The sequence below is a fragment of the Oryctolagus cuniculus genome, chromosome 1 (genome assembly GCF_051225735.1).
Source record: "Oryctolagus cuniculus isolate XC-2025 breed Fujian yellow rabbit chromosome 1, ASM5122573v1, whole genome shotgun sequence".
Taxonomy (NCBI): domain Eukaryota; kingdom Metazoa; phylum Chordata; class Mammalia; order Lagomorpha; family Leporidae; genus Oryctolagus; species Oryctolagus cuniculus.
Genome location: NC_142867.1, coordinates 16,862,257 through 16,934,345, shown reverse-complemented (window position 1 = coordinate 16,934,345; position 72,089 = coordinate 16,862,257). Strand labels below are relative to the sequence as shown.

Sequence of the window (72,089 nt, the reverse complement as noted above, 5' to 3'; positions counted from 1 at the left end):
TTTTCATGTTTCCCCTGTGTGTTATCCTTTTTGTTAGTTATGCATATTTAGGGTACAAAAATACTTATCATATGTGAGGTACTCCAGAATTTTACTAGGTGTGTAGTACCTGAGTGGGTTTACCTGATTCCATCAGTTTTCTAGTGTGCCCTATTCTTTTAAAGAGAGCAGGTACAGTGAATGCAGTCTGTTCAGATGAGCAAGGTGATACTATTTTAAAAATAGGAATGATAAATGATACATGGACATAACTAACCCCATTGTGAAGTCTGGAATTAAGCCAAATCAAATTCAACTGAGGTCAGTGGAATACCATATCACACACAGACTTGTGAACAGAATCAAATACTTGTTATATAAGCCGTAAGTTTCAGGATACTTTGTTAAACAGAGATATAGACCATGGTGATCCAAGAACAGCCTGGGAAAACTGTAAAAGTGGGGAGTCTGAGGCATGCCCATGAATTAATAAAAGCTCTAATTTATTCTTCTACAATTTGAAAGTAATAGTGTAAAATGGCAAGCTACAGAAAATGGATTTATAAAAGTAGCTAAGTAGACATTGACCTATGTGTGTGACAGAGGCCAAAGAAGAATGGCAGTTTTCTGTGGTTGTATGAAGGAAGCAATGTGGAAGCAAGTCTGAGCAGCAATCTCATATCTCAAGTATTCATTTTGTTCAATAACTTTGTTCATGGATGGGGTGGGTCCCAACCCTCTCCCAAAGGCATGTTAGGGATATCTCCCCCACTCCACACCAAGGGGGCTTTTAGGTCCATTATGGAGTTCTGTGATGAGTCTTGGAGATTCCATCCCAGGAAGTCCTCCACCCAGCCAAATCCAAGAGAGGGAGTGGGAAGGAGAAGCAGAAGAGCACAACCCATATCCATGAAAACTCCAATGTGGATATTCACTGAACTCTCAGGTCTTTCTTGAGTGCATTCTTCAGTGTATTGTTTCATGATTACCACAAAAACAAAGCAAAATTATTTTTAAAGAAGGAATTACACAGGGTGGCAGGATTGGTCCCATATGATGTATTTGAGGCTCATCAATGTTGTGTGTAACAGTGCTCCATTTTTTCAACTGCTGAATGAGTTGTAAGAATACACTAAGATAAAACAAAAAACACCCATACCATGCACTTTAGAAAACCTTAAGGCAGCTTGATGTCTGCTGACTAAAGTAAGTATGACTGAAGTTTTTATCATTTTTGATGAAAGAAGTACAGTTCTAATTATGTCTAGGATCACAGAAGACAGAATAAATTGTAAAACATCAGAGCTGGGAGGGAACAGGCGTCGTGTGAACCATAGCCCCTTGATTACTGGCTCAGAGAATTAAAGTAGCAGAGATAAAATGGTTGGGGTCTGCTCTCTTCAAGGCTTGCAAATTATGAAGATAGCCCACACGTCTTTGCACCCTTTGTCTTTGTCAACATTGATTCTGTGAATTTCACCTAGCAAATGGCTCCAGCACCAGAAGCTTCAATTCCCTTCATACATGTCTATCTATCTCCATGATATCCTTCATGTCTGTATTAATCATCATGCAGTTGGCAGGATTAAATAAGAGAGCAAATATAAAATAGAGCAAACAGCTAGTCTGCCAAGGATGATTGTTGGGGTCTTTTATGTTTTTATTTTTGACAGGCAGAATGGACAGTGAGAGAGAGAGACAGAGAGAAAGGTCTTCCTTTTGCCGTTGGTTCACCTTCCAATGGCTGCTGCGGCAGGCACGCTGTGGCCAGCGCATCGCGCTGATCCGAAGCCAGGAGCCAGGTGCTTATCCTGGTCTCCCATGGGGTGCAGGGTCCAAGGACTTGGGCCATCCTCCACTGCACTCCCGGGCCAGAGCGGAGAGCTGGCCTGGAAGAGGGGCAACCAGGACAGAATCCGGCGCCCCACTGGGAGTAGAACCTGGTGTGCCGGTTCCCCAAGGCAGAGGATTAACCTATTGAGGCACAGCACCGGTGATTGTTGGGTTCTTAAGTAAAGATAAGAGATAAGAAACATGCACACAACACTGATGTGTGAGCTGCAGGTGGCGAGGACTTTGCGCCACGCTTGGATAAGTAGGTTCTCAAGTTGGACAGGATGGTGATGTAAGAAATAAACAAGGCAAAAAAGTTCCAAATGAATATTAACTCTGTGGTGAAATGATTCATAAAAAATAAAAATAGTCTTAGGGTCAGTGTAGGGTGTGGACTACTCCTACGAAGTCCGCCCTGTCCAGGGGAGTGGGGTGATGGTGTTCTTCCTCAAGAAGCACCAGGGACAGGCTTTGGTGAACAAGTCCATCTTTATTCAAGTCCATGTACACTTTTAAAGGGCAGACTGAAGAAGTGTAACTAATTCAGGGTAAACATTTATAGGACAGAACCAACACAGCTGCCAATATGCCTCTCCAATCAGCTTGAAGGTCACTTAGCTAGGGTAGCTTTCCAGGTGGGCTTGGGCCACACCCAGGAGCAGTTTACCTGATTGACAGAAGGTAGGGGTGGGAGGAAATGTGGCTGGGGCTCCTGCCGCCTGCCAGCAGTGAGGCTAACTGCATGGGCCAGGCAGTCAGCCTCACAGGATCAACCACAGTGGAGCAGTGTCGGCAATGCAACTTCATAGTTAAAGAGTGACCTGCCTGATTGGTGGCACAAAAGGAAAGTTTGATAAAAATCAGTAAGTATAAGAATAAATTCATAAATGATTCAATAATAAGCACACCTGTCTGCCCAGGATGATCCCAGGGAGAGTTGGCTACATAGGAATCATAGGTGAAGGTCACCAAGATAAAGCTCTCGGTGATGTTAAAGAAATGTTATTAAAGCCTCTTGGCCAAGAAACCATAGTAGAAGGTGGACTTCCATTGACCCAGTGGTCAATCAACAGTTTCAGAGCCAGCATGGAGGTTAAGCAGACACCAAGGAAAGATAAGTAACTGAGAAGATAAAACAGGAGCTGTTCACCAAGGTGGCTGCCTTGATGGTGAGGAAAATGAGTGAGTTTTCAGAATTGCAAGACAGCAAAGCAAGAATTGCACATAGCATGCAGTCTTCCCATAGTTGTCACCAAAAGGCCACATGAAGAAAATTCTGTGTAGCTTTCACATTATGTTTTTCTGTGGACTTGATGCACTACAGGGGAAGGTTAATATACCTGAAACACCAGAAATTTTGAAATTATTCATGTATTTAAAAATCATTTTATTCAGTAAATATGTTTTTATTACTTTTTCAATGAGAATAATTGGCAGTAAGATACAGCAATGAAAAAAATACATAGGATATGTAGTATGGGTAGAGTGCAAATTAGCAGAATATGTACAATAACTATAATAGCACAAATAGTCAGTTAACTGTAATTGTGATCAACAAAATCTCCTCGTCTATGTACAATAGAGTGAGTAATTTAAAATGAAGCACACTTTTTCAGTTAAAATGTTTGATGTAGTTTCAGTTTTATATTTTAATCGTGGACTTCAGGTATCTAGAATGTATGAAACAGCCAGAGGGGCATCTTTTCTTCCAAGGCAGGAAGGCTACTATAATTCTCAGTCCTTCTCAGTGACTAAAAGGGAATTGACAAATGTCCTCAGAGTTCAATGGTCTCATTAAGCTAAATACATACTCTGGGCTTGCAAAAGCAGAAAGTGACCTTGTAACTTTATTACAAATATTTTAAATGAAGAGAAAAAAAAAAACCCTAGTAAAACCCTAATACACAAAAACTTGGAGAAAAGTTACCCATTGTATAGGTTTTCAATACATTTATGAATATTTGAAATGTATTTTATTTCACAGCTCAGTTTTCTTTGTAATTTATATGCTCACATCCTTGTCATCTGGAGATGCAAGCGATTCATAATCACCAACCCAACAATGAGGGAAGAAAAAAAATATTGGAGAAATGTCAGCATCTAACCTCAAGACAATATGAACATACAAAATCAACACCTTGTAATTGCTTTACTATATTTTGTCCTTTCTTTAGCTGCTTTCTTTCTTATCTATATTTTTTTTATAGTTGAGGACTTATTTTGTTTAGAATTCCATTTTATCTCCTGTCTTATCTTTTCATGTTAAAGACTTTATTATTAGAGCAGTTTCAGTGTAGAGGAAAGTTGAGTGTAAAATACAGATTTCCCATTTGCCCCTGCCTGCGTCCGTGCGTGTATTCCCCAGTAATTGCCATTCTCCTCCAGGGTGAATCAATTGTTACAACTGAGGAATTTATGCTTACACATCATTATCACCCAAAGTATGTAGTTTACAATAGGGTTTCCTCTTAGTGTTCTACATTCTGTTTCTTTCTTTTTTCTTTTTTTAATTTATTCGACATGTAGAGTTATCGACAGTGAGAGACAGAGACAGAGAGAAAGGACTTCCTTCCATTAATTCACTCCCCAAATGGCCACTACGGCCAGCACTGTGCTGATCTGAGGCCAGGAGCCAGGTGCTTCCTCCTGGTCTCCCATGAGGGTGCAGGGGCCCAAGCACTAGGGCCATCCTCCACTGCATTCCCGGGCCACAGCTGAGAGCTGGACTGGAAGAGGAGCAACCAGGACTAAAACCCGGCACCCATATGGGATGCTGGCGCTGCAGGCAGAGGATTAACCAAGTGAGCCACAGTGCCGGCCCCCAATTCTATTTATTTCTAAATGATGTGTAATGGTGTCTGCACCATTACAGTGTCATGTCTCTGTGCTCTGGCTACCCATCCCTCCTCTTCTCATAACTTAGAACAACCACTTACCATTTTACTGTTTCCCTAGTTTAACATTCCCCTGGACTCACATTGTACTAGTCTTCAGGTTGGCTTCTTTCATTTAGTAATATGCCTTTGACATCCCTCCATATCATGGCATGGCTTGATAGCCAATTTTTTAAGTGTTGAACAGTGTGCTGCTTAATTTAGATCGAATATGCATATAGCATGTGTATGCATTTGCTTATTTTTAGTAAAGTACTTATTTATGTCTGTGGAAAGTGCAGAGTAAGAGATATGGAGAGAGTCAGAGAGGGGAGAGAAAGGGAGAGTGAGAAAGAGAGAGAGAGAGAGTTTCTGTCCACTTGTTACTCCCTAAATGGTTGCAATAGCCAGGGCTGGGTCAGGCTGAAGACAAAGATCCAAGAATCCATCCAAGTCTCCCAAGTGGACTGTATGAATCTGCGTAATTAGTTTCAGGGTGATGAAGATTTCAGTAGAAATATTCTTTCAATAATACCCAGACAGGCCCTGCCTGAAAAATTACAGAACAAAAAGTTTGAGGAAGTCATTGAAACGATGAAGGATGTTCAAAAGAGATGGCTAGACTATAACAGATCAAGTCAGGATTAAAAATAATGCAATTTATTAGTAAGCTTTTTAAAAAAATATTTATATTCATTTTAATTTAGTGTGTGTATGTGAGTTGGGGAGAGAGAGAGACACAGAGAGAGAGAGAGAGAGAATCTTCCATCTTCTAATTTAGTTTTCAAATATTCCAAACAGCCAGGGTTGGGCCTGGCCAAAGCCAGCCTCCTAGCACTCAACCCTAGTCTTGCACATGGTTAGCAGGGATCCAGGTACTTGAGATATCACCTGAGGCCTCAGGGTGCATATTAACAGGAAGCTGGATCTGAAGTGGATCAGCTGGCATTTGAATCAAACACTTCAACATAGAATGCAAGTGTCCTAAGCAGTGACTTACCTGCTCTGTGCACACCATCCTCCAAGGTAGGATCTTCATCTGCTTCAGACTAACTCTAAATAGGATTATTCGTTTCGAGAAGGTGAAGCTGAACAGAGATATATTTAGTTCTTTGGGCAAGTGTCTTAATTCTGGCGCTCATTTTCAGCAAACCTATTGTTGGCGTCTATTTAACATTAACAAGTTAGATTTGTTTACTGGGAAAAACTCTCTATTTAGTTTCTTCAAAAAGGAGATATGTCTTTCTCAAGTCTATTTGGACATGGCTCATATTTATTCTTTATTTACTCTTACCTTAAAATTTTTCAACAAATAAATGATGAAAGAGAATCTACCAAGCTGTGGCTAATATTCTGTAAAATTTTTTTTAAAAATATTTTACTTACTTGAAAGGCAGAGTTACAGAGAGAGAAAGTGAGAGAAAGCGAGAGAGAGAGAGAGAGAGAGGGAGAGAGAGAGAGAGAAAGCCAGAGACACACAGAAAGAACTCTTCCATCCTCTGGTCCACTCCCCAGAAGGCCACAACATCCAGGGCAGGGTCAGGCAGAACCCAGGAGCCAGGGGACCCAAGGAGTTGAGCTATCGGCTTCTGTGTCCCCATGCACCAACAGGGAGTGGGATCAGAGATGGAGCATCCAGATCTCAATTTGACACTCATCTGGGAGGCCAGCATTGCAGGCAGCAGAGCAGCTTGTAATACCGTAATGCTGGCCCCTTTGTCCATTTCTTCCTCTGTGTGAATCAAGAATGAAATAGTGAGTGAGGCTGGCCCTCTTGTTGGGTATTTAAGATTTGCCCTTTTGTATGTAAACAAGGTTAGATGCTTTCCCTTTTCTATAGCTCAGCATGTTTTTCACTTCTGCTTTCAAAGTAATTACACTGGGACTGGTGCTGTGGTTCAGTAATCTAAGTGGTACTTGCAATGCTTGCATCCCTTACCAGAGCACCAGTTCAAGTCCCAGACACTCCAGTTCTAATGCAGCTCTCTGATAATGTAGCTAGGAAAGCAGAGGAAGATGGCCCAAGTGGTTGGGCTCCTGCCACCTACACGGGAGGCTGTGATGGATTTCCTGGCCACTGGTTTTGACCTAGCCCAACTCTGGCTCTTGCAGCCATTTGGAGAGTATACCTGCATATGGAAGATCTCTCTCTCTCTCTTACTCTGCCTTTTGCATAAATAAATAAATAAAATATTTTTGAAGCACATTGTGCTAAATATATTGGTGACTTTATTAAATCAAGAATTAGCCTCTGAATTTTCACTTACATAGAAACATAAAGAAACAAAAAGAAAAGATCCTAAAATATGCAAGAGAGAAACGTCAGATTACTCTCAGAGGATCTCTAATTAGACTCACAGCTGACTTCTCATCAGAAACTCTACAAGCTAGGAGGGAATGGTGAGATATAGCCCAGGTACTAAGAGAGAAAACCTGCCAGCCCAGAATATTATATCCTGCAAAGCTATCATTTGTGAATGAAGGTGAAATAAAGATTTTCATAGCAAACAGAAATTGAAAGAAGTTGTCGCCACTCATCCAGCCCTGCAAAAGATGCTTAAAGATGTGTTACACACAGAAACAAAGAAACACGGTCATCAATATGAAAGAAGGTAAAGGAAGGAAACCAAGGAAGGAAACCTCACAGCAAAAGATCACAGGGAATTCAAAGCATATATTAGAACTTATCTTTGGCAAATGGCAGGGCAAAGTTACCACTTATCATTAGTCACATTGAACGTGAATGGCCTGAACTGTCAGTTAAAAGACACAGATTGGCTGATTGGGTTAAGGAACAAAACCCATCTATTTCCTACTTACAAGAAACACATCTTTCGAACAAAGATCCATACAGACTGAAAGTGAAAGGCTGGAAAAAGATATACCATGCCAACAGAAATGAAAAAAGAGCAGGCGTAGCCATCTTAATATCAGACAACATAAACTTTACCACAAAAACCATTAAGAGAGACAAAGAGGGACACTACATAATGATTAAGGGATCAATTCAACAGGAAGATATAACAATTATCAATGTATATGCACCTAACTACAGGGCACCGGTTTATCTAAAAGATTTGTTAACGGACTTAAAGGGAGACTTAGACCCCAATACAATAGTACTGGGGGACTTCAATACTCCACTCTCAGAAATAGAAAGATCAATAGGACAGAAGATCAACAAGGATACAGTAGATTTAAACGACTCTATAGCCCAAATGGATCTAACAGATATCTACAGAACTTTCAATCCTACAGCTAAAGATTTTACATTCTTCTCAGCAGTACATGGAACCTTCTCTAGGATTGACCACATACTAGGCCATAAAGCAAGTCTCAGCAAATTCAAAAGAATTAGAATCATACCATGCAGCTTCTCAGACCATAAAGGAATGAAGTTGGAAATTAGCAACTCAGGAATCCCTAGAGCATACGCAAACACATGGAGATTGAACAACATGCTCCTGAATGAACAATGGGTCATAGAAGAAATCAAAAGAGAAATCAAAAACTTTCTGGAAGTAAATGAGGATAACAGCACAACATACCAAAACTTATAGGATGCAGCAAAAGCAGTGTTAAGAGGAAAGTTTATATCAATAGGTGCCTACATCAAGAAATTGGAAAGGCACCAAATAGATGAGCTTTCAATTCACCTCAAGGATCTAGAAAACCTACAGCAAACCAGACCCAAATCTAGTAGGAGAAGAGAAATAATTAAAATCAGAGAAGAAATCAACAGGATTGAATCAAGAAAAACATTACAAAAAATCAACCAAACGAGGAGCTGTTTTTTTGAAAAAATAAACGAAATTGACACCCCATTGGCCCAACTAACTAAAAAAAGAAGAGAAAAGACCCAAATCAATAAAATCAGAGATGAAAAAGGAAATGTAACAACAGACACCACAGAAATAAAAAGAATCATCAGAAATTACTACAAGGACTTGTATGCCAGCAAACAGGGAAACCTATCAGAAATGGATAGATTCCTGGACACATGCAACCTACCTAAATTGAACCAGGAAGACATCGAAAACCTAAACAGACCCATAACTGAGACAGAAATTGAAACAGTAATAAAGGCCCTCCCAACAAAGAAAAGAACAGGACCAGATGGATTCACTGCTGAATTCTACCAGACATTTAAAGAAGAACTAACTCCAATTCTTCTCAAACTATTCAGAACAATCGAAGAAGAGGGAATCCTCCCAAATTCTTTCTATGAAGCCAGCATCACCTTAATTCCTAAGCCGGAAAAAGATGCAGCACTGAAAGAGAATTACAGACCACTATCCCTGATAAACATAGATGCAAAAATCCTCAATAAAATTCTCGCCAATAGAATGCAACAACACATCAGAAAGATGATCCACCCAGACCAAGTGGGATTTATCCCTGGTATGCAGGGATGGTTTAATGTGCGCAAGACAATCAATGTGATACACCACATTAACAGACTGCAGCAGAAAAACCATATGATTATCTCAATAGATGCCGAGAAAGCATTTGATAAAATACAACACCCGTTCATGATGAAAACTCTAAGCAAACTGGGTTTGGAAGGAACATTCCTCAATACAATCAAAGCAATCTATGAAAAACCCACAACCAACATCCTATTGAATGGGGAAAAGTTGGAAGCATTTCCACTGAGATCTTCTACCAGACAGGGATGCCCACTCTCACCACTGCTATTCAATATAGTTCTGGAGGTTCTAGCCAGAGCTATTAGGCAAGAAAAAGAAATTAAAGGGATATAAATCAGGAAGGAAGAACTCAAAGTATCCCTCTTTGCAGATGACATGATTCTTTATTTAGGGGACCCAAAGAACTCTACTAAGAGACTATTGGAACTCATAGAAGATTTTGGCAAAGTAGCAGGTTATAAAATCAATGCACAAAAATCAACAGCCTTTGTACACACAGACAATGCCATGGCTGAGGAAGAACTTCAAAGATAAATCCCATTCACAATAGCTACAAAAACAATCAAATACCTTGGAATAAACTTAACCAATAACGTTAAAGATCTCTACGATGAAAATTACAAAACCTTAAAGAAAGAAATAGAAGAGGATACCAAGAAATGGAAAAATCTTCCATGCTCATGGATTGGAAGAATCAATATCATCAAAATGTCCATTCTCCCAAAAGCAATTTATAGATTCAATGCAATACCAATCAAGATACCGAAGACCTTCTTCTCAGAGATGGAAAAAATGGTGCTGAAATTTATATGGAGGCACAAGAGACCTCGAATAGGTAAAGCAATCTTGTACAACAAAAACAAAGCCGGAGGCATCACAATACCAGATTTCAGGAATACTACAGGGCAGTTGTAATCAAAACAGCATGGTACTGGTACAGAAACAGATGGATAGACCAATGGAATAGAATTGAAACACCAGAAATCAACCCAAACATCTACAGCCAACTTATATTTGATCAAGGATCTAAAACCAATACCTGGAGCAAGGACAGTCTATTCAATAAATGGTGCTGGGAAAACTGGATTTCCATGTGCAGAAGCATGAAGCAAGACCCCTACCTTACACCTTACACAAAAATTCACTCAACATGGATTAAAGACCTAAATCTACGACCTGACACCATGAAGTTACTAGAGAACATTGGAGAAACCCTTCAAGATATTGGCACAGGCAAAGAGTTTCTGGAAAACACCCCAGAAACATAGGCAGTCAAAGCCAAAATTAACTATTGGGATTGCATCAAATTGAGAAGTTTCTGTACTGCAAAAGAAACAGTCAGGAGAGTGAAGAGACAACCGACAGAATGGGAAAAATATTTGCAAACTATGCAACAGATAAAGGGTTAATAACCAGAATCTACAAAGAGATCAAGAAACTCCACAAAAACAAAACCAACAACCCACTTAAGAGATGGGCCAAGGACCTCAATAGACATTTTTCAAAAGAGGAAATCCAAATGGCCAACAGACACATGAAAAAATGTTCAAGGTCATTAGCAATCAGGGAAATGCAAATCAAAACCACAAAATCACCTCACCCCGGTTAGAATGGCTCACATACAGAAATCTACCAACAACAGATGCTGGCAAGGATGTGGGGAACAAGGGACACTAACCCACTGTTGGTGGGAATGCAAACTGGTCAAGCCACTATGGAAGTCAGTCTGGAGATTCCTCAGAAACCTGAAGATAACCCTACCTTTCGAAACAGCCATCCCACTCCTTGGAATTTACCCAAAGGAATTTAAATTGGCAAACAAAAAAGAGGTCTGCACCCTAATGTTTATTGCAGCTCAATTCACAATAGCTAAGACCTGGAACCAACCTAAATGCCCATCAACGGTAGACTGGATAAAGAAATTATGGGATATGTACTCTTCAGAATACTATACCGCAGTAAGAAACAACGAAATCCAGTCATTTGCAACAAAATGGAGGAATCTGGAACACATCATGCTGAGTGAAATAAGCCAATCCCAAAGGGACAATTACCATATGTTCTCCCTGATCGGTGACAACTGACTGAACACCAAAAAGGAAACCTGTTGAAGTGAAATGGACGCTATGGGAAACGGTGACTTGATCAGCATAGCCCCTGACTGTTAATGAACAACTTAATACATTATCCCTCTTAGTAGTTTTTTTGTCTGTTCTACTTAATATGACTGGTTTAATTCTGTAATTAATACACAGTTATTCTTAAGTGTTGAAAATTAACTGAAATGTGATCCCTGTTAAATATAAGAGTGGGAATAAGAGAGGGAAGAGATGTATAATTTGGGACATGCTCAAGCTGACTTGCCCCAAATGGTAGAGTTAGAAACATACCAGGGGATTCCAATTCAATCCCATCAAGGTGGCATGGACCAATGCCATCTCACTAGTCCTAGGGATCAATTTCTGTTCACAATTGATCATAATGAAAGGACTAAGAGTCAAAGGGAGCACATAAACAAGTCTAGTACCTGCTAACACTAACCGATAGAATAAATAAAGGGGAGAGTGATCCAACATGGGAAGTGAGATACTCAGCAGACTCATAGAATGGCAGATGTCCTAAATAGCACTCTGGCCTCAGAATAAGCCCTAAAGGCATTCGGATCTGGCTGAAAAGCCCATGAGAGTATTTCAGGCATGGAAAGCCAAGACACTCTGGCAAAAGATCTCTGCGAGTGAGATCCCAGTGGAAAGAACAGGTCATCAAAGAAGGAGGTACCTTTCTCTGAAGGGAGGAGAGAACCTCCACTTTGACTATGACCTTGTCTAAACAAGATCAGAGTCGGAGAACTCACAGGGCTTCCATAGCCTTGGAAACTCATGACTGGAGCATAGGGAGATTACTGATGCCATAGACAGGAGTGTCAATTGGTAAATCAACAACAGGAGTCACTGTGCACTTACTCCTCATGTAGGATCTCTGTCCTTAATGTGCTGTGTATTGAGATTTAATGCTATAACGAGTACCCAAACAATATATTTCACTTTGTGTTTCTATGGGGGTGCAAACTGTTGAAATCTTTACTTAATGTATACTAAACTGATCCTCTGTAAAAAAAAAAGAAAAAGAAATTATCAACTCCCAACTTGACTCTCACTGGGATTAAACATGACAATAGGTCTGAGCTGATTTCATCATCATTTAAAAAAAATCATCTATTATTTTTCACTTTATGTTTCTGTGTGGGAGCAAACTGTTGAAATCCTTACTTAATGTATACTAAGCTGGTCTTCTGTATATTAAGATAATCGAAAATGAATCTTGATGTGAATGGAAGGGGAGAGGGAGAGGGAAAGGGGAGGGTAGTGGGTGGGAGGGACAGTATGTGGGGAAGCCATTGTAATCCATAAATCGTACTTTGGAAATTTATATTCATTAAATAAAAGTTAAAAAAAATACACAGTTATTCTCAAGTGTTGAAAATTAACTGAAATGTGATCCCTGTTAAACATAAGAGTGGGAATAAGAAAGGGAAGAGATGTATAATTTGGGACATGCTCAAGCTGACTTGCCCCAAATGGTAGAGTTAGAAACATACCAGGGGATTCCAATTCAATCCCATCAAGGTGGCATGTACCAATGCCATCTCACTATTCCAAGTGATCAATTTCAGTTCACAATTGATCATAATGAAAGGACTAAAAGTCAAGGGGAGCACATAAACAAGTCTAGTACCTGCTAACACTAACTGATAGAATAAATAAAGGGGAGAGTGTTCTTATCTTTTATATATATTTTGATTTCAATTTTGTTGATTTCTTCTCTAATTTTAATGATTTCTTTTCTCCTACTAGTTTGGAGTTTGGTTTGCTATTGTTTTCCTAAGATCTTGAGTTGCACTGATAGCTCATGTATTTGGTGCATTTCTGATTTCTTGATGTAGCCACAATTGCTATAAACTTTCTTCTTATCACTGCTTTTGCAGTATCCCAAAATGTTTGATAGGTTGTATTGTCATATTCATTTGTTTCCAGAATTTTTTTGATTTATTTTTTATTTTTTCAGTGACACACTGTTCATTGAGGAGCATGTTGTTCAATATCCATGTGTTGGCATATGTTCTAGAGATTCTTGAGTTGTTGATTTACAGCTTCATTCCATTGTGGAGAGTGAAGATGTGTGGTATGATTTTGATTTTTTGAATTTTCTGAGTCTTGCTTTAAGGCCTAGTATGTGGTGTATCCTAGAGAATGATGCATGCACTGGTGAGAAGAATCTGTGTTCTTTGACAATAGGATCAGAAGTTCTATAGATATCTGTTAGGTCCATTTGGTCTATTGTGTCAATTAACTCTACTCTTTTTTTTCCTTCCTGATTTTCTGTCTGATTGATCTGTCAGTTGCTGAAATTGGGGTATTGAAGTCTCCGTTGAGAGTCTCCAATGGTATTGAATTACTATTGTATTGAGTCTATGTCCCCCTTTAGATCCATTAATATTTCTTTAAATAGCCAGGGGTCCTGAAATTAGGTGCATAAATGTTTATAATAGTCATATATTACTATAATGATGTAGATTGTCTTCTTAGGTTGTTGTCTCTTTGAAAAGTTTTTGTGTTAAAGTCTATTTTGTCTGATATTAGGATGGCTACACCAGCTCTTTTGGTTTCTGTTAGCATTGAATATCTTTTTCCATCCTTTCACTTTCAGTTTGCATGTACCTTTGTTAGTGAAAAGTATTTCTTGTAGGCAGCAAATATATGGGTTTTGTTTTTTTAATTCATTCAGTCTGTGTCTTTTTTTAAAGATTTATTTATTTATTTGAAAGTCAGAGTTAAACAGAGAGAGAAGGAAAGGCAGAGAGAAGGAGAGGGAGGGGGAGAAGGAAAGGGAGAGTCAGAGAGAGAGAGAGAGAGAGAGAGAGAGAGAGAGATATTCTATTCACTGGTTCACTCCCCAAATGGCCACAATGGCCAGAGCTGTCGGACCCGAAGCCAGGAGCCAGGATCTTCTGCATTTCCCACATGGGAACAGGGTCCAAAATATTTAGGTTATCTTGTGCTGTTTTCCAGATGCATTAGCAGGAAGCAGGTTTGTGAGGGGAGCAGCTGGGACTTGAACTGATGCCTATATGGGATGCCAGCACTGCAGGCGGTGGCTTTACCTATTACACCATAGCACTGGCTCTGATACTCAGTATCTTGTAGATTTTCTTAATTCTTGTGCTTATTTCAAATGTCTTGTACTCAAGGTCAGAAATTCTTTTCTCCACATGGTTTATTCTGCTTTAAATATCTCAATTATTATAATTTTGTTTAATAAATTAAAGGTTTCATCTATAAAGTTTCCATTTTTCTTCTTAATGATTTATATCTCCTTAGTGATATTTTCTATCATATCTCTCATTAATTTTGTCATTTCATTCATCTGTCTATCGATACTCTCTTATTTTTAATTCTATTTCTGGTACTTTAGAGATTTCCTTCAGGTCATGATCTAATTATGGAGAACTGTTATGTTCTTTTGGAGGTGTACTGTTACCTTACTACTTCCTGTGCTCTTATGTTGCTGTCTGTGCATCTGGTGTGATAGCCTCCTTTTTATGTAGTAAATTTCATTGTAAAAGAGTTTATATGATTTAGATAGGATACAGAGTTTTACTTGCTTGGCTTTCTTTGTAGGTGAGCTCAGAAATACAGTCCCTACGTGATTTCTTTTGCTTTAATCAATGTTAGCTGTGCGACAGAGTGCTCTTGTCTGCTACAGTACGTAGGAGTATAAGTGTGACTTTGAGATAAATGTGGGTTTCCTAGAATGTGCATCTTCAGTCCACAGAGAGTCCAGTGTCAATCATAGTGGTGAATGTGATAGCAATGGACTTGTTCTTGGTGCTGAGGGAGACAAAGGAGGTCGTCCCCTTGTCCCAGTGGCAAGCCTGAGTAATGCCTGGGTTTGTGGCCCCAATTTCTGTGACTATGGGACTGTGTGATGTAAGCAGACCCTTCCTCGGGTCCTGCACGCAGAGTGCAACTGGTGCTGCTTATGACACTAACAGCCCTGGAGGATGTGACCTGAAACCTGCTGCAGTCCCACCAGGTAAGCAGTAGGTTTTGTTTTGGCAGGTAAGCGACCACAGAGTTGGAATACAAGAAGGGTCTTCCCTAGGTCCACTAGGTAGATTCCATTAAGACTGAGGAAATTAACACTGATCATGACAGTCACGGTGTTGCAGAGTACAACTGGGTCATTACTCAATTTCCCAGGTTGGGAGAAGATTTATGGGCTGCTACCCCTGGTAGCCCCCAGAAGCTAAGAGAAACTCCACTGGATCCTTATGCCTAAAATCTCACAGTTGCAGAATGCAAGGACTTTGTCCTCTGTCCTCCAAGGTGCCCTGACTCTGACTTGTCATTTCTGGCAGCAGTGGTGCAGAATTCAGTTAAACAATCTCCACAGCTGATCCTGGTGCTCTGCAACAGTGAGATGGAATAGACACAGTGAGTGTAGTTTCCTTTTTCAGAGCCGAGCAGTTGCTCAGACCACAATCAGCTGGTCAGGGAGACTGTGGAATTCCTCCTCAGCTAACCCTGTGGATGGTGGGCACAGCAACTTTTTCCTACCTTGACTTGTCAAGATGGTGATTCCCAGTTGGTGGATGGCTGTGCTGTGGGGTCAGCCACAGCAGCATCTCTGTCCTCTTTACTCACTGTACCCAAGAGTTTTCATTCTGCTCTGTCACTTCTGTCAGTCAGAACTCTGGCAACGTAGTCCTTCCTTTGTTTATTTTTCTTATCCTAAGAAAGCTGTAGTCAGAGTGGCTCCACCCTGTTCAGCTACATTGGATTTCCTACATCTAAATTATTTATAATTTCTTTTCTTTTTAAAATTATATACATATATATTTCAAGAAATTTAATATATTATATTCTCAGGATCACAGTAAACTCTTGATAATTACTACAGTTCTCATGCTAATGTAACATTAATGCAAACACAACAGCTTCTATGTGCTTCATAGATACACTTATAAGAATATAATGATATTTCAATTATTCCCTCACTCTTTCCTCTCCCTCTTCCTACCTTCCTACCTTCCTTCCTTCCTTCCTTCCTTCCTTTCTCTCTCTCTCTCTCTCTCTCTCTCTCTCTCCTCCTTCCTTCCTTCTTTCCTTTCTTCCTTTCTCTTTTGAGTTTTGTCCTTTTGCATTATCTAAGTCATTCCACATAGGGGCAAGGCCCAAACATTTGGAACATCTTACACTGCTTTTCCAGGTGCATTAGCAAGTAGCTGGATTTGAAGTGGAGCAGCCAGGAATGGAACTGGCACCCATATCGATTGCCAGTGTTGCAGGTGGCAGCTTAACTTGCTATGTCACAGTGCCAGCCCCAACATAACTCTTTTCAAGAGCATCTTGTTCATTCTTTTTTACATTCCAGATTTCTAATCAACAGTCAAGGTGTCTGACACTGTCTCTGAGTGAGTTCATTTTCATAATGCAAGATGCTTCCATACTATACAAAGTGAAAAACAAATTTATTTCAGAGATTGGTCCACTAGCAGAAATTTCTTTCATTACTTACCTTTAAGACTATCCATTAATTAGGCTATGCTAGTCAGCTGTTCTTTTAAGGTTATTTCTAGTGTATTTTGGTTCCCTTTGTGTAAACCATGCCAGAATACTTTCTTTCTCTGTCAGTTGATAAAAGGATACTTCCTACAAGGCCAAACTTGATAGTTGAGAGGGAAGCATTAATTTAACAGAGGTGGGTGGTAGGAAACACAGATTCATTCATTTGAAGCATTCATCAAGTTACTCTTGCTTTCTTACCTATTCAGGTTCAACTCATATCAGTTCAAGCAGGTGCACCCCCTGTTCTAGGCTGTGGATATGAGCATGTATCAGGGAAACTACAAGAAGATGATGATGACAGTGAAAAACAGGAAAAGCTATTGACTTCACATAAATATTTGTATCTCATGCTATATCCTTCACTACCTAAGTGACTCAAAATACCTAGTTGATATTTTCAGATTGTCTATTTTTTGAAGACCCTAATCCTATAACCCAATTTAGGATTATATTAAATCCACAAAAAAAGAATAACAGATAGTCTTAAGTGTGTTCTATATAATTTGAGACCTTTAAGAAGGATTTAAAACCTTTATTCATCTTGTGTCATCTGAGATCAACTTCTTGCTCCACAGTCTCTTCATGGCATTTTTCACTTCTGCATTTCTCAGTGTATAAATCAGAGGATTGATCAATGGTGTTCCAATTGTATAAAACACAGCTATCATCTTATCCATAGGGAAAGTGGTGGCAGGGCGTGTGTATATGAATATGCAAGGACCAAAGAACAGGATGACCACAATGATGTGAGAGATGCAGGTAGAGAGGGCTTTTCTCCTCCCTTCAGCGCTGTGGTTCCTCAGAGAACGCAGGATGATCACATAAGAGAACATCAGCAAGACAAAACTCACTGTGCAAATGGCCCCACTATTGGATACCAGGAGTAGGTTGATCACATAGGTGTCTGCACAGGCAAGTTTCAACAACGGTTGCAAGTCACAGAAATAGTGATCAATCACATTAGGCCCACAGAAAGGTAAACTCAAGGCAAGGGAAATCTGTGCTGAAGAATGCACACAGGACCCCACCCAGGCCACAGCCACCAGCACACCACATACCCTGTGGCTCATGATGGTCATGTAGTGCAAGGGCTTACAGATGGCCACATAGCGGTCAGCAGCCATGAGGACAAGGATGAAGATCTCCAGGCAGCCAAACATATGGGCAGAAAAGACTTGGGTCATGCATTCACTGAAAGAAATAGTAGTATTCTTCAAAAGTGCATCCACAATCATTCTAGGAGCTATGGAAGTAGAGAGGCAAGTATCAGATAAGGATAAGTAGAAAAGAAAGAAGTACATTGGGCTCCCAAGAGCCTGACTGGTCTTGATGGTAACAAGAATCAGCAAGTTACCCAACAACGTGCCCAAGTAGATAAGCAAGAAAATGGCAAACACTATTTTCTTCCTAATAGGATCCTGTGTCATTCCAAGCAGAATGAATTCAGTCACATTATTATTTAGCTGCATGATGTCATGAATGAGAAGGGGCAAGTTTGCAGTTATTTATCTGCAAGAAACAAAGGCATCAATTTACCATCTGATGTAAATAATTATGAAATATTTTAAGTAAAATTATTCCCTTCAGAAATATTTTAATTGTTAAAATTCCTTTTTTGAAAGATTTTTAAATTATTTATTTGAAAAGCAGAGTTACAGAGAGAGAGAGAGAGAGAAAGAGACTGTTCTATCCACTGGTTCACTCCTCAAATGGCCAAACCATTAGGGCTTGTGCCAAGCTGAAGCCAGGAGCCAAGAGCTTCCTCTGGGTCTCTCACATGGGTTCAGGGACCCAAGAACTTGGACCACCCTCCATTGCTTTCCCAGGTGCATTAGTAGGGAGTTCGATTGGAAGTACCTCAGATGGAACTGAAGCTGGCACTCAAATGGGATGCCAGCACTTCAGGTGGTGGTTTAACCTGCAAGCCAGAGCATCAGCCCCTAAAACATTATTCTAATTATTAAAAACTCACTTCAACAATTTCCTCCTCAATTTTAATGGCTATTTTATAATGTCATTATGAGTCTCAATTAAGTTTATGAATGTGATAATTTCCTATTACATGGCGCAAATACAAAGTCTTGTTAACCTTGATGAGTTTCTAATTGATTTTGCCAATTCAATGAATGAAAAATTAAGATACAATTCTCTTACTTATTTCCTTTATTTTCTTTATATTTAGTAAATCTTGGGAACCTGTGCTTCAAATGGCATATCACTGAGGATTTAGTATATATGGTATCTGTACTTAGAGTTTCATGATATAGACATAAATTTATAAATCACTCTCATCCTAGAAAATTGTCTTAACTCTACATATATTAATTTATTATGTATTCATTATTATGTTGGAATAAGTATGTAATATTAATATGTATCATATATAATGTATAATGTCTATAATATATACAATGTATAATTAATAAATATAAATTAATAAATAAATGTTAATAAATATGGACTGCATATCTTCAGATATTCCAGCTTGAAAAGAGGAACAAGAGACAATTAAAGTCTCTAAATCAACTGGTGCTATCTTGATACTCTAAGATACTCAGTACGTGGAATATACTAATAGACATAAATGAATATTCTCTGATGGTTAATAATACTTCATTCTGAAAAGCACCCTTTAGCGTATTCATATTCTATTAGGTTATATTTAATTGAAGCAGAAATAGCGTTATTAAGTAGTTGTTCATGATTTCAGAATTCAAGTATTTAGCTTAAGCAATTTACCTGAGGTGGCTGTAGGGTTATCACAAGGCAGTTGGTATATGATCAGATTTTGGTTGCCATCTCCAGTAGAGTTCTTCATTATTCAGCTATCTGAAAACTCTACATTCTCAGAGAGGAGGAAGATAGATGTGGTTTAGGAAAAGGTGGGTAGTAGCTAATTTTTTCTTTCAAGTTCTTTTCTCTTCTGGCAAATGTAATTATTGCTAAACTTTGAAGTGTTGCTTCTTTTAATGAATATTTATTTTTCCAGTGAGAAAAAAATAGCATGAACTATACTTTCAAGAACAAAATCAGTGTTTTATTTTTTCTTACTATTTGTTGAATCTCTTATTTTGTGGAAGATTAATGATTATAAAATAAAATGAAACTATGTAAATGTAAAAAATTGAAAAATAATATTAAAGAAAGAGGGGAGAGGGATTGAGCTTGGACAGGAGGGAGGGTAGAGTGAGAAGTATCGCTATGCTCCTAAATATGTATATATGAACACATGAAATTTGTTCATCTCATACAAGTAAAAAAAAATTAAAAATATTTTTCTTTTTTTTTTTTTTTGGACAGGCAGAGTTAGTGAGAGAGAGAGACAGAGAGAAAGTTCTTCCTTTTTTTCTGTTGGGTCACCCCCCAATTGGCTGCCACTGCCGGCGCGCTGCGCTGATCCAAAACCAGGAGCCAGGTGCTTCCTCCTGGTTTCCTTCCCATGAGGGTGAAGCACCCAAGCACTTGGGCCATCTTCCACTGCCTTTCTGGGCCACAGCAGAGAGCTGGACTGGAAGAGGAGCCACAGGGACAGAACCAGCACCCCAGCCGGGATTAGAACCCGGTGTGCCAGCACCGCAGGTGGAGGATTGGCCAAGTGAGCTTCGGCACCAGCCAAAAATATTTTTCTAGGTGTTTCTTGTCTAGATGAGATCATCACAAAGGAATGTTAAATGCAATAAGAAGGTGAAATGTGATATATTTTAAAGCAGCCTTGAAGACTCACATTTCCAGTTGAAGTTTTTCCCAATCCCATTCCTACCTTCAGTACATTGTTTGGAGAGTTGTAGGTTGGGTTAAATACAAAATGTGATAGTTAAAATAGACAAAAAAATTTATATATATCAATATATGTCGACTTTCTGAAATTCCATATGTTTGTGTATATATTCTGAAATTCTAAAATCATGTATATATGTGTGTATGTGTGTCATCTTTCCCCTCTTCAACAGATTTGAAATATCCATTTTTCCCCTCAAACCAAAATTATACTTTTAGGAAAATGTCTAATGAGATATTCACTTTGGATTGCTAAGAATTTTAAAAAATTCCCTTTTAAATGTCTGGTATTTGTGAAGAATCTTAAACTTTAAGGGAACTGAGCTTCAGTTTAAGAATTACAATAAGATCACTCATCTTAATTCATTTGAACGAATGATCTCTCATTGGATGTTTATACTTGAAAACATGGCAGATTTTGGAGAGAAGATGCTGTGAAAGAATTGCTTTTTGCAACAGATTATGATTTCAGCCATTCATTTGCATACATAACTTTGGCTTTGTTTGCTATCAACCTCATTATACTGTCCATTTTTATAACAAACTTTTTATTTTTATTGTTTTTAAAATACTGTTTAGTTATATAAAAATAACATATTTTATGTATTTCATATATACAGTTTTAAAAACATAATATCTTTCAACTTTCTCTCTCTCTCTTGCTCCTATTCTCCTTCATCCTTCCTTTCTTTTTATTTCAATTTTTGTTTAATTTCAGTTTAGTTAAGCTTATTCTTTCAATAAATAAAGACTTCAATGAGTAGTAGTAGGAAAACTACTCTTCCTCAGGAGTATATGCAGGAGTTATAAACAATAATCAAATCTCAAGACATCAACTTCCTTCATATATGTTACATTTTTTAGTATTCTATGTATTAGTTACACAAATCAGAGAAAATATATTTTTTGGGGGGATAGCTTTTTTGTGTCACCAAGCATAATAATCTTCATTTGTATCCATTTTGCTGTGAAAGAAAAATGTTATTACTTTAATGGCTGAGTAGTATTCCATTATATAAAGATTTTACTTTATTCAGTCATCAAATGATGGACATCTGGATTGATTCCATATCTTAGATATTTATATATTTGGGCATTAGTTTTTAAGATAAATTGTGCTGTGATTCATTAGCTTGTTAGTCATTGCAGATCTTCATTAGTTAATGAATAATCAATTGTCCTTTTTCTTGGAATATCTTTCCATTTCCAACTTTCAACTCTTTCAAAACTTTGAGATCTAGCTGACAAATTACTTCTGGGTGGCAATCAAGGAATATCTTTTGATTTTGGAAATTCACTGCTCTGTAAATGCTTTTTTCACAATATTTTTTCTGAGAATTTTATATACTTTTGTTTATAAGAAATTAGTTGCGTACTTTCTTGACTTCCATACTGGAATTGGAATACTGGAAAACCATATAATGCTAAGGATGTTATTTCCCACAGATTCAAACTAAATGTATTGTACCATGTAAGAACTTATTAAATATTTTAAAACTGAGCACCTCATCACTTTCAATATATAACAGCATTTAAATGCTTATTTTTGTAATGTTTTGATCACAAAACACATTCATATCATTAATTTACTGTGGTCATTTATCTCTGATGAATGGAAGAGAGATAGTTTATAAATTCAGGAAAAACAAAAACAAAAGCAAAACTGAGGGTAACTTTAAATAATTTAATGAATCAGCTCTAAAACCTGGAGTAGAAATTATTATACTCTGCACAACAGCTAATGACTATGAAAGACACTGAAACTCTGACACACATGAAATTGTCTGAAGAGTTTCTTTAAAGAAAAAAAAAAATGCTTGGCCCTAAAGGAATAAAAGGAGAACCTGACATTTTTCAATCCTTTTCAAACTGATGTAGAGTTTCTTGGATTTCTATGTGTGTTATTCCATTCCCATTTTTTTTTGGGGGGGGGGTACAGGTTCTCAAAGGAAACCAACACAAAAGTATGTTGTAATGATTTTCAGACATAATAGCATATGTACTTATAGTACATTTTCTAGAACTACAAATAAAGTTTAGGGAAGTTTAAAATGCCTACAGTAGTTAAAACAGTAATATTGTGTTTGTATTGTAGTTAACAGAATGGTTGAAATAAAATTAATAAAGGAAAGGTGGAGAATAAAGGATTGGGCAATGCAGTGTTAGGTGGCTTCTTTTCTACTTCTATATTGCACTGCAGACACAAACAAGAGCAGGAGGAGTGGCTGCTCCTGTAGGATTCTTTTTCAAAAGGGCATTCCCTCTACATTCAGTTATGTTAGATTTCTCTCTCTGAAAGAAATCCACACCTTCTATTGTTTTGCTAAAGTCAGCATATTATGGGAACATTAACAGGTATTCCCAAACCTTTTATCCCTCAGAAGCTTAAATGAAAGAGGGATACAATTGACCCTCCTTGAGAACCTCACTGCATGATTCCAGCTATCTGATAAAGAGATGTTGGGGAAAATGGACTTGGCTGAGAATCAAAGGTTGTCATAAGATTCAGTATTGGGGCCGGCTCCATGGCTCACCTGGTTAATCCTCAGCCTGCAGCGCGGGCGTCCCATGTGGGTGCCTTTTCTAGTCCAGGTTGCTTCTCTTCCAGTCCAGCTCTCTGCTGTGGCCCAGGAGGGCAGTAGAGGATGGCTCAAATGCTTGGGCCCCAGCATCCCTGTGGGAGACCAAGAAGAAGCACCTGGCTCCAGGCTTCGGATCAGCGGCGCTCCAGCTGTTGTGGCGACTTGGGGAGTGAACCAATGAAAGGGAGACCTTTCTCTCCTTCTCTTTCTCTCTCACACTGTCTATAAATCTGTCAAATAAATAAATAAATAAATAAAATTCAGTTTTAGTTACATACATTTTCAGTATCTAACCGTTATTCAACCTCTCATGTCAATATTTAATTATTTTTCATTTTGAAAGAAACCATGAATGTTGTACAGGGGCCAATGTTGATAAACTGATAATTTAAATAAGATTTTGCAGGAATAAATATTGAGTAAATGAGAGTTTTTTACCCAAAATATTTCTAGCTACACCTCTGTCCAAACTGTCACCCTAATTATACAGTTTTACCCTACTCAATATCATGTTTGTTCTGAATTTTGTATGAAAATATAATTCCTCTCTTCTAACTGAATATCTGGTGTATGTTGAATGCAAAGCACATTATTAATTCTCTTTAGAATCCTGCAAGGAGGGCCAGCGCAGCGGCTCACTAGGCTAGTCCTCCGCCTTGCAGCGCCACCACAGCGGGTTCTAGTCCCGGTCGGGGCACCGGATTCTATCCTGGTTGGTCCTCTCCCAGGCCAGCTCTCTGCTATGGCCCAGGAGTGCAGTGGAGGATGGCCCAAGTACTTGGTCCCTGCTCCCCATGGGAGACCAGGATAAGTACCTGGCTCCTGCCATCGGATCAGCACGGTGCGTCGGCTGCAGCGCGCTGACTGCGGCGGCATTTGGAGGGTGAACCAACGGCAAAGGAAGACCTTTCTCTCTGTATCTCATTCTCACTGTCCACTCTGCCTGTCAAAAAATAAAATAAAAAAAAATAATAAAAAAAGAAACCTGCAAGGAGCAACAATGTCTACCTTGTGACACATAATGCATTGAAATATGTTCACTGAAAATGAAAATATGATATTTTCCAAAATCTTTGCCAAAGTCATCATTCTCTATTAATCTCTTTCCATAATTTTTCATCAGTCATGAACTCTTCTAAGTTTTGTTGCCTGTAGTTCTGGGTAAGCACTCATCCTGCGCAGCTTCCTTCTATATGGAAAGTCTTTGTGAATCTCTCTGTGGTCTACTACCTCTACAGAAACTGTGATAAACCACATGGCATGTAGTGCATCCTTCTCTACCCACATGGCAATAAGTGCTCATCACAGACCTGATGAGCATTCATATTTAAGACGAGAGATTGGACGGTGCCATGGCTAAATAGGCTAATCCTACACCTTGTGGCTCCGGCACACTGGGTTCTAGTCCCGGTCGGGGCACAGGATTCTGTCTCGGTTGCCCCTCTTCCAGTCCAGCTCTATGCTGTGGCCTGGGAGTGCAGAGGAGGATGGTCCAAGTGCTTGGGCCCTGCACCCGCATGGGAGACCAGGAGAAGCACCTGGCTCCTGGCTTCAGATCAGCGTGATGCACCAGCCACAGCACGCTGGCCACAGCAGCCATTGGAGGGTGAACCAACGGAAAAGAAAGACTTCTCTGTGTCTCTGTCTCTCTCACTGTCCACTCTGCCTGTCCAAAAAAAATGAGAGATTGTTTTATTCCAAAGATTATATTCCATTCTATTAGAATAACAGTAAATATTCAAAAACATCATTACTCATTTTCATGTTCATTTCTCAGGGAATGAGGAAACAATCACAAGACATATGGAAATATTCATATTAAAATTTATATTGGGTTATGCGGTAATGATAAATCTCTGAGCTCAAAAGTGGGAAATAATCTGCACTTACCTATTAGAAGACATTCAATTGGTGTCATATCTGTTCCCTTTTGAATGCAGCCTTCCTATAAATACTTAAAAAAAAAAAAAAACTTCTTTCTGTATTCCAGAGGGACTATTTTAGGACATAATGAGACAAGATGTTGGTACTCTAGGCATTTTTATTCTCTAAGGAATTTCTTCTTTCTTGCTGAGAAGCATCTCAGATTTTGTAATTTATTTAACTTTTAATTTACCTATTTAGCCTGGAAGGATGGCAACTTAGTCATACTCATGCTAATAAGATTTTGGGTGTTGGGTGCCTCAAGCAGGATAGCATCAAATCAAAGGAAGAACAATGAAATTGGACAGTGGGGGGAGTGATGCAGAACATATAGGGTGAGGCAACAGTTGTTGATAATGGAATTGATTCTCTAAGCCAGGTTTTTTCACACACAAGGCCTTAAGTCATCACTCTCTGGTTAGGAAACACATTTTCCAGCTCCTTTAATAGACTTGTAATTTCTTTTCTAAGATAACCCCAGGAAAGCAGTGTGTTGTTTTGCTGGATGGTCTGTTCTGTGTGCCATAAATGTCCTTCCCATTGAGCCTCAACTTTATAGCATGATTCTGAGAATGAATGTTTACAATGAACACTACCATGGCTGGTGCCATGTCTCACTAGTCTAGTGCTCTGCCTGCGGTGCTGGCACCCAGGATTCTAGTCCCGCTTGGGGGTCCGGATTCTGTCCCCGTTGCTCCTCTTCCAGTCTAGCTCTCTGCTGTGGCCCAGGAGTGCAGTGGAGGATGGTCCAGGTCCTTGAGCCCTGCACCCGCATTGGAGACCAGGAAGAAGTACTTGGCTCCTGGCTTCTCTTCAGCGTAGTGTGCCGGCCATAGTGGCCACTATGGGGGTGAACCAATGGAAGGAAGATTTTCTCTCTGTCTCTCTCTCTCTTACTGTCTGAACTCTGCCTGTCAAAAAACAAAATGAATGCTACCTCTCAGATTATAAAAAATTAATTTTTGGTCCATTCTCACAAATGCAATTATAGATTCAATGCGATACTAATCAAAATGCCAAAGACATTCTTCTCAGGTCTGGAAAAAATGATACTGAAATTCATATGGAGGCACAGGAGACTTTGAATAGCTAAAGCAATCTTGTACAACAAAAGCAAAGCTAGAGGCATCACAATACCAGATTTCTGGTCGTCATACAGGGTAGTTATCATCAAAACAGCATGGCACTGGTTCAGAAACAGATGGATAGACCAACAGTGCAGAATAGAAACACCAGAAATCAATCCAAACATCTACATCCAACTTGTATTTGATTAAGGATCTAAAACCAATTCCTGAGGCAAGGACAGTCTATTCAATAAAAGGTGCTGAAAAACTGGATTTCCATGTGCAGAAGCATGAAGCAAGACCCATACCTTATACTTTACACAAAAATCACTCAACATGGATTAAAGATCTAAATCTATGACCTGACACCATCAAATTATTAGAAAACATCAGAGAAACCCTGCAATATATAGGCCCAGGGATAGACTTCTTGGAAAAGACCTTGGAAGCAAAGGCAGTCAAAGCCAAATTGGGATTACAATTGGGATTACATCAAATTGAGAAGTTTCTGTGCTGCAAAAGAAACAGTCAGGAATGTGAAGAGGCAAGCAAGAGAACGGGAAAAATTTTTGCAAACTATGCTACCAATAAAGGATTAATAACCAGAATCTACAAAGAGATCAAGAAACTCTACAACAAAACAAACAACACACTTAAGAGATGGGCCAAGGATCTAAATCGACATTTTTCAAAAGAGGAAATCGAAATAGCCAGCAGACACATGACAAAAATGTTCAGGATCACCAGCAATCAGGGAAATGCAAATCAAAACCACAGTGAGGTTTCACCTCACCCCGGTTAGATTGGCTTACACACAGAAATCTACCAACAACAAATGATGGTGAGGATGTGGGGATATAAGGGACACTAACCCAATGTTGGTAGGAATGCTGACTGGTAAAGCCAATATGGAACTCAGTTTGAAGAGTCCTCAAAACCTGAATATAAACCTACCATTCAACCCAGCCATCCCACTCCTTGGAAATTACCCAAAGGAAATTTAATTGCCAAATAAAAGAGTTGTGTGCACCTTAATGTTTATTGCAACTCAATTCACAATAGCTAAGACCTGGAATAAACATAAATGCCCATAAACAGAAGACTGGATAAAGAAATTATGGGATATGTACTCTGTAGACTATTATACAGCAGTAAAAAATGAAATCCAGTCTTTGCAACAAAATAGAGGAATCTGGAAAGCATCATGCTGAGTGAATTAACCCAGTCCCAAAGGGACAAATATCATATGTTCTCCCTGATTGGTGACAACTAACTGTGCACCTAAAAGGAAACCTGTTGAAGTGAAAAAACACTATGAGAAATAATTTCTTGACCAGTCCTTATCCTGACTGTCGAGATATACGTTATTACTTTATTCCTTTTAGTAATTTTTTGTTCTACTTAATACCATAGGTTGAACTCTTTAATTAACACACATTTATTCTGAGCTCTTTAAATTTAACTGAAAAGTGATCCCTGTTGAATATAAGAGTGGGAGTAAAAGAGGGAGGAGATGTACAGTTCAGCACATGCTCACTCAGATTCACCCCTAATGGTAGAGTTAGAAACTTGCCATGGGATTCCAATACAATCCCATCAAGGTGGCATGGACCAATGCCATCTCACTAGTCAAATTGATCAGTGTCAGTTCATAATTGATCATAATGATAGGATTAGGTGTCAAAGGGATCATATAAACAAGAGTAGTGTCTGCTAATACTAAATGATAGAATTAGAAAGGAGAGAACAATCCTACATGGGAAGCAGGATACACAGCAGACCCATTAAATGGCTGATGTCCTGAACAGCATTCTGGCCTCAGAATCAGTGCCTAAGGCATTTGGATCTGGTTAAACAGCCCATGAGAGTATTTCAGGCATGGAAAGCAAAGACACGCTGGCAAAAACAAAAAACAAAAAAACAAAACAAAAAAATATGAACGATCTCTGCGAGTGAGATCCCAGCGGACAGAATAAGCCATCAAAGAAGGAGGTACCTTTCTCTGCTTGTAGGAGAAAACTTCCACTTTGATTATGGCCTTGTCTATGTAAGATGAGAGTTGGCAAACTCAAGAGGGTTCCATAGCCTTGGCAGCTCATGACTAGAATCTAGGGAATTTTCTGACGTCATAAATAGGAGTGTCAATTGTTAAATCAACAACAGGAGTCACTGTGCAATCACTCCCCATGTAGGATCTCTGTCCTTAATGTGTTGTACTATGTGAATTAATAGCATAACTAGTACTCAAACAGTACTTTCTACTTTATGTTTCTGTGTGGGTGCAAACTGTTGAAATATTTACTTAGTAAACATGAAATTGATCTTCTGTATATAAAGATAATTGAAAATGAATCTTGATGAAAATGGGATGGGCAAGGGAATGGGAGATGGGATGGTTCTGGGTGGTATGGTGGTTATGGAGGGGAAAAGCTGCTATAATCCAAAAGTTGTATTTGGAAATTTATATTTTTTAAATAAAAGTTAAAAAAAGAAAGAAAAAATTTACTACTTTGTTTTATTGACTCGTGTTAGCCAAAAGAGATGCTTCCTAATGGTTTTATTTTTATTGAAGTAATTTTACTGCCCCAAATATTTACTGAATACTCTTCATATACTAGGCTCTTTTTCAATTGATATGCTTACTGTCTTCTGTTTCATCACATGAGGGAGATATTGCAAATGACAATTCACTTGAGAGAAAAATCAATTTCATAGAAGATAATCTGCTGGAGACCAGCTCCAGCCAGTCCAGGGGCCCCAGGGTTTGAGAGCTGTTGGCGCTCAAAGAAATGAGAGACACTCACAGCAATGCTGATGGCATGGTTCTGGCTTTTGAGCACAGACCTTATTTTTATACCATGTCACATAATGATTCTTTCTTCTTACAATGAAAAGTCTGTTGTCCATTTTTTAAAAATTACAATTTCTTTGATTTTAAAGGGCGTATTTAGAACACGGGTTACAATCACAGACAGGTGCGAGATAACGGGCTGCCCACACAAGCCCAGGCCTGGAGTGCTGCTGAACTATGCAGAAATTGGCGAAACAAGCTAAAATAGTACCTTCCTAATGTTATCGTTACTAGAAGCCCCATGTTCAAAGCAGGCCCTTCTTAAATGTATCCCATCTTTGAAGTACTTTCTATAACTCTAATTTCTTTATTGTACTTATTTAAATGTTCACTAGATCTATTCCTCAGTTTTGACATCCTAGCCATTGTAGTATTTGTAGCGTATACAGAGTTAAAGTTTTATTAACATGTGTCTTTATTTTAGTGGGAAGTATATACCAGGGAACCTGTTGCCTTTTAATTCTTTTCCACAAGCAGTTCAACCTTGCATAAAGCATTAATCCATTCTCCTACACTAACATTCTGCTTGATTAAAATTATACAAAGCAGTGGACATTTTGGAGGTTAATGAGACTAAGTGTTCTTCCTTACACTTAGGAATACAGCAATCATTAGCAGGACCACCAGGAAGCTCTGGCTTTCTTACACCGAGTGTAGTTCTAAAGAAACCTAAAGCCATCCCTGAGGGATATCAGGTACCAAGTTCAAGGAATCATGATAAAATCACAAGACTGAGGAAACAGTGTTTTGGCATAGTGGGTTAAGCCACTGCCTACAGTGCTGGCATCCCATTTGGGCAATGGTTCGAATTTGGGTTGATCAACTTCTGATCCAGCTCCCTGCTAATGTGCTTGGGAATGCAGTGGAGGCTAGGACCCCTGCACCCACATGGGAGACCTGGAACAAGATCCTGGCTGTTGACTTGAACCTGGTCCATGCTGGTCATGCCTATCTTGTTCTCCACCATTGTTTTCATAGTAATAATTACAAATAATATATGCTATGCATTAAACAATGCTTAATTCAGTGAATTAATGAGTAAAATCAATGAAACCAAATTGGAAGAGGTACTGTATATTATGCTACAATTATCGTTTCTGAAAAATGATCTATGTAGTTATAATTACAAGTGAAGTAAATAAAGTATTTGTTCTAAACCATACTGAAGGCCCTTATTTATAAGAGCAGATATAAGCGAGGTCAAGTCTGTAAACATTGCACTACTCCTCTAAAAATCCCGTTCACTGATGTGACTTAGTGCTGACAGTCAACAGTACCAGGAAATGTTCAATGGGACACTGAAATTGTCTCTGCAGATTGCATTTAGGTGCCCCTCCTCTGCCCTAGGTAGATTTTTCTGGACCTTGGACCATCAGCTCCCCATGAATCCTAACCTTCTAATGTCCTTTGCTGGCTATCTATGAGTAATAAGCCTCTTGGCTTAGTTTATTTTGTGAATGTTTCTGTTAGTGGATTTGGGCTGCTGGTAGAAACTGCCAAGATTCAATGTAAATGGAATGGACACTACTTCTGGTGCTTGACAGTGACTTTTTTTTTTAAACTTTTATTTAATGAATATAAATTTCCAAAGTACAGGCTTATGGATTACAATGGCTTCCCCCCCATAACGTCCCTGCCACCCGCAACCCTCCCCTTTCCCACTCCCTCTCCCCTTCCATTCACATCAAGATTCATTTTCGATTCTCTTTATATACAGAAGATCAGTTTAGCATACATTAAGTAAAGATTTCAACTGTTTGCTCCCACACAGAAACATAAAGTGAAAAATACTGTTTGAGTACTAGTTATAGCATTAAATCTCAATGTACAGCACACTAAGGACAAAGATCCTACATGAGGAGTAAGTGCACAGTGACTCCTGTTGTTGACTTAACAAATTGACACTCTTGTTTATGGCATCAGTAATCACCCTAGGCTCTTGTTATAAGCTGCCAAGGCTATGGAAGCCCCCTGAGTTCACTGACTCTGATCATATTTAGACAAGGCCATGGTCAAAGTGGAAGTCGTCTCCTCCCATCAGAGAAAGGTACCTCCTTCTTTGATGACCCGTTCTTTCCACTGGGATCTCACTTGTGGAGATCTTTCGGGTTTTTTTTTTTTTTTTTTTTTTTTTTTTTTTTTTTTTTTTTTTTTTTTTTTTTTCCCCCCAGAGTGTCTTGGCTTTCCATGCCTGAAATACTCTCATGGGCTTTTCAGCCAGATCCGCATGCCTTAAGGTCTGATTCCGAGGCCAGAGTGTTGTTTAGGACATCTGCCATACTATGGGTCTGCTGTGTATCTCACTTCCCATGTTGGATCATTCTCTCCCTTTTTTTTCTATCAGCTAGTATTTGCAGACACTAGTCTTGTTTATGTGATCCCTTTGGTTCTTAGTCCTATCATTATGATCAATTGTGAACAGAAATTGATCCCTAGGACTAGTGAGATGGCATTGGTACATGCCACCTTGATGGGATTGACTTGGAATCCCCTGGTATGTTTCTAACTCTACCATTTGAGGTAAGTCAGCTTGAGCATGTCCCGAATTGCACATCTCTTCCCTCTCTTATTCCCACTCTTATATTTAACAGTGACGTTCTTTAGTTTTCAGTTGAATCTGACCTGAAATTGATATCCAAAGCACAGTGAATGTACTTCATGGATTTAACACAATTTTATAATTTTCAAACCAATATGAGGGAAGGTATGTGGCCTGGTGCTTAAGACTGCTGGTTAGGGACTGGCACCGTGGCTCACTTGGTTAATATTCCGCCAGTGGTGCCGGCATCCCATATGAGTGCTGGGTTCTAGCCCTGGTTGCTCCTCCTCCTGTCCAGCTCTCTGCTGTGGCTCAGGAGAGCAGGATGGCCCAGGTACTTGGGCCCCTGCAACTGCATGAGAGACCAGGAGGAAGCACCTGGCTCCTGGCTTCAGATCTGCGCAGCTCAGGCCATAGCGGCCATTTGGGGAGTGAACCAACAGAAGAAAGACCTTTCTCTCTGTCTCCCTCTCTCATTGTCTATAACTCTACACGTCAAATTAAAAATAAAAAAAGACTGCTGGTTAAAGGAGCAGATATTTGGCACAATGGCTGTATGGTATTCTCTCAACCCATATGAGTGCCTATGATTCCAGTTTCTTCACCTCTGATCCAGTTTCCTGTTAGTGCAGTGATGATTCAAGTTATTGCATTTCTGCCTCCCATGTGGGTACCTGAAATTGAGTTTCTGGCTCCTGGCTTCAGCAGAGGCCTAGCCTCAAGTTGTTGCAGGCATTTGGTGAGATAATCAGCAGGTGGGAATTCTCTCTCTCTCACTCTATCTGCCTCTCTCTCTCTTTTCTTCCTTGTACTTGCCTGACTCTCAAAATCAATAGATTTTTAGGAAACAAATAGAAGTTACATGGATATGCCAAGCATTTCTTTAGTGTACAATTTCTTGGATCCATAAACTGTACTAAAGTGATGACAATAATGAATTCTGGAGTTAATCCTACTTCTGGATTGCTTAGAATTCAGTCCCTGCCTCTGGCTCATGTAGAAGGTAAGAGAAAAGTGTATTTCCTAAGGTAGATGACCAGCTATGGTCAATGTCATCTTGCAGCATTGTCTCTTGGTTTCTGAGGCTGATGCAATACTTTCATTATAATATTTGCTGCCAAACTCTTTTCCCTACTAAGGGACTGTTAACAAATCCCCAGTGATAGCTTTCAGCAGAGGCTGAAAAGAGCTGGCAAGAGGCTTCAGAGCTGGAAGCTGCTACCGAGCTACCAAAGATTGCTCCCCTTGCAGTCCCAATTACCTCAAAGTCTTAGGTCATTACATCACCCAATAAGAATATTATGGAGACTCCTCTGTTCTCTTTTGCATGAGGCCATGCCAAGTGCCAGTCTTTTCACAGAGGATATTCTTGAGGTCTACCCTTCCTCTTTCCTTTCAGCCAGAGCAGAGGAAACGCTTCATTCTCATTAAGGCAAAACAGGCATGACTTGTGTGATGCCTTGCAGTTGCTGGTATTTAAATTTAAGGCACTCAAGAATATCATTATGATGTGTAGACAGTTGTTTCTCAACCTGGAGTTCCTTATGGAAGATTGATAGACAGAAGTGCTCTGTAGTTCAGCTTTCATCTTTAATTCACTCATTTGCTTATAGACTTAGACTTCAAAAGATAGAAACAGGAATACTTCCTAACTCGTTCTGGAAGGTCAGCTTTACCTTAACACAAAAACATACAATGAAAGTATTAAAAATTTAAAAAAGAAGATTATACATTAATATACTACTTGACATAAATATAAAAAAGCATCAACAAAATAACAAGAACTTCAATGTAATATTTAAAATAATTATAGACTGCAAAAAGTAGTATTTAGTTTAGCTAGGTGATACAGATTCAACCTTTGAAAATCAAGTAATGTAATAAATCCATCAACATGTTAAAAGTTCTCAAGAGTAGATCAATAGATGCAGAAAAATACATTTAATGAAATCTAACACCCACTCATGACACAAATTCTTAGTAAACTACAAAAAGGCTACTTCTTCAACATGATGAAGTATATCTACAAATATACAAATAACATCCTATTTTCAATTAAAACAGAACAAATCGGCCGGCGCCATGGCTCAATAGGCTAATCCTCCACCTTGCGGCACAGGCACACTGGGTTCTAGTTCCGGTCGGGGCATCGGATTCTGTCCCGGTTGCCCCTCTTCCAGGCCAGCTCTCTGCTGTGGCCAGGGAGTGCAGTGGAGGATGGCCCAAGTACTTGGGCCCTGCACCCCATGGGAGACCAGGAGAAGCACCTGGCCTCTGCCATCGGATCAGCACGGTGCGCCGCCCTGCAGCATGCTGGCCGTGGCGGCCATTGGTTGGTGAACCAACGGCAAAGGAACACCTTTCTCTCTGTCGCTCTCTCTCTCACTGTCCGCTCTGACTGTCAAAAGAAAAAAATTAAAAAAAAAAAAAGAATCAATCAATTATGTCCCTTCCTCCCACTTCTTCTCACCATCGAAGTCCTAGGTAATGCAATAAGACAATTAAAATAAAATAATATAAATATTATTTTCAGAGAGAGAATTAAAACTGCCTCTCTTCATAGATGTCAAGGTTGTCCATGCAGAAAATTCAAAACAATTCACCAAATCTCCTTTATGGAACTAACTACCAAGTATAACAAGGTTATAGGATACAAAGTTAACATAAAATAATCAATTGCTTTCTTCTATAGCAAGAAAGAGAAAGGATATAAAACTAAAAACCTAAGGATGCCCAAAATAGATCATTTGGGTAGAAACATAACAGCATATGCACAACATGTATATGAGGACAAATACAACTCTTTGTAAAAAGATTTCATTTATTTATTTGAGAGGTAGAGCTTTGGACAGAGAGAGGGACAGACAGAGACAAAGGTCTTCCACCCGCTGGTTCACTCCCCAAATGACTGCAATGGGCCATAGCTGAGTCAATGGGCAAGAGCCGAGCTTGTCTGAAGCCAGGTGCCAGGAGCTTCGTTTGGCTCTCCCACATGGGTGCAGAAGTCCAAGTGCTTGAACCATCCTACACTACTCTCCTAGGCCACAAGCAAGTAACTGTATTGGAAGAGGAGCAGCCGGGACACAAACCAGTGCCATATGGAATGCATGTAAGGTAGGCTGAGGTACAGCCCACTGTACCATAGCACTGGCCATGATAAATATAACTCTTGAAAAGCAAATCAAAGAAAATCTAAATACATGAAGAGATAGTCCACGTTCCTGGATAAGGAGTCTTAATATTTTCAGGATGTATGATCTTCCCGACTTTGCATAATTAGTCTACACAATCTCAGTAACAACCCTGGAAAATAATTTTGTGGTTAGTAATAAAGTGATTCACAGAAAGAAAAAAATTACTTTATTGAGAGAAATTAAACATTGTTTCCAAATGATTATTGTTTATAGACTCACATATTTTTCTGCTGAACTACAATCTTTTTTAAACTTTCTATTTGTTGGCCGGCGCCATGGCTCACTTGGCTAATCCTCTTCTTGCAGCACAGGCACCCTGGGTGCTAGTTCTGGGTGGGGCGTGAGGTACTAGTCCCGGTTGCTGCTCTTCCAGTCCAGCTCTCTGCTGTGGTCCTGGAGGGTAGCGGAGGATGGCCCAAGTGCTTGGGTCCCTGCACCCCCATTAGAGACCAGGAGGAAGTACCTGGCTCCTGGTTTCGGATCAGCACAGCGCCAGCTGTAGCGGCCATTAGAGTAGTGAAACAATGGAAGCAAGAACTTTCTCTATGTCTCTCTCTCACTGTCTATAACTCTGTCAAATTAAAAAAAAAAAAAAACAACAACTTTCTATTTGTTGAAATTTTTATTTAGTGAGGCTTGAAGCATCTGACTATAATGTAAGTTTAAATTACATTTTCTCAAAAATAATAAATAAAATGTTACATTTTTGAAAAGTTTAACTATAAGGGAAAACACCCTGCTTATCCACCTCAGCAATGAAGAAAATAGAATGTATACTTGTCAAAACACTAAAAATAAAATTATCACATAGGCCCTTTCTGAGTATTTATCCACAGGATTTGAAATGAATCTGTCAAAGAGGTATCCGTACTCCTATGTTCATTTCAAAATTATTTATAATTACCAAAATGAGGAAACAACCTAATGGAAGAATTAATCAAGCGAATGTCTATTATATCCTGCCATAGTGTAGAGCTTTGAAACAGAATCAGAATCTGTCATTAAAACAACAGAGATGAACCTTAATTTGAAGGAGAAAAGAATGTCATTGGAGTGGCACTCCCAAATTCTGATTTACATGAACTCTACAGTAATGAAGATAGAATGCTACTGGCAGGAGAATAGATAAATAGATTTGTGGAGAAGACTAGAGAGCTCCAATGTAAGTCCTCATAAACAAAGTCAACTTATGTTTGAAAGGGGAGCAAGGTAAGACAGTGAAGAAAGTCATTTACCCATGCCCTGGAACAAAGGGATATCTACATGTTAAACAATTAAAAAAAAAACTAAATAAAATTGCACCCATTACAAAATTTAACTGAAAATGTATGATAGAGGTAGATGTAAAAAAATTTTCCTGAGACAGCTCAAGGTAAGGAAAGCAAATGTGAAAGAGGTCTCAGTACAAATTCACAGGAAGTGCACACAAACATCAGGGGAAACCACACAGGCACCTGAAGTACCAGATGAAGGTGTCATAGTCTTTAAGGAATCTGCAGAGCAGAAACTGGACTCAGCAGCGAGTGTAACCGGTAGCAGGAGGCAGCCAAGAGCATCTAAGGAGAAGGCCCAACCCCTACAAGAGCAGGGTAGCTTCAAGGAACTATCACAAACACCAGGTCATGCTGGAGAGCTGGGAATTGATCTTGATACCCTTAAGGATATAGCAAAGTAAACACCTGATGGAGAAAAACCTCCTGAAATATTCAAAAGAGTTCTTAGGGCTCCTAAGACAAAACCCATAGAAGACGTAGTGGGTGGCAGAGAACCTGTAAAATTGCAAGGCAGAAGTAACCCTTCCCTGGCCCACATGAGGGAGTCCAGAGAAGATGAAAGCCTCACAGGAAACAAGAAGTTGTGCTCCGTGGCTAGCCCACAGGAACTTGTGGAGCAGAAGCCAGTCAACAAGAGGCAGAGAACTGTTCCCAGGAGAGATGCCAGTCACCAGAACCTATGACAGTGGTGAAACGTCTGAGAGCTTCTGCAAAAAAGGTCGAACCCGTGGAAAATCTGAACAGCGAAAACATGAAAGCTACAAGAAAAGGAACATGAAGAAGACTCGATCGCTGCACATAAGGGAATGTCCTTAACAATGCCAAAATAAAACGAATAAAACGAACAACAAAAGAAGGAATCTGACCTTTTCTCAACACATATTGAAGCATCCTCCTCACCTTTCAATTCTCATGTTAACTACTAGTATTTCTCCCAGTTTGGATAAATTCAATATTTGTACAAGCAATTGTCACTGGAAGATGGAAAGAGTGAGTCCATAGGCAAAATTAGGAATTCAATGAGTTGGAAGGAGAATGATTCTTAGGATAAATGAATGAAGTTTCAGAATTGGAATTTCACACATTATAGTGTAAAATTGGGTGCATTTGTTTGAAAAGGACACCAGGAATAATTTTGATTAAGGGACTCTCAGGGTTCTTTCTTTTTCCTTTTTTTAAAGATTTATTTATTTATTTTGAATGTCAGAGTTATACACAGAAAGAGAAGGAGAGTCAGAGAGAGAGAGAGGTCTTCCATCAGCTGGTTCACTCCCCAGTTGGCTGCAATGGCTGGAGCTGAACTGATCTGAAGACAGGAATCAGGTGCTTCTTCTGGGTCTCCAACATGGGTGCAGGAATCCAAGGACTTGGGCCCTCTTCCACTGCATTCCCAGACCATAGCAGAGAGCTGGATCAGAAGTGGAACAGCAGGAACTCGAAACAATGCCCATATGGGATGCCAGCACTGCAGATGGCAGCTTTCCCACTACGCCACAGAGCTGGCCCCAGGGTTCTTTCTTACATCAGTCCATAGATGAAATGATTCCTATAGCTATAGGTTTTTCTTTTGAGACCTCATCCTCTCAAGAATAATCAGGTTTACAGCTTATATTTCCTATTGAACTCATTGCTCTCAGCTTACTCTTTATAGGCAGGCTGTTCTTGAAACTCTGGTTTTAAGAAATTGAAAGAATTGAAAGCTGAGGCATCTAAAAGACTGACTTTGTGATCTAGCTCCTAAAGCATCCCATACGGGCTCCACTTTGTCCTTGATTCTTCACTTTCCAGTCAAACTCCCTGCTAATGGCCTAGGAGACCAGAGGAAGATGGCCCAAGTCACTGGGCTCTTGCACCTATGTGGGAGACCTGGACTAAGTGCCTAGATCCTGGCTTAAACCTCGTCCAGTCCTGGCCATTGAGGCTATCTGAGGAGTGAACCAGTGGATGGAAGAGCTCTCTCTCTCTTTCTCTTTCTGTTTCTCTCTCTCTTTTTGTGTTACTCTAATTTTCATATAAATAAATAAATCTTTAGGCTGGCGGTATGGCTCAGTAGGCTAATAATCCTCGACCTACAGCGTTGGTACTCCGAGTTCTAGTCCTGGTTGGGGCACGGGTTCTGTCACGGTTGCTCCTCTTCCAGTCCAGCTCTCTGCTGTGGCCCAGGAAGGTAGCGGAGGATGGCCTAAGAGCTTGGGCCCTTCACCCGCGCGGGAGACCAGGAGGCAGCACCTGGCTCCTGGCTTTGGATCAGTGCAGTGCGCATGCTGTAGTGGACATTTTGGGGGTGAACCAATGGAAGGAAGACCTTTTTCTGTGTATCTCTCTCTCTCTCACTAATTCTGCCTGTCAAAAAAAAATCTTCAAAGAAAACAAAAAAGACATCTAATAGACGGTGTTGTGGCTTAGTGCTTAAAGCCGATGCCTGCTTTGCTGGTCCAAGTTGAGCTGCTCTGCTTCTGATCCAGGTCCCTGCTAATGCATCTGAGAAAGCAGTTGAAGATGGCCCAGTCATTCATGTGGGAGATACAGATGCAGTTCATTGCTCTTGGCATCAGTCTGGCCCGGCCTTCGCCATGGTTGCCATTTGGGGGTGAACCAACAGATGGATGATTTTCTCTCCCCCAACCTGTCTATTTCTCTCTCTCTCCTATGGAGATAACCATATGGTTTTTCTTGTGCAGTCTGTTAAAGTGGTGTATCACATTGATTGTTTTGCGAACACTGAGCCATCCCTGCATACCAGGGATAAATCCCACTTGGTCAGTTTGGGAACTGAACCAGAGAATGGAGGGGCTCACTTTCTCTTTGTCGTTCTCCCTCCTCTCTCTCTCCCTGTGACTCTGACATGTAAATAGATAAATGTTTAAAAAAATGAAAAAGTCTTACAGTAGTTTGTTGGCTATTGGTCTATTTAACTGTTACCCTTTCTTGTTACTAAAATATTATGATCTGCTTTGCATTGCCACAGCCCTACAGATAAAGGCACCTCAATGCACATTGGATTTACTGTCATTATTACAACTGCATCCACCTTTTCTCTAACATTTATAACTTTCTGCTGCCTGCTATCTAGAATCTCATCATTCCTGTTGATTCCAGAGAGCAAAAATATATGTAAGTATCATCATTTACTGCTTTCACAAATCTTTTCACAACAAGTTTATGTCCCCCTTTCTGCAGGCTTTTACTGTATTAGAGAAGGCAGTATCTTTTGTGCCTTCAACAAAAACATAGTTCATGGGTTCTGGTCTTAAACATCAATGTTCTCATCACTTTGAGTTTCCTTTCCTGATACTATGTCAAGGTACCTGGGGATCTTATTTTCATTTGTTGAGTCTACTGTGATAGGCAGAATATTGATTCCAAATAAGTAACTGCTATCATCCCTGGAAGCCGCTGATACAATATTTTAAACGACAAAGAATTAAGTTATAAGTAAAAGTAGGTCCTTTAATCAGATGACATTTTTAAAGATTTATTAGTTTATTTGAAAGGCATAGTTATAGAGAGGCAGTGGCAGAGAGATAGATAGAGAGAGAGAGAGAGAGAGAGAGAGAGGTCTTCCATCTGCTGGTTCACTCCCCAACTGGCCACAACAGCCAGAGCTGTGCCATTCCGAAGCCAGGATCCAGGAGATTCTTCTGAGTCTCCCATGTAGGTACAGGTGCGCAAGGACTTGGGCCATCTTCTACTGCTTTCCCAGGCCATATCAGAGAACTGCATCAGAAGAAGAACAGCTGGGACTCAAACCAGTGTCCCTGTGGGATGCGGGCACTGCAGGCAGCAGCTTCACCCACTATGCCACAGTGTTGGCCCCTGATTTACTTTCTAGATCTTCCATAACATAGTACATTTGGTTTAGTGACTTAAACAGTTTGAATTAATTACCTCATTGTTCTGAAGCTTGAAAGGTTGAGATGAAGATATTAGCAGTTTGGCTTCTCCTGAGAGCTATGAGGAAAACATGTTCCATGCCTGAACGCTTGCTCTTGACAATTGACTGACAAATCATTGGCAGGATTTGCTTTGGTTAGGTTTATCACTGGGATTCTGCCTTCATTTTCATATGATATTCTCTTCGTGTGTGTGTGTATGTGTATGTGTGTCTCTAAGTCTAAATTATCCTTTTATTTTTTTACTTTATTTTTAAGATTTATTTATTTATTTGAAAGGCAGAATTATAGAGAGGCGGTAACAGGGAAAGAGAGAGACAGCTTCCATCTGGTGGGTCTCTCCCCGGATGGCCACAAAGGTTAGAGCAGCAATGATCTGAAGCTAGGAGCCCAGGGCTTCTTCCGGGTCTCCTATGTGGGTGCAGGGGCCCAAGGAACTGGGCCATCTTCCACTGCACTCCCAGGTCATAGCAGAGAGCTGGATTGCAGTGGAGAAGCCAGAACCAAACCAGCACCTATATGGAATCAGAACAGTGAAGGCACTACACCACAGCGCTGGCCACCTAAATTACCCTTTTAAAAAGACATTCATAGTATTAGATTACAGTCCACCATGTCTAGGTCTTTCATTGAAACTGGTTGACTGTAGGAAAACCCTATCTTGGCAGGTCAAATTCCAAGATACTGGGGATCAAGATTCTAACCATTTTCTTTACTTCACCTCTTAAAAATATCAAATCTCAATTTCAGAGTGAATGTCTCTTATCAAAAAATATTTAGTCCCTAGTTTCATGTTGCACTATGCTGTGTTAACACCTTCAGGATCCACTCCCACGGTGCACTATTCTCATGGTTTAGATCTATATGTAATTGCTAAGCCCCATAGTTTCCTCACGTATGTCATTTCCCCAACAACAAGATGGTCCTTTCCTGCTTAGGTTTGCTTGAGACTTGTCCCCCACTATCTGTTTGGATTCAATAAAGGGCACAAAATCTTGAAAGGAGAAGAAATACTGTATTGCATGTTCTTCCAAGAGCCTTGTATCAAGACAAGGGAAGGTGATTGCCATGTTTCCCTATCAGAACACAGGCTTCACCCAGATAAAAACCTGGTGGGGCTACACAGCCAGTCTTCTTTGCATCTTTATTATAAATTTCTGAACCTGGCTTTGAGCACAATGTATGTCTGCAGGATATCTGAGGACAGTACTAACAAGATTCTTAAGACATTTTGGCAAAGTTTGTCTAGGAAAGGAAAAACATTCAATATACACCGTTTTTCACAATCCCCTTGTTTTTTTTTTTTTTTTTTTTTTTTTGACAGGCAGAGTGGATAGTGAGAGAGAGAGACAGAGACAGGGAGAAAGGTCTTCCTTTGCCGTTGGTTCACCCTCCAATGGCCGCCACGGCCGGCGCACTGCAGCCGGTGCACTGCGCTGATCCGTTGCCAGGAGCCAAGTGCTTCTCCTGGTCTCCCATGGGGTGCAGGGACCAAGCACTTGGGCCATCCTCCACTGCATTCCCTGGCCACAGCAGAGCTGGCCTGAAAGAGGGCCAACCAGGACAGAATCCGGTGCCCCGACAGGAACTAGAACCCGGTGTGCCGGTGCCACAAGGCAGAGGATTAGTCTAGTGAGCCACACTGCCAGCCTTCACAATCCCCTTGTTTTGAGACAAATGAAGACACCATGTGAAACCCTGTCTATTGGAATCAACTGCTTTGCATATGTTACAACAGCTGAACTAAACTGTAATTGCTATAAAGTCATAGTGTTCTTGATGGTAATTTTACCCTGAAATATAAAAAATATGAAAAATGTAAACATGAAGCAATAATTGTTCTTGAAATGCAAAATATTCACTCCTAAACAATAATAGATGATCATTTTCTCAAGGTTAGGTAACTAATTTACTGGTACAATAAAATTATTATGACTTCATTTTTAAAACATTTATTTTTTATTTCAGAAGGGGGAGAGAGAGAGAGAGAGAGAATGAGAAAGAAGGGGCTAGGTAGAGAGTCTTCCTATAGACTAGTTCACTCCTCAAATGTTTGGAATCCTAGGACTCAATCCAGGCTTCAACATAACTGGCAGAGCACTTGAATTTACACCATCGTCTGCTGCCATTCAAGATTTGTATTACCAGGAAACTGGAATTGTGAGCAGACCCAGGAATCAAACGTGGGCACTCCAATATGGGGTGTGGTCATCCTAAGTGGTGTCTTAATGCAATATGTAATATGAAATTGTATTCCCAAATGAAAATACTCAGGATTAATTGTCTATATGGAAAACATACACACAAGAGAACTAACTGAAGTAAGTTGGAATGTTAGCATTCATATGAGGAGACACTGTAGTGCAACAGAGAGTGACAAAAGGTGGTATCTATCACAAGTGTAGAATTATAATTTTCATTTTTTATTTAGTAAATATAAATTTCCAAAGTAAGTTTATGGATTACAATGTCATTCCCAGCCCCATAATTTCTCTCCCATTCATACCCCTCCCATCTCCTGCTCCCTCTCCCATTCCATTCACATCAAGATTCATTTGCAATTCTCTTTATATACAGAAGATCAATTCAGTATATATTAAGTAAAGATTTCATCAGTTTGCACCCACACAGAAACACAAAGTGTAAAATACTGTTTCAGTACTAGTTATAGTATTACTTCACATTGGACAACACATTAAGGACAGATCCCACATGAGAAGTAAGTACACAGTGACTACTGTTGTTGACTTAACAATTTCACACTCTTGTTTATATCGTCAGTAATCTCCCTAGGCTCTAGTCATGAGTTGCCAAGGCTATGGAAGCCTTTTGAGTTTGCCGACTTCGATCTTATTCCTACAGGGTCATAGTCAAAGTGGAAGTTCTCTCCTCCCTTCAGAGAAAGGTACCTCCTTCTTTGATGACCCTGTTCTTTCTCTGGGATCTCACTTGCAGAGATCTTTTATTTAGGTATTTTTTTTTCCAGAGTGTCTTGGTTTTCCATGCCTAAAATACTCTCATGGGCTCTTCAGCCATATCTGAATGCCCTAAGGGCTGATTCTGAGGCCAGAGTGCTATTTAGGACATCTGCCATTCTTTGGGTCTGCTGTGTATCCTACTTCCCATGATGGATCATTCTCTCCCTTTTTTATTCTATCAGTTAGTATTAGCTGACACTAGACTTGTTTGTGTGATCCCTTTGACTCTTAGACCTATCAGTGTGATCAATTGTGAACTGAAATTAATCACTTGGACTAGTGAGATGGCATTGGTCCATGCCACCTTGATGGGATTGAATTGGAATCCCCTGGTATGTTTCTAACTCCACCATTTGGGGAAAGTCTGATTGACATTGTCCCAAACTGTACATCTCCTCCCTCTCTTATTCCCAGTCTTATATTTAACAGGGATCACTTTTCAGTTAAAATTTTAACACCCAAGAATAATTGTGTGTTCATTACAGAGTTCAACCAATAGTACTAGAACAAAAAAAATTCTAAAATGGATAAAGTATTACATTGTACATCAACAGTCAGGACAAGAGCTGATCAAGTCACTGTTTCTCATATGTGTCCATTTCACTTCAACAGGTTTCCCCTTTGGTGCTCAGTTAGTTGTCACCAATCAGGGAGAACATATGATATTTGTCCATTTGGGACTGGCTTAATTCACTCAGCATGATGCTTTCCAGATTCCTCCATCTTCTTGGAAATGATCGGATTTCATTGTTTTGACTGTTGTATAGTATTATATAGAGTACATGTCCCATAATTTCTTTATCCAGTCTACTGTTGATGGGCATTTGGGTTGGTTCCAGGTCTTAGCTATCGTGAATTGAGCTGCAATAAACATTAATGTGCAGACAGCTGTTTTTGTTTGCCAATTTAATTTCCTTTGGGTCAATTCCAAGGAGTGGGATGGCTGGGTTGTATGGTAGGGTTATATTCATGTTTCTAAGGGATCTCCAGACTGTCTTCCATAGTGTCTTAACCAGTTTGCATTCCCCCCAACAGTGGGTTACTGTCTCTTTTTCCCCACATCCACTCCAGCATCTATTGTTGGTAGATATCTGAATGTGAGCCATTTTCACCGGGGTGAGGTGAAACCTCATTGTGGTTTTGATTTGCATTTCCCTGATTGCTAGTGACCTTGAACATTTTTTCATGTCTCTGTTAGCCACTTGGGTTTCCTCTTTTGAAAAATGTCTATTGAGGTCCTTAGTCCATCTCTTAAGTGGGCTGTTTGTTTTAATGTTGTGGAGTTTCTTAATTTCTTTGTAGATTCTGGTTATCAACCCTTTATCTGTTGCATAGTTTGCAAATATATTTTCCCATTCTGTCAGTTGTGTCTTCACTTTCCTGACTGTTTCTTTTGCAGTACAGAAACTTCTCAATTTGATGCAATCCCAAATGTTAATTTTGGCTTTGACTGCCTGTGCTTCTGGGGTGTTTTCCAAGAAGTCTTTGCCAGTACCTATATCTTGCAGGGTTTCTCCAATGTTCTTTAATAATTTGATGGTGTCGGGTCATAGATTTAAGTCTTTAATCCATGTTGAGTGATTTTTTGTGTAAGGTGAAAGGTAGGGGTCTTGCTTCATGATTCTGCACGTGGAAATCCAATTTTTTCAGCACCATTTATTGAATAGAATGTCCTTACTCCAGGGATTGGTTTTGGATCCTTGATCAAATATAAATTGGCTGTAGATGTTTGGATTGATTGGTGTTTCAATTCTGTTCCATTGTTCTATCCATCTGTTTCTGTACCAATACCATGCTGTTTGGATAACAACTGCCCTGTAGTATATCCTGAAATCTGATATTGTGATGCCTCCAGCTTTGTTGTTGTTGTACAAGATTGCTTTAGCTATTCGAGGTCTCCTGTGTCTCCACATGAATTTCAAAATCTTTTTTTCCAGATCTGAGAAGAATGTCTTTGGAATTTTGATGTGTGTTGCATTGAATCTAAAACTTGCTTCTGGGAGAATGGACATTTTGATGATATTGATTCTTCCAATCCATGAGCATGGAAGATTTTTCCATTTTTTGTTATCCTCTTCTATTTTTTTCTTTAAGGTTTTGTAATTTTCATCGTAGAGATCTTTAACTTCCTTGGTTAAGTTTATTCCAAGGTATTTGATTGTTTTTGTAGCTATTGTGAATGGGATTGATCTTTGAAGTTCTTCCTCTGCCGTGGAATTGCCTGTGTATACAAAGGCTGTTGATTTTTGTGCATTGATTTTATATCCTGCTAGTTTGTCAAACTCTTCTATGGGTTCCAATAGTCTCTTAGTAGAGTTCTTTGGGTCCCCTAAATAAAGAATCATGTCATCTGCAAAGAGGGATACTTTGAGTTCTTCCTTCCCAATTTGTATCCCTTTAATTTCTTTTTCTTGCCTAGTAGCTCTGGCTAGAACTTCCAGAACTATATTGAATAGCAGTGGTGAGAGTGGGCATACCTGTCTGGTACCAGATCTCAGTGGAAATGCTTCCAACTTTTCCCCATTCAATAGGATGTTGGCCATGAGTTTTTCATAAATTGCTTTGATTGTATTGAGGAATGTTCCTTCTATACTCAGTTTGCTTAGAGTTTTCTTCATGAAAGGGTGTTGTATTTTATCAAATGCTTTCTCTGCGTCTGTTAAGATAATCATATATATTTTTTTTTTCTTCTGCAGTCTGTTAATGTGGTGTATCACATTGATTGATTTGTGAACATTGAACCATCCCTGCATACCAGGGATAAATCCCACTTGGTCTGGATGGATGATCTTTCTGACGTGTTGTTGCATTCTATTGGCCAGAATTTTATTGAGGATTTTTGCATCTATGTTCATCAGGGATATTGGTCTGTAATTCTCTTTCAATGCTGCTTCTTTTTCTGGCTTAGGAATTAAGGTGATGCTGGCTTCATAAAAAGAATTTGGGAGAATTCCCTCTTTTTTGATTGTTCTGAAAAGTTTGAGAAGAATTGGAGTTAGTTCTTTAAATTTCTGGTAGAATTCAGCAGTGAATCCATCTGGTCCTGGGCCTTTCTTTGTTCTTTTTTCTTTATTCTTTGTTTTGTTTTCTTTATTACTGTTTCAATTTCTGTCTCAGTTATGGGTCTGTTTAGGTTTTGTATGCCTTCCTGGGTCAATTTAGGTAGGTTGCATGTGTCCAGGAATCTATCCATTTCTGATAGAGTTTCCTGTTTGCTGGTATACAAGTAGTTGTAGTAATTTCTGAGAATTCTTTTTATTTCTGTGGTATCTGTTGTTACGTTTTTTTTTTTCATTTCTGATTTCATTGATTTTTCTCTTTTTCTTCTTTTAGTTAGTTGGGCCAATGGGGTGTCAATTTTGTTTATTTTTTCACAAAACCCAGCTCCTCATTTGGCTGATTTTTGTAATTTTTTTTTGGATTCAATGCTGTTGATATCTTCTCTGATTTTAATTATTTCTCTTCTCCTACTAGATTTGGGTCTGGTTTGCTGCAGATTTTCTAGATTCTTGAGATGAATTGAAAGTTCATTTATTTGGTGAATTTCCAATTTCTTGATGTAGGCACCTATTGCTATAAACTTTCCTCTTAACACTGCTTTTGCTGTATCCCATAAGTTTTGGTATGTTGTGCTGTTATCCTCATTTACTTCCAGGAAATTTTTGATTTTTCTTTTGATTTCTTCTATGATCCATTGTTCATTCAGAAGCATGTTGTTCAGTCTCCATGTGTTTGCATATGTTCTAGGGATTCCTGAGTTGCTAATTTCCAACTTCATTCCTTTATGATCTGAGAAGTTGCATTGTATTATTATGATTCTTTTGAATTGGCTGAGACTTGCTTTATGGCCTAGTATGTGGTCAATCCTAGGGAAGGTTCCATGCACTGCTGAGAAGAATGTAAATGCTTGATGTGTAGGATGAACAGTTCTGTAGATATCTGTTAGATCCATTTGTGCAATAGTGTTGTTTAAATCTACTGTCTCCTTGTTGATCTTCTTCCTGTTGATCTGTCTATTTCTGAGAGTGGAGTATTGAAGTCCCCCAGTACTATTGTATTGGAGTCTAAGTCTCCCTTTAAGTCCATTAACAAATCTTTTAAATAAACTGGTGCCCTGTAATCAGGTGCATATACATTGATAATCATTATATCTTCCTGTTGAATTGATCCCTTAATCATTATATAGTGCCCCTTTTTGTCTCTCAGTTTTCGTGTTAAAGTTTATGTTGTCTGATATTAAGATGGCTACGCCCACTCTTTTTTCATTTCTGTTGGCATGGTATATCTTTTTCCAGCCTTTCACTTTCAGTCTGCATGCATCTTTGTTGGAAAGATGTGTTTCTTGGAAGCAGCAAATAGATGGGTTTTGTTCCTTAACCCAATCATCCAATCTGTGTCTTTTAACTGGGCAGTTCAGGCTATTAATGTTCAATGTGACTATTGAGAAGTAGTAACTTTGCCCTGCCATTTGCCAAAGATATTTTCTAATATATGCTTTGAACTCCCTGTGATCTTTTGCTGTGAGGTTTCCTTCCTTTACCTTCTTTCATATTGATGACTGTGTTTCTATGTTTCTGTGTGTAACACATCTTTAAGCATCTTTTGCAGGGCTGGACGAGTGGCGACAACTTCTTTCAATTTGTTTGCTCTGAAAGGTCTTTATTTCACCTTCATTCAGAAATGAGAGCTTTTCAGGATATAATATTCTGGGCTGGCAGGTTTTCTCTCTTAGTCCTTGGGCTATGTCTTGCCATTCCCTCCTAGCTTGTAGGGTTTCTGATGAGAAGTCTTCTGTGAGTCTAATTAGAGATCCTCTGAGAGTAATCTGACATTTCTCTCTTGCACATTTTAGGATCTTTTCTTTACGTTTCACTGTGTTGAGTTTGATTCCAACGTGTCGTCGTGAGGATCTCTTTTGGTCATGTTTATTGGGGGTTCTATGAGCTTCCTGTACTAGGATGTCTCTGTCCTTCTCCAAACCCAGGAATTTCTCTGCAAGTATCTCACGAAAAAGGCCTTCTAATCCTTTCTCTCTCTCCATGCCTCCATGAACTCCTAGAACCCGAATGTTGGGTTGTTTTAATAGTATCCTGTAGATTCCCAACAATATTTTTTAGATTTCTAATTTCCTCTTCTTTTCTTTGGTTTGATTGTATACTTTCCTGTGCTCTGTCTTCTAAGTCCGATATTCTCTCTTCTGTTTCACTGACTCTATTTTTAAAGCTCTCTAATGTGTTTTTCATTTGATCAATTGAGTTCTTCATTTTGATTTCTCTTCACTATCACACTTTCCTGTTCTACTAGTTTCTGCGTTTCATTTTGATTCCTCCTTAAGATTTCATTTTCTCGAAGGATATTTTCTATCCTGTCCAGTAAGGAAATCTGTAGCTCAAGCATTTGTTTTTGAAAACTTCTAATTGTTTTTATCATAAATTTTTTGAAATCCGTATCTTTTTTTGCATGATATTTGTTTAGTATATTTAATTTTTTTTGCTTTCAAACTTCTATTTAATGAATATAAATTTCCAAAGTACAGCTTATGGATTACAATGGCTATCCCCATAACGTCCCTCCCACCCGCAACACTCCCCTTTCCCACTCCCTCTCCCCTTCCATTCACATCAAGATTCATTTTCAATTCTCTTTATATACGGAAGATCAGTTTAGCATACATTAAGTAAAGATTTCAACTGTTTGCTCCCACACAGAAACACAAAGTGAAAAATACTGTTTGAGTACTAGTTATAGCATTAAATCTCAATGTACAGCACACTAAGGACAAAGATCCTACATGAGGAGTAAGTGCACAGTGACTCCTGGTGTTGACTTAACAAATTGACACTCTTGTTTTTGGCCTCAGTAATCACCCTAGGCTCTTGATATGAGCTGCCAAGGTTATGGAAGCCCCCTGAGTTCACTGACTCTGATCATATTTAGACAAGGCCATGGTCAAAGTGGAAGTCCTCTCCTCCCTTCAGAGAAAGGTACCTCCTTCTTTGATGACCCATTTTTTGCACTGGGATCTTACTCTCAGAGATCTTTCATTTAGGTTTTTTTTTTTTTTTCCCCAGAGTGTCTTGGGTTTCCATGCCTGAAATACTCTCATGGGCTTTTCAGCCAGATCTGCATGCCTTAAGGCTGATTCTGAGGCTAGAGTGTTGTTTAGGACATCTGCCATTCTATGGGTCTGCTGTGTATCTCACTTCCCATGTTGGATCATTCTCTCCCTTTTTTTTCTATCAGCTAGTATTTGCAGACACTAGTTTTGTTTATGTGATCCCTTTGGTTCTTAGTCCTATCATTATGATCAATTGTGAACAGAAATTGATCACTGGGACTAGTGAGATGGCATTGGTACATGCCACCTTGATGGGATTGAATTGGAATCCCCTGGTATGTTTCTAACTCTACCATTTGGGGTAAGTCAGCTTGAGCATGTCCTGAATTGCACATCTCTTCCCTCTCTTATTCCCACTCTTACATTTAACAGCAATCACTTTTCAGTTAAGTTTCAGCACTTAAGAAGAATTGTGTATTGCTTGCAGTATTCAACCAAAGGTATTAAGTAGAACAAACAAACAAAATACTAAGAGGGATAACATATCAAGTTGCTCATCAACAGTCAGGGTGAGGGCTGATCAAGTCACCATTTCTCATAGTGTTTATTTCACTTTAACAGGTTTCCTTTTTGGTGCTCAGTTAGTTGTCACCTCTCAAGGAGAACAAGTGGTATTTGTCCCTTTGAGATTGGCTTATTACACTCAGCAAAATGTTGTCCAAATTCCTAACAGGGATCACTTTTCAGTTAAAATTTAAACACCTAAAAACAATTGTGTGTTAATTACAGAGTTCAACCAATGGTACTAGAACAAAAAAAATACTAAAATGGATAAAGTATTACATTGTTGATGTACAATGAAATCCATATCTTGCATTTCTTCCATCTCATCATCTTCAAAATCTTGGCTAGGGGTGTCTTGTTCAATTGGGGGTGTTGTAATGTCTTCCTTGTTCTTGTTTCCTTGGTTTCTTTGGTTTCTGCATTTGTTGCTTGGCATTGTGGAGATATTCTTTGGATTCTTCTTCCCTCGCTGTTGTGTTTTTTCTTGTTATACTATGACTGTATTAAGTGGACTGCCTGCTTTTGATGGAGCCTTAGAGGCTTGAGATGGGTGTGGCCTGAGAGCTCTGTTTGGTTCCTCAGGGTTAAGGGTGTGCCAAAGGTGACACTCCCAGGTTAGGCATGGTAAATCTCTTTTTCTTTCTTTCTTTCTTTCTTTCTTTCTTTCTTTCTTTCTTTCTTTCTTTCTTTCTTTCTTTCTTTCTTTTTTTTTTTTTTCAAAAGGGAAGTAATTCAGCACAGCTGAGCAGAATTGAAGGTAGTTAGCAGGCAAATGATATACCCACAGGAGCCAGAGATTGGAAGCTCTTTGCCAAGGACCACACAGGGAATCTGTGGTACCCTCAGTGTGTGCTCAAATTCTCCTGCAGTCTCCCACTGGGTTGACAAGGTTATGGATTGTAACATATCCGGGGAGTATTCACATGAATTCCGTGAGTTCTCCCACCCACCATCTCTTTTTTCACAGTCTCAGTTCATTAGCACCACACATTTGCTAGGTTCTAACCTCCTGTTATTTCACACACACACACACACACACCCCCCCCCCCCCCCCGAGTAAGGTTTTTCTGCTAGGCTGAGGGCCGGTGCAAATCTCAGGTCACCCCAGTTATGATGTATGTCCAAAATGGTGCCTGCCCTTTGTCTTGTTCACCTTTGAGAGGTGAGTGGAGAGAGAGAAACTCGTGTCCGTATCAGTCACATTTTTTTTCTCTCTATTCTAGTTAGCCTGGTGAACTTTTTCCCATGAGGTCTCAAGCCTCGTTCTGCCTAGCTTCCTCTTTCCGCTTGCCCACTGGTGTCTCAGGCTATTGAGGTTCGGCTCACCTCGCGTTCCAGCGCTGGTGTGTTGATTCTGCCTCTGATGTCCCGAACCATGGGCTCTCACACTCTCCACGCAGTTCCACTGTGAATCACTAGTTCAGAAAGAGTTTCCTCTGCTGTTTCTTCCCCTACTCTTCCTTGAACCTGCAGTATCTCCACTTTTATTAAACTGTCTCTTCCAGGACTATCAGTGTGCTCCCTTTCTATTCCTCCATTTTGCCGCTCTCCTAGAATTATAATTGTCATCCAAAGATTTTGAATTGTTTATCAAGTTAATCTTTTATATACTGAAATAAACTTCCATAATATAGTCTAAAAATATTCTTCTGTTTTTGCACATCTTTTTTAATCTGTTAAATATCTTCACATTTCCTTTTATCAACTGGTTGCACTATTTATTTCTAGCCCGTACAAATAATCTAAGTAAATTTGAGCTATACATGTTTCAGTGCCATAGCCTTAGAGCGTAAACAATTTTTCTGTCATACTTATGATTTAAGAGAAAACTTAATGCTCTCTGCAAAAATATAAGGAATAATAATTAACAGAACAAGAAAAATGTATTTATTTATTTATTTTTATTTAATAAATGTGAATTTACAAAGTGCAGTTTTTGCATTGTTGTGGCTCCCCCTCAACCTCCCTCCCTCCCGCAGCCTCCCGTCTCCCACTTCTTCTCCCATCCCACCCCTCATCAGGTTTCATTTTCAATTATCTTTATATACAGGAGATCAACTTAGTATATACTAAGCAAAGATTTCAACAGACTGTGCTCACACAACCACACAAGGTATAGAGTATTGTTCGACTAGTAGTGCTATCTTTAACTCTCATAGTAAAACACATGAAAGACAGAGATCCTATGTGGGGAACATTTGCTCAGTGACTCCCGTTGTTGATTTAACAATTGACACCTTTATTTATGATGTTAGTATTCAGATGATTCTCTTGCCATGAGCTGTCGAGGCTATGGAAGCCCCTTGAGTTCTCCAACTCTGAACTTGTTTAGTCAAGGCCATATCACAGTGGAGGTTCCTTCCTCCCTTCAGAGAAAGGTGCTTCCCTCCTTGATGGCCCATTCCTTCCACTGGGGTAAAAGACAAATTTTTAAAAAGATTGATTTCTGCTTATACACCAAAGTCAGAGCCTTCTTAAGATCAAGTCTCCTTCAGAGGAGTGAATATTTTTTTCTGCATTCCCCTACTCTTCTATAAAGAAGCTAAGTAAATGCATGATAATTTCAACATATACTCCAAAGAATTAGAATGGGGATTACCCTAGTGTATATAGGATATATTCAGTATATAGTAGAATATATATATATATATTTACATACACACACATTAATACACAGGTATGTATGTATAGAATTACTTACGACTTAAGTTTTTAAGATTATTTGAATTTGGTGGTTTCAGCTGAACTAGGGAAAGCAATTATGTAGCTGATCAGAAGTGACATAACCATAATATTTAAAATACTAATAGAGAAAACCATTTCAAAGTGGGAAAACCAAACATGATGAAAATATAAAAGTGGATATATACATGGGTAACTATTTGCAAAGAAATCTAGAAGTCAGCATAAAGAAGAGCAGGGAAACAGCTGGCTGAAGTCATAAGTGATGCTAGGCAGGCAAGAGATCCAGATACATAGCAGTGAACAACACGGCAAGCAAGGAGCTGGCACATTTCTTTTCACCTCATGCCAGCTCTCTACACAAAACAAATCAAACAGCAACTGGTGTATGTGTTCTCATTGTATCATTACAAGAGGGAACTTATCCCCATGCCTCAATATAGGCTTATATTAAATCCACAATGACAGATCATATCCCCAATTGAATCCAAACAATGAATTAGAATTTGAAGCCTCCATTCATCGTGTGTCATCTGAGACCAACTTCTTGCTCCACAATCTCCTCATGGCATTTTTCACCTCTGCATTTCTCAGTGTATAAATCAGAGGGTTCAGCAAAGGTGTTCCAAATGTATAAAACACTGCTATCATTTTGTCTATAGGGAAAGTGGTATTAGGGCGTGTGTATATGAATATGCAAGGAACAAAGAACAGGATGACCACAATGATGTGAGAGATGCAGGTAGAGAGGGCTTTTCTCCTCCCTTCAGCGCTGTGGTTCCTCAGAGAACGCAGGATGATCACATAGGAGAACATCAGCAAGACAAAACTCACTGTGCAAATGGCCCCACTATTGGACACCAGGAGTAGGTTGATCACATAGGTGTCTGCACAGGCGAGCTTCAACAAGGGCTGCAAGTCACAGAAATAGTGATCAATCACATTAGGCCCACAGAAAGGTAAACTCAAGGCAAGGGAAATCTGTGCTAGAGAATGCACACAGGACCCCACCCAGGCTAAGGCCACCAAGATGGTACAGACCTGGGGGCTCATGATGGTCGTGTAGTACAAGGGCTTACAGATGGCCACATAGCGGTCAGCAGCCATGAGGACAAGGATGAAGATCTCCAGGCAGCCAAAAAAATGTAACATAAAGACTTGGATAATGCATTCACTGAAAGAAATAGTGGCTTTCTCCAAAAGTGCATCTGCAATGGTTCTAGGGGCGATGGAGGTAGAGAAGCAGGTATCAGAAAAGGATAAGTGAAAAAGGAAGAAGTACATTGGACTCCCAAGTGCTCGGCTGGTCCTGATGGTGACAAGAATCAGCAAGTTACCCAATATTGTTCCCAAATAGAAAAACAAAAATGTGACAAACACCATTTTCCTCCTATGAGGATCCTCTGTCAACCCCAGTAGAATGAACTCAGTCACATTACTATGCAGCTTCATGGCTTCATGAATGAGCAGAAGGGACAAGTGTGAAATGGTTTACCTGCAAAAAACAAAGGGATACAGTTGTGGTGTGCTAAGTGATGTTTTGAAGTGTTTTCCTCAAACTTTAGTATTCCTCATCAGAGATATTCTGTCTGAGATTTCTTGCTGAGTCCCAACAACGGTTCTTTCTCAATGTGAGTGACACATTCATAAGGTTATTTTGAGGACCAAACATGCTTATGAATGTAATGCTCTCCTATAGCTTTCTTTGAATGCAAGACCTTGTCAGTTTGGGGAAGGTTCTGAGTGATTTTGCTAATTCAATTTATGCAAAATCAAGTTGTATACCTATTTTAGTATTAGCTTCGTTGTTACCATATCCAGTAAGCATCAGAGTGCATGTTTTAGATGGCGCATCACTCATCTTTTAGTTTGAATTTATTTGCTTTTGGAGAGATGTGATATAAAGTCACTCATTACTGCTCTTCTAATGAGAATTTATACATAAAATGTATAAATGCCCATTAGGGCATGTTTATACAAACATATCTTATTTGTACCAGATAATGTTGTCTGCTTCTCTGCAGAATTTCTCCCAAATATTCCATCTTCAAAAAAGGAAAGGAAATACTTACAGCCTCTAGAAAATCTGCCCACTTAGTTGCTAATATTTTAACTATTCCCTTTCTAATTTTCCTCTGCTTTATTAAAAGGAAAGCATAGAACACTCAGAATCCATGAGGATCATTTAAATCTAATGAAAGATGGGTATTTTTGCACTTTTTGTATGGTTTCACTATTTAGGATTTTAGATTTTGTGACTGGATCAAGGATTTTACAAGTGCGTAGTTTGAATGCATGTCATTGGTTTTAATATAGTTGAATATATTATCGTTTTTATCATTCAGGTATCCAAAACCCTATCCAAAACAAAAACAAAACTGAGGGTGATTTTAAATAATTTAATGATTCAGATCTAAAACCTGGAGTGGAAATAATTATACTCTGCACAACAGCTATTGACTGTGAAAGACCCTGGAACTCTGACACACATAAAATTGTCTGAGGAATTTCTTTATAAAAAAAATGCTTGGTCCTAAAGGAATACAAGGAGAACTGAAATTTTTCAATCCTTTTCAAACTGATGTAGAGTTCTTAGATGTTTATGAGTGTTCTTCTATGTCCATTTTTTTTTTTTTTGGTACAGGTTCTCCTAGGAAGCCAACACAAAAGTGTGTTCTAAAGATTTTCAGACATAATGGAATATGTACTTATAGTGTATTTTCTATACCTACTTCACTTATTTCAACTCTTCCATTAAAGATTAGGGAAGTTTAAAATGCCTACAGTAGTTAAAACCGTAATATCATGTTTCCATTATAGTTAACAGAATGGTTGAAATAAAATTAATAAAGGAAAGGTGGAGAATGAAGGATTGTGCAATGCAGTGTTAGGTGGCTTCATTTCTACTTCTGTATTGCATTGCAGACACAACAGCAGGAAGAGTGGCTGCTCTTGTAGGATTCTTTTTCAAAAGGCCCATCCCTCTACATTCAGTTATGTTAGATTTCTCTCTCTGAAAGAAATCCACACCTTCTATTGTTTTGCAGAAGTCACCATATAATGGGAGCATTAACAGTCCCAAACCCTTTATCCCTCAGAAGCTTAAGTGAAAAAGGGACACAATCTACCCTCCTTGAGATCACTGCATGATTCCCGCTATCTAATCCAGAGATGTTGGGGCAAAAGGACTTGGCTCAGAATCAAGGGTGGTCATGAAGTTCAGTATTAGCTCCATACATTTTTAGTATTAACCATGCCAACTCTCATGTCAATATTTAATTATTTTATTTTTGAAAGAAAGCATGAATGCTGTAGAGGGGCCAATGTTGATAAATTGAAAATTTAAATAAGATTTTACAGGGATAAATAATGAGTAAAATAAAATTTTTACCCAAAATATTACTAGCTACACCCCTGTCCAAGTTGTCACCCTAATTATACAGTTTTAGCCAACTCAATGCCATGTTTGTCCTGAATTTTGTATGAAAATATGATTCCTCTCTTCTCACTGAATATCTGGTGTATGTTGAATGCAAATCACATTATTAATTCTCTTTAGAAACCTGCAAGGGGCAACAATGTCTACCTTGTGACACATAATGCATTGAAATGTTTAATCAAGCCTGAACTCTTCTAAGTTTTGTTGCCTGTAATTCTGGGTGAGCGCTCATCCTGCAAGCTCCCTTCTATATGGAAAGCGTTTGTGAATCTCTCTAAGGTCTACTACCTCTACAGAAACTGTGGTAAACCACATGGCATGTAGTGCATCCTTCTCTACTCACATGGCAATAAGTGCTCATCACAGACCTGATGGGCATTCATATTTAAGATGAGAGGTTGTTTTATTCCAAAGATTATATTCCATTCTGTTAGAATCACAGTAAACATTCAAAATCATTGTTACTCATTTTCATGTTCATTTCTCAGGGAATGAGGAAACAATCACAAAACATATGGAAATATTCATATTAAATTTATATTGGGTTATGCGCTAATGATAAATCTCTGAGCTGAAAAGTGGGAAATAATCTGCACTTACCTATTAGAAGACATTCAATTGGTGTCAAATCTGTCTGTTCCCTTTTGAATGCAGCCTTCTTATAAATACTTAAAAAAAAAAAAAAACTCTTTCTGTATTCCAGAGGGATTTCTTTAGACATAATGAGACAAGATGTTAGTACTCTAGGCATTTTTATTCGCTAAGGTATTTCTTCTTTTCTTGCTCAAAAGCATCTCAGGTTTTGTAATTTATTTAACTTTTGATTTACCTATTTAGCCTGGAAGGATCACAACTTAATCATCCTCATGCTAATAAGATTTTGTGTGCTGGGTGCCTCAAGCAGGAGAGCATCAAATCAAAGGAAGAACAATGAAAATGGAGAGTGGGGGAGTGATGCAGAACACAATAGTGTGAGGTAACAGTTGTTGATGATGGAAGTGAGGCTCTAAGACAGAGGTTTCATTGCACACAAGACCCTAGTCACCCCTCTCTGGTTAGGAAACACATTTTCCAGCTCCTCTAATAGACTTATATTTCTTTTCTAAGATAACCCCAGGAAGGCAGTGTGTTGTTCTGCCAGAGGGTCTGTTCTGTGTGCCATAAATGTCTGTTCCCAATGAGCATCAACTTTATAGCACGATTCTGAGAAGGAATGTTTACAATGAACGCTACCACGGCTGGTACCTTGGCTCACTAGGCTAATCCTCCGACTGTGGCGCTGACACCCAGGGTTCTAGTCCCACTTGGGGGTCCGGGTTCTGTCTCTTCCAGTCTAGCTCTCTGCTGTGCCCCAGGAGTGCAGTGGACGATGGCCCAGTTCCTTGAGCCCTGCACCTTCATGGGAGACCAGGAAGAACTACCTGGCTCCTGCTTCGCATTGGCACAGTGCGTTCTCCATAGCAGGCACCTGGGGGTGAAGCAATGGAAAAATGAAGAACTTTGTCTCTCTCTCTCTTACTATCTGAACTCTGCGTGTCAAAATAACAATGAATGCTACCTCTCAGATTATAAAAATTTAATATTTTGGTCCATTCTCCCAAATGCAATTATAGATTCAATGTGATACCAATCAAAATGCCAAAGACATTCTTCTCAGATCAGGAAAAAAATGATACTGAAATTCATATGGAGGCACAGGAGACCTCGAATAGCTAAAGCAATCTTATATATCAAAAGCAATGCTGGAAGCATCACAATACCAGATTTCTGAGCATAGTACAGGTGGTTAAAATCAAAACTGCATGCACTGGTTCAGAAACAGATGGATAGACCAACAGTGCAGAATAGAAACACCAGAAAGCAATCCAAACTTCTACAGCCAACTTATTTTGATCTAAAACCAATACCTGAGGCAAGGACAGTCTATTCAATAAACGGCCCTGGGAAAACTGGACTTCCATCTGCAGAAGCATGAAGCAAGACCCAAACCTTATACTTTACACAAAAACCACTCAACAAGATTAAAGATCTAAATCTATGACCTGACACCGTCAAATAATTAGAGAACATCAGAGAAACTCTGCAATATATAGGCCCAGGCAAAGACTTCTTGGAAAAGACCCCAGAGGCACAGGCAGTCATAGCCAAATTGGGATTTTTTTTTTATTTTTTTATTTTTTGACAGGCAGCGTGGACAGTGAGAGAGAGAGACAGAGAGAAAGGTCTTCCTTTGCCCTTGGTTCACCCTCCAATGACCGCCGCGGCTGGCGCGCTGCCGCCAGCGCACCGCGCTGATCCGATGGCAGGAGCCAGGAGCCAGGTGCTTTTCCTGGTCTCCCATGGGGTGCAGGGCCCAAGCACCTGGGCCATCCTCCACTGCACTCCCTGGCCACAGCAGAGAGCTGGCCTGGAAGAGGGGCAACCGGGACAGAATCCGGCGCCCCGACCGGGACTAGAACCTGGTGTGCCAGCGCCGCTAGGCGGAGGATTAGCCTAGTGAGCCGCGGCGCCGGCCGCCAAATTGAGATTACAATTGGGATTACATGAAATTGAGAAGTTTCTGTACTGCAAAAGAAACAGTCAAGAGAGTGAAGAGACAACCGACAGAATGGGAAAAAATATTTGCAAACTATGCTACAGATAAAGGATTAATAACCAGGATCTACAAAGAGATCAAGAAACTCCACAACAGCAAAACAAACAACCCACTTAAGAGATGGGCCAAGGACCTCAATAGACATTTTTCAAAAGAGGAAATCCAAATGGCCAACAGAAACATGACAAAAGTGTTCAGGATCACTAGCAATCAAGGAAATGCAAATCAAAACCACAATACGATTCACCTCACCCAGGTGAGAATGGCTCACATACAGAAATCTACCAACAACAGATGCTGGCGAGGATGTGGGGATATAAGGGTTACTAACCCACTGTTGGTGGGAATGCAAACTGGTTAAGCCACTATGGAAGTCAGTCTGGAGATTCCTCAGAAACCTGAATATAACCCTACCATACAACCCCGCCATCCTCTCCTTGGAATTGACCCAATGAAATTAAATTGGCAAACAAAAAAGCGGTCTGCACCTTAATGTTTATTGCAGCTCAGTAAACAATAGCTAAGACCTGGAACAAACCCAAATGCCCATCAACAGTAGACTGGATAAAGAAAGTATGGGATATGTACTCTATAGAATACTATACAGCAGTCAAAAATGAAATCCAGTCTTTGCAACAAAATAGAGGAATCTGGAAAGCATCATGATGAGTGAATTAAGCCAGTCCCAAAGGTGCAAAAAGCATATGTTCTCCCTGATCAGTGACAACTAAATGTGCACTTAAAAGGAAACCTGTTGAAGTGAAAAACACTATGAGAAATAATGTCTTGATCAGCCCTTATCCTGACTGTCGAGATACACCTTTTTACTTTATTCCTTTTAGTAATTTTTTGTTCTACTTAATACCATTGGTAAAACTCTTTAATTAATACACAGTTATTCTGAGCTGTTTAAATTTAACTGAAAAGTGATCCCTGTTAAATATAAGAGTGGGAGTAAGAGAGGGAGGGGATGTACAGTTCAGCACATGCTCACACAATTCCCCCTAATGATAGAGTTAGAAACATGCCAGGGGATTCCAATTCAATACCATCGAGGAGGCATGGACCAATGCCATCTCACTAGTCAAAGTGATCAGTTTCAGTTCATAATTGATCATAAAAATAAGATTAAGTGTCAAAGGGATCATATAAACAAGAGTAGTGTCTGCTAATACCAATTGATAGAATTAGAAAGGAGAGAACAATCCAACATGTGAAGCAGGGTATACAGTAGATCCATAGAATGGCAGATGTCCTGAACAGCATGCTGGCCTCAGAATCAGCGCCTAAGGCATTTGGATCTGGCTAAACAGCCCATGAGAGTATTTCAGGCATGGAAAGCAAAGACACGCTGGCAAAACCAAAACAAAACAGAACAAAACAACAACAACAACAAAACATATGAACGTTCTCTGCGAGTTAAGATGCCAGCAGAAAGAACGAGCCATCAAAGAAGGAGGTACATTTCTCTGCTTGTAGGAGAGAACTTCCACTATGATTATGGCCTTGTCTATGTAAGATCAGAGTTGGGCGAACTCAAGAGGGTTCCATAGCCTGGGCAGCTCATGACTAGAGCCTAGAGATATTATTGACGTCATAAATACGAGTGTCAGTTGTTAAATCCTGTGACAACAGGAGTCACTGTGCACTTACTCCTCATGTATGATCTCTGTCCTTAATGTGTTGTACTATGTGAATTAGCAGCATAACTAGTACTCAAACAGTAATTTCTACTTTGTGTTTCTGTGTGGGTGCAAACTGTTGAAATCTGTACTTTGTATATACGAAATTGATCTTCTGTATATAAAGAGAATTTGAAATGAATACTGATGAAGAATGGGATAGGAGAGGAAGTGGGAGATGGGAAGGTCGCAGGTGGGAGGGTGGTTATGGGGGAAAAGCTGCTATACTCCAAAAGTTGTAATTTGAAATTTATATTTATTAAATAAAATTTAAAAAGGAAACAAAAAATTTACCATTTATTTTATTGACTCATGTTACCAGAATGAGACGCTTACCAATGGTTTCATTTTTATTGAAGTAATTTTACTGCCCCAAATATTTCCTGAATATTCTTCATATACTAGGCTCTTTTTCACTTGATGTGCATACTGTCTTCTGTTTCATCACATGAGGGAGATATTTCAAATGACAATTCACATGAGAGAAAAATTAATTTCATAGAAGGTAATCTGCTGGAGACCAGCTCCAGCCAGTCCAGGGGACCCAGGGTTTGAAGGTGTCGGCACTCGAAGCAATGAGAGACAAACTCACAGCAAGGCTGATGGCATGGCTCTGGCTTTCGAGCACAGATCTTATTTTTATACCATGTCACATAATGATTCTTTCTTCTTACAATGAAAAGTCTGTTGTCCATTTTTTAAAAATTACAATTTCTTTGATTTTAAAGGGCGTATTTAGAACACGGGTTACAATCACAGATGGGTGCGAGATAACGGGCTGCCCACACAAGCCAAGTCCTGGAGTGCTGCTGAACTATGCAGAAATTGGCTACACCAGCTAGAACAGTAAATTTCTAATGTAATCGTTACTTGAAGCCCCACGTTCAAAGCAGGCCCTTTTTAAATGTATCCCATCTTTGAAGTACTTTCTACAGCTCTAATTTCTTTATTGTACTTATTTAAATGTTCACTAGATCTATTCCACAGTTTTGACATCCTATCCATTGTAGTATTTGTAGCATATATAGAATTAAACTTTTTTTTGAGTTTTTTTTTAAATTTTTTTTAAACTTTTATTTAATGAATATAAATTTCCAAAGTACAGCTTATGGATTACAATAACTTCCCCCCAATAACTACCCTCCTACCCGCAACCCTCCCCTTTCCCTCTCCCTCCGCCTTTCCATTCACATGAAGATTCATTTTCAGTTCTCTTTATATACAGAAGATCATTTTAGCATATATTAAGTAAAGATTTCAACAGTTTGCACCCACATAGAAACACAAAGTGAAAAATACTGTTTGAGTACTAGTTATAGCATTAAATCACAATGTACAGCACATTAAGGACAGAGATCCTACATGAGGAGTAAGTGGACAGTGACTCCTGTTGTTGACTTAACAAATTGACACTCTTGTTTATGACCTCATTAATCACGCTAGACTCTTGTCATGAGTCGCCAAGGATATGGAAGCCTTTTGAGTTCACCAACTCTGATCATATTTAGACAAGGTCGTAGTCAGAGTGGAAGTTCTCTCCTCCCTTCAGAGAAAGGTACCTCCTTCTTTGATGACTTGTTTTTTCACTGGGATCTCACTCACAGAGATCTTTCATGTAGGGTTTTTTTCACAGCAAACCCATAGAATGGCAGATGTCCTAAAGAGCACTCTGGCCTCAGAATCAGCCCTTAAGGCACACGGATCTGGCTGAAAAGCCCATGAGAGTGTTACAGGCATGGAAAGCCAAAACACTCTGGCAAAAAAAAGAATTAAACTTTTGTTAACATGTGTCTTTATTCTAGTGAGAAGTATATACCAGGGAGCCTGTTGCCATTTAATTCTTTTCCACAAACAACTCAAGCTTGCATAAAGCATTAACCCTTGCTCCTACACTAACATTCTGCTTGAATAAAATTATACAAAGCAATAGACATTTTGGAGGTTAATGAGACTAAGTGTTCTTCCCTAAACTTAGGAATACAGCCATCATTAGCAGGGCCACCAGGAAGCTCTGGCTTTCTTACGCAGATTGTAGTTCTCAACAAACCTAAAACCACCAAGTGAATGCAGCTGTCCTTCTCACGCCTTGCTGAGACAGTCCTTCTGCTGTGACCTTGTCAGCAAGCCCAAGTTGCCCTGGCCTACTAATAATCTATTTGCTCAGGTTGCACATTAGTTGGTTCAGTACTGAGATCTGTAGTGCTGACTGCTTTATTTCATGGATTTTCCTTTTCAATGTGTTTTCCTTACATTAGCCTAAATTTAAAACCAGGGAGTGCTAGAAAGTGATGACAAGGAAAGGTTTTTTTTTAGATGGTTAATTAGTGGCATTTAAGACAAGAGAAGGTCTTAGAATCACTAGTAAAGCGATGAAGACAGGTTGAAATTCAGGCAGTCATGGTGTAGATGTGTACAAGTGAAAATGTTCGGGATTTTTTTAGAAGTATGAAGTTCAAGTTAGCAATGAAGAATTGCATTTTTTTTTTAAAAAGGTTTTTATTTATTTGAAAAGCACGTGTGTGTGTTAGAGATTTTTCATCTACTAGTTTTCTCCTTAATTGCCTACAATAGCCAAGGCTGGGCAAAGTCAAAGCCATGAGCCAGGAAGTCCATCTGTATCATCCACACAGGTGGCAGGAACCATCATTCTTGGGTCATCATCTTCTGCTTCCCAGGTATCTTAGCAGCGAGCTGGATCAGAAGCAGGGTAGGCAGGGCTTGAAGCAGAACTCCAATGTGGGACATGGGCATCTGCTGTGCCAGAGTGCCTGTTCCCCAGAATTAGATTTGAGAACCATTGCTTATAAATGATAGTTTAGGTTATGTTATATGAGGTTAGCCAAAGAAAACAAGTAGAGGGGCAGGAGAAGTGGAACTACAACAAGATGTAGATATACACCAACTTTTAAAAGAACCCCTGAGGGATATCAGGTACCAAGTTCAAGGAATCGTGATAAAATCACAAGACTGAGGTACCAGCGTGGTGGCATAGTGGGTTAAGCCACTGCCTGAAGTGTTAGCATCCCATTTTGGCAATGGTTTGAGTTTGGGTTGATTGACTTCTGATCCAGCCCTCTGCTAATGTGCTTGGGAATGCAGTGGAGGCTAGGACCCCTGCACCCACATGGGAGACCTGGAACAAGATCCTGGCTGTTGACTTGAACCTGGTCCATGCTGGTCATGCCTATCTTGTTCTCCACCATTGTTTTCATAGTAATAATTACAAATAATATATGCTATGCATTAAACAAAGGTTAATTCTGTGAATTAATGAGTAAAATCAATGAAACCAAATTGGAAGAGGTACTGTATATTATGCTACAATTATCGTTTCTGAAAAATGATCTATCTAGTTATAATTATAAGTGAAGTAAATAAAGTATTTGTTCTAAACTACACTGAAGGCCCTTATTTATAAGAGCAGATATAAGCGAGGTCAAGTCTGTAAACATTGCACTACTCCTCTAAAAATCCCGTTCACTGATGTGATTTAGTGCTAACAGTCAACAGTACTAGGAAATGTTCAATGGGACACTGAAATGTCTCTGCAAATTGCATTTAGGTGCCCCTCCTCTGCCCTAGGTAGATTTTTCTGGACCTTGGACCATCAGCTCCCCATGAATCCTAAGCTTCTAATGTCCCTTGTTGGCTATCTATGAGTAATAAGTTTCTTGGCTTGGTTAATTTTGTGAATGCTTGTGTTAGTGGATTTGGGCTGCTGGTAGAAACTGCCAAGATTCAAGGTAAATCGAATGCACACTACTTCTGGTGCTTGACAGTGATGTTCTTTCGTTTTCAGTTGAGTCTGACCTGGAACTGATAACCAAAGCACAGTGAATCTACTTCATGGATTTAACACAATTTTATAATTTTCAAACCAATATGAGGGAAGGTATGTGGCCTAGTGGTTAAGACTGCTGGTTAGGGACTGGCACCGTGGCTCACTTGGTTAATATTCCACCAGTGGTGCCGGCATCCCATATGGGTGCTGGGTTCTAGCCCTGGTTGCTCCTCCTCCTGTCCAGCTCTCTGCTGTGGCCCGGGGAGAACAGTGGAGGATGGCCTAGGTACTTGGGCCCCTGCACCCGCATGGGAGCCCAGGTGGAAGCACTTGGCTCCTGGCTTCGGTTCTGCACAGTACAACCTGTAGCAGCCATTTGGGGAGTGAACAAACGGAAGCAAGACCTTTCTCTCTGTCTCCCTCTCTCACTGTCTAGAACTCTACATGTCAAAATTAAAAATAAAAAGAGACTGCTGGTTAAAGGAGCAGATATTTGGCACAATGGCTGTATGGTATTCTCTCATCCCATATGAGTGCCTAGGAGTCCAGGTTCTTCACCTCTGATCCAGTTTCCTGTTAGTGCAGTGATGATTCAAGTTATTGCATTTCTGCCTCCCATGTGGGTACCTGAAATTGAGTTTCTGGCTCCTGGCTTCAGCAGAGGCCTAGCTTCAAGTTGTTTCAGGCATTTGGTGAGATAATCAGCAGGTGGGACTTCTCTCTCTCTCACTCTGTCTGCCTCTTTCTCTCTTTCCTTCCTTGTATCTGCCTGACTCTCAAAATCAACAGGTTTTTAGGGGACAAGCAGAAGTTACATGGCTATGCCAAGCATTTCTTTAGTGTACAATTTCTTGGATCCGTAAACTGTACTGAAGTGATGACAATGATGAATTCTGGAGTTAATCCTACTTCTGGATTGCTTAGAACACAGTCCCTGCCTCTGGCTCATGTAGAAGGTAAGAGAAAAGTGTATTTCCTAAGGTAGATGACCAGCTATGGTCAATGTCATCTTCCAGCATTGTCTCTTGGTTTCTGAGGCTGATGCAATACTTTCATTATAATATTTGCTGCCAAACTCTTTTCCATACTAAGGGACTGTTAAAAAATCCCCAGTGATAGCTTTCAGCAGTGAACAGATTCTTGGCAAGAGGCTTCAGAGCTGGAAGCTGCTACCGAGCTACCAAAGATTGCTCCCCCTAGCAGTCCCAATTACCTCAAAGTCTGAAGTCATTACATCACCCAATAAAGAATATTATGGAGACCTCCTCTGTTCTCTTTTGCATGAGGCCATGCCAAGTGCCAGTCTTTTCACAGAGGATATTCTTGAGGTCTACCCTTCCTCTTTCCTGTCAGCCAGAGCATAGGAAATGCTTCATTCTCATTAAGGCAAAACAGGCATGACTTGTGTGATGCCTTGCAGTTGCTGGTATTTAAATTTAAGGCACTCAAGAATATCATTATGATGTGTAGACAATTGTTTCTCAACCTGGAGTTCCTTATGGAAGATTGATAGACAGAAGTGCTCTGTAGTTCAGCTTTCATCTTTAATTCACTCGTTTGCTTATAGACTTAGACTTCAAAAGATAGAAACAGGAATACTTCCTAACTCGTTCTGGAAGGTCAGCTTTACCTTAACACAAAAACATACCATGAAAGTATTAAAAATTATAAAAAAGAAGATTATACATTAATATACTACATGACGTAAATATAAAAAAGCATCAACAAAATATCAAGAACTTCAATGTAATATTTAAAATAATTATAGACTGCAAAAAGTAGTATTTAGTTTAGCTAGGTGATACAGATTCAACCTTTGAAAATCAAGTAATGTAATAAATCCATCAACATGTTAAAAGTTCTCAAGAGTATATCAATAGATGCAGAAAAATACATTTAATGAAATCTAACACCCACTCATGACACAAATTCTTAGTAAACTACAAAAAGGTTACTTCTTCAACATGATGAAGTATATCTACAAATATACAAATAACATCCTATTTTCAATTAGAACAGAACCCATCGGCCGGCGCAGCGGCTCAGTAGGCTAATCCTACAGCTTGTGGAACAGGCTCACCGGGTTCAAGTCCCGGTAGGGGCACCTGATTCTGTCCCAGTTGCCCCTCTTCCAGGCCAGCTCTCTGCTGTAGCAAAGGAAGTGCAGTGGAGGATGGCCCAAGTGCTTGGGCCTGCACCCCATGGGAGACCAGGAGAAGCACCTGGTTCCTGCCATCGGATCAGCATGGTGCACCGGCCCGCAGTGCGCTGGCTATGGCAGCCATTGGAGGGTGAACCAACGGCAAAGTAAGACCTTTCTCTCTGTCTGTCTCTCACACTATCCACTTTGTCTGTCAAAAAAAAAAAAAATTAAAAAAAAAAAAAGAACCAATCAATAATGTCCCTTCCTCCCACTTCTTCTCACCATCAAAGTTCTAGTTAATGCAATAAGATAATTAAAATAAAATAATATAAATACTATTTTCAGAGAGAGAATTAAAACTGCCTCTCTTTATAGATGTCAGGGTTTTCCATGCAGAAAATTCAAAACAATTCACCAAATCTCCTTTCTGGAACTAACTACCAAGTATAACAAGGTTGTAGGATACAAAGTTAACATAAAATAATCAATCACTTTCTTCTTTAGCAAGAAAGAGAAAGGATATAAAACTAAAAACCTAAGGATGCCCAAAATAGAATATTTGGGTAGACACGTAACTACATATGCACAACATGTATATGAGGACAAATACAACTCTTTGTAAAAAGATTACATTTATTTATTTGAGAGGTAGAGCTTTGGACAGAGAGGGAGAGACAGAAAGATAGGTCTTCCACCTGCTGGTTCACTCTCCAAATGACTGCAATGGGCCAGAGCTGAGCCAATGGGCAAGAGCTGAGCACCACAGCACTGGTCAAGATAAATATAACTCTTGAAAAGCAAATCAAAGAAAATCTCAATACATGAAGAGATAGTCCACGTTCCTGGATAAGAAGCCTTAATATTTTCAGGATGTATGATCTTCCCAACTTAGCATAATTATTCCACACAATCTCAGTAACAACCCTGGAAAATAAATTTGTGGTTAGTAATAAAGTGGTTCACAGAAAGAAAAAAATTACTTTATTGAGTGAAATTAAACATTGTTTCCAAATGATTATTGTTTATAGACTCACATATTTTTCTGCTGAACTACAATCTTTTTTAAACTTTCTATTTCTTGGCCGGTGCCATGGCTCACTTGGCTAATCCTCTGCTTGTGGCACCGGCACCCTGGGTTCTAGTTCCGGTTGGGGCGTGAGGTACTAGTCCCGGTTGCTGCTCTTCCAGTCCAGCTCTCTGCTGTGGCCCCAGGGGGCAGTGGAGGATGGCCCAAGTGCTTGGGTCCCTGCACCCCCATTAGAGACCAGGAGGAAGTACCTGGCTCCTGGCTTCGGATCAGCATAGCGCCAGCTGTAGCGGCCATTAGAGTAGTGAACGAACAGAAGCAAGACCTTTTTCTCTGTCTTTCTCTCACTGTCTATAACTCTATCTGTCAAATAATAAAAAAAAAAACTTTCTATTTGTTGAAATTTTTATTTAGTGAGGCTTGAAGCATCTGACTATAATATAAGTTTAAATTACATTTTCTCAAAAATAATAAATAAAATGTTACATTTTAAAAAAGTTTAACTATAAGGGAAAAACACCCTGCTTATCCACCTCAGCAATGAAGAAAATAGAATATGTACTTGTCAAAACACTAAAAATAAAATTATCACATAGGCCCTTTCTGAGTATTTATCCACAGGATTTGAAATGAATCTGTCAAAGAGGTATCTGTACTCCTATGTTTATTTCAAAATTATTTATAATTACCAAAATGAGGAAACAACCTAATGGAAGAATTAATCAAGCGAATGTCTATTATATCCTGCCATAGTGTAGAGCTTTGAAACAGAATCAGAATCTGTCATTAGCAACAACATAGATGAACCTTAATTTGAAGGAGAAAAGAATGTCATTGGAGTGGCACTCCCAAATTCTGATTTACATGAACTCTACAGTAATGAAGATAGAATACTACTGGCCGGAGAATAGATAAATAGATTTGTGGAGAAGACTAGAGAGCTCCAATGTAAGTCCTCATAAACAAAGTCAACTTATGTTTGAAAGGGAAGCAAGGTAAGACAGTGAAGAAAGTCATTTACCCATGCCCTGGAATAAATGGATATCTATGTTAAACAATTTAAAAAAAAAAAACTAAATAAAATTGCACCCATTACAAAATTTAACTGAAAATGTATGATAGAGGTAGATGTAAAAAAATTTTCCTGAGACAGCTCAAGGTAAGGAAATAAATGTGAAAGAGGTCTCAGTACGGACACGCAGGAAGTGCACACAAACATCAGGGGAAACCACACAGGCACCTGAAGTACCAGATGAAGGTGTCAGAGTCTTTAAGGAATCTGCAGAGCAGAAACTGGACTCAGCAGCGAGTGTAACCGGTAGCAGGAGGCAGCCAAGAGCATCTAAGGAGAAGGCCCAACCCCTACAAGAGCAAGGTAGCTTCAAGGAACTATCACAAACACCAGGTCATGCTGGAGAGCTGGGAATTGATGTTGATACCCTTAAGGATATAGCAAAGCAAACACCTGATGGAGAAAAACCTCTTGAAATGTTCAAAAGCGTTCTTAGGGCTCCTAAGACAAAACCCATAGAAGACGTAGTGGGTGGCAGAGAACCTGGAAAATTGCAAGGCAGAAGTAACCCTTCCCTGGCCCACATGAGGGAGTCCACAGAAGATGAAAGCCTCACAGGAAACAAGAAGTTGTGCTCCGTGGCTAGCCCACAGGAACTTGTGGAGCAGAAGCCAGTCAACAAGAGGCAGAGAACTGTTCCCAGGAGAGATGCCAGTCACCAGAACCTGTGACGGTGGTGTAATGTTTGAGAGCTTCTGCAAAAAAGGTTGAACCCGTGGAAAATCTGAACAGGGATAACATGAAAGCTACAAGAAAAGGAACATGAAGAAGACTTGATCGCTCCACATAAGGGAATGTCCTTAATGATGCCAACATAAAACGAATGTGGAAGAAGGACGAAGACCTGCATTTCTAATACCAGAAGAAATTATTAAAACAAAGAAAATTGAGGTCTCTGAAAACCAGGAGCTACAAAAACCAAATGATGAAGCCAAGAAACTTACATCCAGGGGCAAAGTCAGTAAAAATAGAATGTGCTTGAGATCTGGCAGAGAGAATGCGTCCCCCATGCATAACACAACAGAAGTGAAAGTGAAGGGGAAAAGTGTAGAAGTCTCCATGAAGAATCTGAAAGGAGTAACTGAAAATACAGAGGTAATGAGTCTGCGATCCAGAAAGACCAATCTCAAGTCTGGTGCAGACTCTGTGGAGCGTAAATCTGAGCAGAGAGTAACATGAGGGATCAAGAGACAGGCAGAAGATCCAGAGAAAGATAAGGACATTGTGAGCACCAAGAAAATGAGAACCAGAAGGCATTGTGACGATGTTTAGCAGTGAAATATAAAGTTAGTTTAGTGAAAAATTTAGTATAACTTTTGCTATCTATGTAAAATGAATTCTGTAAGTAATGCTATTGATCTGTTTAAGAGAAATATGGGTATAATCTTCCAGTTCAATGATCTTCAAAAGATCATGAAGGGGATTGCTGGGTCTCCTAGAGTGATAAACATTTAAGAAGTGCAGGGTGGGAAGTGGGGTTGGGGCCATGGTGTGACCTCTGCATTACAAAATAAAGCCCTGGATATCCTCAAAAAATTCCTAGAAAATAACAGTAGAAAGATGCTGCGAATTTTCTCAAGCAGCACTGCAATAAGTCTCAGAGAGATAGAGAAATGATCAAAGGTGCAGAGCGATAACTCTGGGACTGCCTTCTTGAGATCAGCCAAACACTTTCTTTGTTCAAGCAAATTCCATCGAGCCTGGTATGTGAGGTTTTACAGGGAGGCTTTGTTTTCCCCAAAGCTGCAACATACATCAATAAGAACTATAAGCTGTGGGAGAGGAAACAGAGACATGAGATCATCCACAATATTGAGGAAAGAGGGTGATATGCATTTCTCACACCACCAACTTCCCTGTTCTACACAGAGGCCTAAAGAACCAGGACAGAGTTCACTGTGTTCAGTGTCCTCTTTACTTCCTTAAGGGTCTGTTGGCCATATGCAGGCACAGAGCCTTAAACTTGTCAATACTGCAGCTGTCTTGTCCACACAGAAAGCCTATATGGACTTTTATAATTGTTTACTTTTGTATTTATTGGAAAGGCAGTGAGACAGACATTTCCCATCTGCAGGATCATCTGAAAATTCCTTCAATACCTAGGGGCTGGTCAGGGCAAGGTCAAACCAGGAGCCAAGTCACAAATCAGTTGATCATGACCCGGTGACTTGAGCCATCACCTGATGCTTTCCAGGAATAGGTTAGCAGAAAGCAGGAATTGGGAACAGTGCCAGGACTCAAAAACAGCAATTCTGATACAGGATCCAGGCATCTTAATGTCTAGGCCAAATTACATTGCCTAGTAGACCTTGCTAGACTAGAGTATATGATTACCAAATAGATAAGGTTGACTTCATTGTTTTTACAGTGAAAAGCTCTGTGAAAGACAATGTCAAGAGAATGAGAAAGCAAGCTACAGACTGAGGGAAATATTTGCAAGAAACACATTTGTTAAGAGATTATTTACACGTCAGGATTAAGATAGTGAGCAGGGAGGGAGCTTGCTGCTCCAGTATAGGAGAAGATAGTTTTTAAAAAGTGGAAATAGTACAGTCACAGGGAAGGCACTTGGATCAGCTCCCGCTGGCATAGATCTGCAAGAGTGGGAAAAGATACATAAACAGGGATTCTTCACCAGGAAGGATTCTTCCCAAAGGGTCTGACTCCATCTAGTATCACACAGATAATAAATATCTTACTGGTCTGACTAGCACAGCCAGAGAACACATGGAACAAAATATCACAAGCTCCTAAAAATTAACACATTCTGGAGATTAGGATAATTTGGGAATGAAGACCCAAAACTTTTAGTTGGGTTGACTGCTCTAGGTCTTCTTCAGGGCTGACGCTGTGGCTCACTTTAATCCTCTGCCTGTGGTGCTGGCATCCCATATGGGCACCAGGTTCTAGTCCTGGTTGCTCCTCTTCCAGTCCATCTCTCTGCTGTTGTCCAGGAGAGCAGTTAGGATGGCCCAAGTGCTTGGGCCCCTCCACCCACATGGGAGACCAGGAAGAAGCACCTGGCTCCTGGATTTGGATCAGCACAGCACCGGCCATAGTGGCCATTGGGGGAGTGAAGCAACAGAAGGAAGACTGCCGCGAGCGTCTCGGGGAGTCTGGCCAGCAGACTCAACCCAGGGCCCGCAACGACAGTTGCTCGGGCAAGAAAAGAACGAACGACATTTATCTGTCTTCAGTAGACTTTTTATTAGAGAAAGTAAACGTGACAGAGGGAGGAGGAAAGGAGAGGAGAGAAAGAGAGCTTCCTCCTTACACCCGTGGCTTATATACAAAATGTGACCAATCAGGAGCAAGCTAGAGTCCATGCATGGGGCACACCAATCCGGTCTCTGTTCTCGTGAAAGGCACGCGTCGTTCTGTCAATCAGGTGAGGTGTCACGCAGCAGGCAGGCAGGCAGGCAGACTCACTGCGGGGGTCCTGCTGCCATCTTGTTGTTTACCAGGACCTCGAACCCTCTGCCTTGGGAGAGCCCCGCCCGTAGGAAAGCCCCCTGGTCAAAACCAAAAAAAAAAAAAAACAAACCTCCTCCTAGTGATACCGCCCCCTGACATCTCCCCCTACTTTATTTTAAATTGATGGCATGGAAACGTGTCTGTCTTAGGCGACCTGGAGCGCAATACCAGTGTACCTGTCATGGGGTCGGCGGGGAGCATGCCCCTCCGCCCTGTCTTAGGTTGCTCGGCATGCCTCCCAGAACTTACCCGTCTTTGACTACCGTTCCAACATGCTAAGCCACACTCCAGCTTGGGGGTTAGTCATGGGGTATTGTTTGTGCATCGCTAACATGGCTTGTTTCACCACCAGCTGCGTTTGCCTATGGCGGTGTATGATGGAGATCAGGAGGCAGAGTAACCCAGAACCAAACAAGAGTACCATAATAAACAGGGCCCAGATGGCCACCCATTCTTTAACCGTGTTCCAGGATTTGCCGAACCAGGACCCTAGGGTTGCAAAGGGCGACCATATAGTTGTACCAGAAGGAGAGGTTTCCCTTAACCATAATATATCACGTCGCAGCTTATTTAACAGCAGAGTGAAATTTCTATTCCATGTAGTATTTATCATTTTTCCTAAAGCTTTAGAGTCATTGGCTAAATGAGAACATTCTGCTGCTTTAAAGGGAGTAACACAAGTGGACATGGATTGAAGTAAGCACGGCATACCCGCAAGAGCCCCCAATAAGTCCAGCTCTTCCTGCATAA

At 39.8% G+C, this 72,089-nt stretch overlaps 3 protein-coding genes across 4 annotated transcripts in view; all 3 read right to left on the bottom strand.

Moving 5' to 3' along the window:
- Positions 1 to 17,279: 17,279 nt before the first annotated feature.
- LOC100338040 (olfactory receptor 4C16) lies at positions 17,280 to 18,212 on the bottom strand. The gene has a single exon (XM_089303265.1). It carries the CDS (start codon positions 18,210 to 18,212, stop codon positions 17,280 to 17,282), a length of 933 nt encoding a protein of 310 aa, XP_089159391.1.
- A 34,432-nt stretch (positions 18,213 to 52,644) lies between these two features.
- LOC100357628 (olfactory receptor 4C11-like) lies at positions 52,645 to 53,577 on the bottom strand. The gene has a single exon (XM_008272734.3). The coding sequence runs from the start codon at positions 53,575 to 53,577 to the stop codon at positions 52,645 to 52,647; it is 933 nt and encodes a 310-aa protein (XP_008270956.2).
- Positions 53,578 to 71,053: 17,476 nt separating this feature from the next.
- Positions 71,054 to 72,089, bottom strand: part of LOC138846977 (uncharacterized) — a 6,310-nt gene continuing 5,274 nt past the window's right edge. For both annotated transcript variants that reach the window (XM_070064348.2, XM_070064358.2), the window contains exon 2: positions 71,054 to 72,089. This exon is cut by the window's right edge and continues 1,411 nt beyond it. Coding sequence is in view for 1 of the 2 variants with exons in the window: in XM_070064358.2 (XP_069920459.1) it covers positions 71,599 to 72,089 (491 nt within the window). In the remaining variant the exon portion in view is untranslated.

Coding starts and splice junctions, on each gene's coding strand:
- LOC100338040 (XM_089303265.1), bottom strand. CDS start 18,212: ATGCAGCTAAATAATAATGTGACTGAATTCATTCTGCTTGGAATGACA.
- LOC100357628 (XM_008272734.3), bottom strand. CDS start 53,577: ATGAAGCTGCATAGTAATGTGACTGAGTTCATTCTACTGGGGTTGACA.